The sequence below is a fragment of the Sciurus carolinensis genome, chromosome 8 (genome assembly GCF_902686445.1).
Source record: "Sciurus carolinensis chromosome 8, mSciCar1.2, whole genome shotgun sequence".
NCBI classification, from domain to species: Eukaryota; Metazoa; Chordata; class Mammalia; order Rodentia; family Sciuridae; genus Sciurus; species Sciurus carolinensis.
The window spans coordinates 71,163,650-71,224,597 of NC_062220.1; the positions used below are offsets into that span (position 1 = coordinate 71,163,650).

Consider the following 60,948-nt stretch of genomic DNA (forward strand, 5'->3'; position numbering starts at 1 on the left):
TTTAGACAAGAGATGTATAAATACTACCGCTCGAGTCTTTCATAGTGAACTCTATTACATTGGGAGTCATTAAAACTCCCATAGCTTCCAAGCTGATTCTGCTGTAAGGTATCACTAACCCTGTTCAAAGTGAAGAGAGAACCAGTAAGAACAGACGACCCAGAATGGGCTTCAGAGAGCTTGGTTCAATTTGGCAGAACACAGCAAGGACTCTGTGCAGCAGGATAAGATAATTTATGACAAAATGAAAATGGACTAAAAAGCGTGCTGTTATGAGACACCAGATGGACTGTGTTAACTCTTCAGAAGGCAGTACATACAGCCTGGCAAGGGAAAATTGCTGTAGAAAAGACGAGAGCTACAGAAAATTCTGAGCACTGAGAGGAAGCGACAAAGTGAATCTGGATGTCTTGGTGAGAAAGAGAGAGAGAGATATAGGAAGAGTCAAAGGAGCAGACCTTATTGGAACAATCTGTCAAGTTGCTCAAAAGGCCATCATGGGATGTGAAGTCACAGAACAAAGCAAGAAGCACGTTTGGGAAAATAAGCCCCAAACAACCTGCATTTGTTTCTCTAGAAAGGTTTTCAAAAAAATTACAAGTCATGAGTTGAAAGACGATCAGTTGTGTTTCTAGGAACTTACAATGTGACTTTTTAAAATTTGTAAATATCTGCTATACACAGAGCTCATAAAGAATATTTGCTAATGTTTGCTGAACAGAAGAGTCCACAGATAATGTCAAATTTTAGCATTTGGTATATATTTTACTTGTTACTTCGATATGATATTTATAAATCCTTAAAAGGATACATAAGAAATATATTTGACAGAATAGTATTTTTATCATTATAATTTACTAGTAGAAATAATAATGTTAACTAGCATTTATGAAGTACCCTGTTTTAGGCATGGTCCTGCGTCAGGCTTTATGCCAAATGATTTCTACATTATGTCATTTTACCCTAACACTTCCCTGAGATATGGTTCTTATTAGTCCCATCTTAAAATATTCAGGCTATTAGATGCATAGAATTTAAGGAATTTCCACAAAATCACACAGCTGTCTCAATTTAAAGGCAATATTTGGCCATTATAAAATCCTACTTCCCAACTGTTAAATATTTTAGGCAAAATCAAGTTGCCTAATAGTAACAGACACATTCTTTTAATTCAGAAATGAATATTCTTAGAATATAGAACATTCTATATTCTATTGCCAGGGCAATATTCTAAAGCAACAATATATCCATATGAACAAAGATATATATCCACAACTATCTTCCACTTTAGTACAACTCAGTTTATTGGACATATACCATTTTGAAGAAACCATGTTAGGATCTGCAGTGTAGATAATATAGTCAAAGCCTCTGTTCTAAAAAAATTAATAGTAAAAATCTGTATTATAATACTGTAGTGAAACCCTATCAATATCAATTTGGGCTAATGAATCAAAGAGCAAGAACCAGACATAGGTGCCCACAAGCCAAAGCCTCAACTACTGAGGACAGAAAGAGAACGAACGTCATTGTGCAGTCACCATTTTAATAATCAAGTCAGGTAAGAATGATCAGTGGATGCTAAAACATTTAGGTGGAAAGTGACTGAGGAACGGGATCTGCACACTGTTACCCAGTAATTACAAGGAGAAAAGGTAACTCTACAATAAAGAGAGATGGTAGCTAGCACCTTAGCAAGTGGTCTAATGGAGCATTCCCACCAATAAGACAAATGGACTTCATTGTCTCCTATTGAGATGTTCCACAGTTATCTATACAGGCCACTAGATAAAAAGATGTACTTGGAGTTAATGCAAAAAAATAGTTGGACAGATAATTGGCCTTCAAACATCCAGACAACTAACCTTTAAAATTGTTAATGTCTTAAAAACAAAAAAAGGGCAGGGAGCAGGGAGGAAGAAAAGCAATTCTAGAGGTACTCACAAAGACCAACATGATTAGACAGCTAAATTCAATCAGAGATTTTAAAAATTATATTCTGAATTTACTTTTAAAAGCATAACCATGAAGAATACCAATGAATATTTAGATATGTGTTTTAGGTGTATATCACACAATAATATTACAGCAATGTTAAATTCTTAGTATGAAATTGTTTTGTGGTTATTTAGGAGAGCATCCTCATAGAAGATATATGTGAAGTAGTTAGGTTGAAATGTTGTGTTGTCTATAAACTACACTCAAGCAGTTCAGCAAGATAAAATACACATGACAGTTTAATAAATATTATATAATCCATATAAAAAGGTATTTGTATTATATTATTGAGTGTACTATGTATGCAACTATCGAAAATATATGTACAAAGTTTATTATATATTACATAATAGATAGTAAACATGTGAGTATATATAGTATATAGAACATACTATGTAGTATACTTTAAGGTTACAGATTATATAAATCAATCTATAACTAGTATATAATAGAGCTTATATATAAATTAAATAATCACATCTAAAATATCTAAGTAGAAGAGTTTACATATAAATCTAAATTCCTCATTGTATACAATAGACAAGACTTGTGATAGAGGAGAAAAATTGAACTCAACTCCTCTGAAACAAAAGGAGGGAGAGTTTTTAAGCTCTGAATGAGTAAGTGGAAAAGTGCTAAAGGCTGTTAGGGGTGAACTGGTCAGTGACTGGCATTTACTGACGTTTGGGTCCTACCCTCCCCCTGCCACACACACAGATTGGTATATGGTGGCATTATTTTTATGGGTCATTGCATTTCAAAGGAATATTTTTCAAGTCCATGAGAAAAACATTCCTGAGTTGTAGAAGATTTAAGTCTCAAAAGAGGCAAAAAACAAAAAAAAAAGGATATATCATAGCAGGTTTCCTTAAGTAAATTCTCTAAGAAAAAATAAAATAAAAATTGAAGGAAGACCAATAGAGTAGAGGAAGAGGAACAGGGGCAGAAATGAAGGGAGGAAAAGAAGAAGTACTGGGGGCTGAAATGGAGCAAATTATATTTCAAGCTTATGTGATTAAGTCAAAATAAACCCACTCTTATGCATAATAATAGTGCATTAATAAAAACATTTTTTAAAAACTGAATAAAAGAGAAAAAAATCGTCCAACTTTATTTCTTCAGGTGCATTATGGACATGACTAATGACCTGAGCATAGAGAGCCACCCTTCAACGTTCCCACTGACCCAGGCAAAGCTTTTTCACTCCCAGTTGGTTCGGCTAAAATGGAGATAAAAGCTGTTGCTTCCTAATTCACTAAAGTGTCAGAGGGATTAATATGTATAAAATGTTTTCAGGTTTTTACACTTAAAAAATATCTTTTAAGTACAAAGTGTGATTTCCATAAATTATAGATGAAAATATCAACAAGTTTCCAAAGGACCAACGTAAACTATATTAGAAAAGTATCTTAACAATTCTTTTATGAAGACAATATTTGCACAAGAGCTTCATTACATAGAATTTCTTGTGATCATAAGTGAATTGTAATAAGCTAAGTACTGCATAAATAGCACAAAGGCAGCATTGGTCTTAGAGCATTCAAATCAACTCTAAAAATAGAAATTTCTTCATTTCTGCAATATTGCTACAAATTTACAATATTTTAAGTTTTAAATGAAGTACAAAGATTATTTTTCTTTTTTTTAAACAATATAATGAATTATAGATAATTACAAACTTGCAGAAAAGTAGAAGAAAATAAAATCCCCAATGATCTTGCCACCTTGGAAAAAAATGTGAACATAATTACTACTAATCTTTCTGTTCTGAAAACACTGCTTCCAGAATTCTAATCAAATGACATAGGATTTTAAATAGGTATACTTTAAAATGGTATATACTGGTTTTTATATAAAATTAGAAAATAGGAATTTAAGAATTTCACAAAAGTAAGAACTGGTAATAGTTTTATTATTTTCTTACGGAATCTTTTAACGAGTTTAGTGGTGCTTCTGTGGTACTATGTAAAAAGTTCCTTCTCCCCATTCCCACCTCCACTTACTCCCACCCCCGCCCTTTCATTTCTTTGCATGTCCCATCTGTAGGGCTTAAATTTTACAGAATCCCTCAGTTAAGGAAAGCCTATTTTTAGCATGTGTGCTGGTGCATGTAGCACGTTTTGCTGATTTTTAAAGTCTTTTTATCTCAAGGACTTTTATCAGGCTTAGATGGACTATGATATGAAAAGCTCTGTCCAAAGATAAAAATCTGCCATTGGCTTGTTTATTGCTCTTCATTAATTAAAAAGTATGACCCAGGTCATTTTGTATTGGATTTAAAAATGTATAAAGTCATTACTCAAGGTCTTCAGTGACCAAAATGGCCTTTATGTAACTTTTGTCTGAGGAAGAGGAACAGTAGCCTGTTTAGTAATTCTCTCTACAGCATATCATACTGCCAGTCATTTAGGGCCTCCATGGGAATGGAAAATGACATCCTTCCTAGATAAATGAATTAGAAAGGGACCCAGCCCCATGGGCTCGAGACTTGGATTCTAATCAAAAGTCACTCCTCTGACTCTCCAGGCAGACACAGCTCTCTGCTAGTGGCCTCCTAGTCAGAGGGCCAACAGACACGTTTCAGACTCTTCCTGTCTATTAAGTCACTGTGCATAGCTGCAACCACTCCACGCTATGTAGTAGCCATCATTATAATTGTACCTACAAAATATACATATTTATATGCTTTCATAATATACTTACCAATTTACATATTTATGTATATGTACTTACCTATGGTTCCAGCAGAAGTATTTTAGATGATTTTCAAACAAAGCAAGATCATGCCTTTACTGTGGAATCAATCATGTTGTTTAGTATTTAAGTTATAAGATGATTTTTTACCACTCCGGAAAGCAGTATAGAGATTCCTCAGCAAACTTGGCATGAAACCACCATTCTACCCAATTATCCCACTCAGTTTATACCCAAAAGATTTAAAATCAGTATACTACAGTGACACAGCCACATCAATGTTTATAGCAGCTCAATTCACAATAGCTAAGCTATGGAACCAACCTAGGTGCCCTTCAACAGATGAATAGATAAAGAAAATGTGATATATATATATATATATATATATCAATGGAATCTTACTCAGCCATAAAGAGAAATAAAATTATGGCATTTGTCAGTAAATGAATGGAACTGGAGAATATCATGCTAAATGAAATAAGTCAATCCCAAAAAACAAAGGCCAAATGTTCTCTCTGATATGCGGATACTAACACACAGTGGATAGAAATAATAGAAGTATTCTGGATTAGACAAAGGGGAATAAAGGGAAGGGAGGGTGAATGAGAATAGGAGAGATAGAATGAATTGGACATTACTTTTCTCTGTGAATATATGAATATACAACCAATGTAATTCTACATCATATACAACCAGAAGAATGAGAAGTTATACTCCATATTATACATATAAGTCAAAATACATTCTACTGTCATGTGTAATAAGAACTTCCTTTCTTTTTCTTTACCTGTCTTAAAATCTTTTATTGGGATAAGTTTGATAAAGAACTTTCCTATGATTTTTATCAGTTGTAGGGAGTCCTTAAAGTTTTCATTCTATCATATTTGGTTCAATAAAGTTTTTTGTTGTGACTTTAAATTCCATTTCTACTCCAATTCTATTTCAGAAACACCTTTAGTTTCTAGATTGGAACATTGTTCTATTATCCTGCCATTATTGTCTATCCCATGATATCATTTCTCTGTACTTTCCCCTCATACTATGGATAACTTCATTTTCGTTCTCTGCTGATTTTATTTCTGAGAATGTGGTTCTACTTTGTGCTCTCTAATTTAGGTTTTAATTCTGCTATTACATTTTTGTTTCTTTGAAAAACTTCCTTTGCTAACTAATGGTCTCCTTATTTTCCTCACTTGTTCAATTTTTTTTTTTTACAACATCTCTTCTCTCCTTTCAATACTTTGTTGAAGAAGCAAAACACATTTATATTGTTAGTTTCTGTGTGAAGTTTGAAGATGGATCATTGTCAATGACATGCTCTATGCATTAAGATAATGCTCTCATTCTCTGATTTTTGTATCTGTGTTGCTACTTCCACTGTTGATGTTGCTCATTTTTTTTAACATTTCACATATTTATTCTTTTTTCTTTGATTCATTGTACACAAATGGGGTACAATTTTTCATTTCTCTGGTTGTACAAAGAGTCACACTGTTTGTATAATCATACAAGTACATAGCGTAATGATGTTGTCTCATTCCATTATCTTTCCTCTCCCCCTTCCCCACCCCTCATTTCCCTCTACACAATCTATTCTTCCTCCATTCTTCCCTTACCCCCACACCCCCATTATGTACCATCATCCACTTATCAGAGAAAATATTTGGCCTCTGGTTTTTTGGATTGGATTATTTCACTTAGCATGATATTTGCTCATTTTTTTTTTCCAAAGGACAAATTTATTAGATACAAAATGTTTACTAAGTACAGGGCTTAGCACACAATTCAGTTTATATGACTATTCTCTATTGGAGTTAGAATTTTTTTTGCAATTATTATTTTTTTAATTATTTTATTTTTTTAGTTTTTACACATTTTTAAGGCTCAGGTTGCTCTTCATTTGGTTGGTTGGTTGTTTGAATTTACTTACCTGTATATGTGAGGACCTCTATTCAGACTCAACTTTTGCCAGCAGAAAGAGAAGACAATTTACTATGCCTGTGCTCAATACTCAATTCTTGGTGTTTAGTAGGAATCATCTATATACTTCTACTCTGCAAAGTATCATGTTCTCTATGCCTATTTTCTGGAGCTCTGAAATCCTGAAATTATGAAATATAATACCTGAAATCTTGAAACCCCAGCATACAGTGCTACCCCAATTCTTATTACCTTAGCTCCTACCTAAAACACCATATTTGAAGTGGTTAGAGCTGCCACAAGGTTTAAGAAATCATTAGTCTCTCCTATTCCCCATCCTGATCACTTACTGAAATTAATCACCAAATGAATATAAGAAGTTTGGAATCATAGAATAGAGAAAAGATCCCTGGGTACCTTAAAAACAGCATGTCTACCATGAACAGCAGTTTGCCCAGATTTTTACTTGATCCAAATCCAGCCTGTGAAGAGAATACAAACAAAAGGAAAGTATTTCTGGCTTCTATCAGGTTGTTGGGTTGTTCTCTTTATTAGGCAAAGCCTGGCATCCATCAATTGTTTTTCTCTATCCAGTTTTATTGCCTTATGGTTAGTGGAAGTGGAGTGAAGAAAATCAATTGCCTGTCAGCCTTCATTTTTTCAGATTGTTGTGAGTGTTGATCTTTTCTAAAAATTGGCACTTTTATTCCTTTGCTTGTTCCTAATCACCAGTCTTATCATTGCTCCAGCTAAGCTTGTACCAAAGTCTCAGTTAAGTGTCCCTGCTGTTTCCAAGCTTTGCTGATGTTGTCTGAGATTTTTCTAAGGTCAAATGATAATCTCCCAACCATAATCTTTTATGGAAGAGACCTGGACTGTTAGAAATTTCATAGATAAATAAGTTGGTCATTGAAGCTTATTTCTAACCCTTTACACCTGGACTTAAATTATATATACCTCAAAATGTTCTGGTGAATGTAGATAATTAACAGGGGGTGAGGGAGGGAGGATGATGCATGCAAGCACATGTGTTATGTCTGCATACTTGCATGCCCTCACACATGTACATGGTCTCACACATGAGCAAATCTAGACCCCGACACATGCCATCAAGAATGCACGTGCACGTACTTTCACACGTGAATGCTATCTTTGGCATCATGGACTTAACCCCCCTTCAACAGAAATTTCACATATGAATGACAACACTTTCAGGAAAGATTGGATGAAAGAATAAAATGACTCAATGCAATGATATTACAACAAAGAAACCAACTCAGTGAAGCATATCAAAGGCAAATTAAGGTATAAAGTATAAGTTAAAGGAAAGGAAAAATAGTAACTGGATATGTCTGGTGAGGAGAACAATGTGTTAGGCAGTTTCCACATGTTCATTGGTACCCTCATAATGATTTGCAAGGAAAGTACCAGAGCTCAAGTGAATTCACTCATGATTCATGAGATTTACCAGGTACCAGCTATATGCCCAGCACAAAAGTTTGCAATCCAGACTAGCAAACTACTTAGTGACACTGGCGAGTGTCGAATTCAAGCCTCGCTGTTTGTCCATGTGTTTTTCATTGCACCAATGCAAGGCTGATTGATTTGCATATGTTGTTTTCCTAGAACACAATTCTCATAGCATTTGGTTAGTAAATTCAAGTAGAAATGTAATATTTTACCTAATCAAACTAAGTTAGACAGTTGCTAAAGGAAAATTTCCATGAAACTATTCTGTATCAGAAATGCTGAACTGAATATTTGTTTAAGATACTACCTTTAGGCAGAGGGGTGTTCAAGATGGCGGACTAGAGGGCAGCTGCATTTCATGTTGCTCCAGGACTCAAGATTCAAAAGAGGAGATAGTGACTTGGGACCAACTCAAAGCTGCCGGGTGAGTTTCTCCCATAGGGGAGGCGTCCCCGATGGGGCAGTAGCCCCAGAATGCAGAGAACTTTGTGAAGTAGAGTGACTTGGCGAGATCCCTCCCCCCCCCCCAGCAGTAAACACGGACAGCGAAGCGGAGCGAAAAAACGGAGCAAAAAAATGGCGGATTGAAGTTTCCAGGACTGTGGGCAGCTTCTCTAACCTAAGGAGACTCGTCTGCGAAGGGTGAGGCTCCCAGGCCCAGGAGGGAGGTCCAGGCCCCTGGGAACGTTGCCTGGGAAGGCTGCCCTGCCCAGGCGGCAAGACACACCTCCCCTCGCTGGAGCAGTGAACTCGGAAAGCGGGGAACTTTGCAAAGGAGGTTGCGCGACACACCGCTTGGTTTTGGAGCGATCTGCCAGGGCTCCAGCGGCTGCCAGAGAAAGAGTGGGGCGGTGAGTTGTTTGGATCCAGCAACCGCCTGAGCAACGGGGAGGGGGCTGTCCTGAGGAGGTGGAGGTGCGCAGTGAGTAGCTTGGTCTCCAAGCGCCCACACAGAACACCGGGTGGCTGCCTGGAGGAAGAGACGAGCGATGGGTCACTGGGGCTTGGAGCATATGTACCATATGTACGAGGCTCCAAGTGACTGCTCAGAGGGCGGGTCGCATAGCCAGGCGATTAGGTGCATAGCACAGTCCGGTCCAGGGACCTAGGCACCTTTTCTTGAATAAACTACACAGAGACAAGCTGAGGGGCGGAGTGAAGGTTCCAGGACTGCGGGCAGCTTCTCTAAGAAGGGACAACCTAAGGAGACTCGTCTACGAAGGGTGAAACTCCCAGGCCCAGGAGGTAGGTCTGGGCCCCTGGGAAGGCTGCCCTGCCCAGGCAGCAAGACACACCTCCCCCCGCTGGAACAGTGAACTCGGAAAGTGGGGAACCTTGCAGAGGAGGCCGAGCAGCACACCACTTGGTTTTTTGGTTTTTTGGAGCAATCTGCCAGGGCTCCGGGGGCTGCCAGAGAAAGAGTAGGGCGGTGAGCTATTTGGATTCAGCAACCACCTGAACAACAGGGAGGGGGCTGTCCTGAGGAGGTGGAGGTGCACAGTGAGTTGCTTGGTCTCCAAGCGCCCACACAGAGCACCGGGTGGCTGCCTGGAGGAAGAGACGAGTGATGGGTCACTGGGGCTTGGAGCATATGTACGAGGCTCCAAAAGACTGCTCAGAGGAGGGGTCGCATAGCCAGGCGATTAGGTGCAAAGCACGGTCCGAGCCGGGAATCTAAGCACCTTTTCTTGAAAGAGCTACACAGAGACAAATTGAGGGGTGGAGTGAAGGTTCCAGGACTGCGGGCAGCTTCTCTGAGGAGGGGCCACCTAAGGAGACTCGTCTGCGAAGGGCAGGGCTCCCAGGCCCAGGAGGTAGGTCCAGGCCCCTGGAAACGTTGCCTGGGAAGGCTGCCCTGCCCAGGCAGTAGTTGTGGACTGAGGGGAACCTCTAGGAGGGGAACGGACTAGCGAGACCTCCCCACCGGGTGGGTCTTCCCCGCCGAGTAAGGTTTTCCCACAAAGACGGTAAAACCAGAGACACAGGCCCAAACAGGCATTGCCTCAGCCCGCAGTCTAGTTCCCCTTTGGATGATCATTGGTCAACAAGTAGAGGCACCTCTGCCCTCTAGCAGGGAATATACCCCACCGGAAGACCACCACCCCTAGAGAGGCAGCTACCTAGGGGAACACCAAAGTATCAACTTCCTCTAAGACTTCAGGCTACTGAAGGATAAGAGGGGATAAACTAGCAATCTTCAGGGACATTATAAGTCAATAGAGGAAATCTGCAACATCTCTGCAGTCCACTGACACCTGAACGACATGAGAAAACAAGGGAAGAAAATGCCTCAAACAAATCTGAATGTTATATCAATAAAATCCAATGACAGCATGGCAGAAGAAATGTCAGAAAGGGAGTTCAGAATGTACATAATCAACATCATAAGGAAAGCAAACGATGAAATGAAAGAGTAAATGCAGGCATTGAATGAACGCACAAATCGACAGTTAAAAGAGCAAATACAGGAAGCAAAAGACCATTTCAATAAAGAGTTAGAGATATTGAAAAAAAAAACCAAACAGAAATCCTTGAAATGAAGGAAACAATAAACCAAATTAAGAACTCCATAGAAAGCACAACCAATAGGATAGAACACCTGGAAGACAGAACCTCAGATATTGAAGACAAAATATTTAACCTCGAAAACAAAGTCGAACAAACAGAAAAGATGGTAAGAAATCATGAACAGAATCTCCAAGAACTATGGGATATCATGAAAAGGCCAAATTTGAGAATTATTGGGATTGAGGAAGGCTCAGAGAAACAAACCAAATGAATGAACAACCTATTCAATGAGATAATTTCAGAAAATTTCCCAAATCTGAAGAACGAAATGGAAAATCAAGTTCAAGAGGCATATAGGACTCCAAATACACAAAATTACAACAGACCCACACCAAGGCACATTATAATGAAAATACCTAACATACAAAATAAAGACAGAATCTTAAAGGCTGTGAGAGAAAAGAACCAAATTACATTCAGGGGGAAACCAATACGGATATCAGCAGATTTTTCAATCAGGACCTTAAAAGCTAGAAGGGCCTGGAATAACATTTTTCAAGCCCTAAAAGAAAATGGATGCCAAACAAGAATCTTATACCCAGCAAAATGTACCTTCAGATTTGACGACGAAATAAAATCCTTCCATGATAAACAAAAGCTAAAAGAATATACAAAAAGAAAGCCAGCATTACAGAACATTCTCAGCAAAATATTCCATGAAGAAGATATGAAAAACAAAGAAGCAAATCAGCAAAGGGAGGAGATATCCTAAAGGAACTCTCAAATAAAGAGGAACCAAGTCGTGTCAAAAATGAGCAAATAAATGAATAAAATGAGTCAAATGACCGGGAATACAAATCATATCTCAATAATAACCCTGAATATTAACGGCCTAAATTCATCAATCAAAAGACATAGACTGGCAGATTGGATAAAAAAGAAAGATCCAACAATATGTTGCCTGCAAGAGACTCATCTCTTAGAAAGAGATACCCAAAGACTAAAGGTGAAAGGATGGGAAAAAACTTACCATGCACATGGACCCCGCAAAAAAGCTGGGGTATCCATCCTCATTTCAGATAAAGTGGACTTCAAGCCAAAGTTAATCAGAAGGGATAAAGAAGGACATTTCATAATGCTTAAGGGAACCATAAATCAGCAAAACATAACAATCATAAATATCTATGCCCCGAACAGTGGCTCACCCATGTATGTCAAACAAATCCTTCTCAATCTCAGAAACCAAATAGACCACAATACAATAATACTAGGTGATTTTAACACGCCTCTCTCAACACTGGACAGATCTTCCAAACAAAAATTGAACAAAGAAACCATAGATCTCAATAACACAATCAATAATTTAGACTTAACAGACATTTATAGAATATACCATCCAACGAAGAGTGAATACACTTTCTTCTCAGCAGCACATGGATCCTTCTCTAAAATAGACCATATATTATGCCACAAAGCTAATGTTAGCAAATACAAGAAGATAGAGACGCTTCCTTGTATTTTATCAGATCATAATGGATTGAAACTAGAAATAAATGAAAGAGTAAAAAACAGAAATTACTCCAACACCTGGAGATTAAACAATATGCTATTATATGAGGAATGGATAACAGAAGATATTAGGAAGGAAATTAAAAAATTCTTAGAGGTAAACGAGAACAAAGAAACATCATATCAAAATCTCTGGGACACTATGAAAGCGGTACTTAGAGGAAGATTTATTTCATGGAGCGCATTTAATAAAAGAAGTAAAACTCAAAAAATAAACGACCTAACACTACAGCTCAAAGCCCTAGAAAAAGAAGAACAGACCAACACCAAAAGTAGTAGAAGACAGGAAATAGTTAAACTCAGAGCTGAAATCAACGAAATTGAAACGAAAGAAACAATACAAAAAATTGACAAAATAAATAGTTGGTTCTTCGAAAAAATAAACAAAATTGATAAACCTTTAGCCACACTAACAAAGAGAAGACGAGAGAAAACCCAAATCACCAAAATTCGGAATGAACAAGGAAATATCACAACAGACACAATTGAAATACAAAACATAATTAGAAGCTATTTTGAAAATCTATACTCCAACAAAATAGAAAATTTCGAAGATATCAACAAGTTTCTAGAGACCTATGAATTGCCTAAACTGAACGAGGAGGACATACACAATTTAAATAGACCAATTTCAAGTAATGAAATAGAAGAAGTCATCAAAAGCCTACCAACAAAGAAAAGTCCATGACCTGATGGTTTCTCAGCCAAGTTCTACAAAACCTTTAAAGAAGAGCTCATTCCAATACTTTTCAAAGTATTCCATGAAATAGAAGAGGAGAGAACCCTCCCAAGCTCATTCTATGAAGCCAATATCACCCTGATACCTAAACCAGACAGAGACACATCGAGAAAAGAAAATTTCAGACCAATATCCTTAATGAACACCGACTCAAAAATTCTCAACAAAATTTTAGCAAATCACATACAAAAACGTATTAAAAAGATAGTGCATCATGATCAAGTGGGTTTCGTTCCAGGGATGCAAGGTTGGTTCAACATCAGGAAATCAATAAATGTAATTCACCATATCAACAGACTTAAAGTCAAGAATCACATGATTATTTCAATAGATGCAGAAAAAGCATTCGATAAAATACAGCACCCCTTCATGCTCAAAACACTAGAAAAAATTGGGGTAGTGGGAACGTTCCTTAACATTGTAAAGGCCATGTATGCTAATACCATGGCTAATATTATTCTTAATGGTGAAAAACTGAAAGCATTCCCCCTAAAATCTGGAACAAGGCAGGGATGCCCTCTCTCACCACTCCTATTCAATATCATCCTTGAAACTCTAGCCAGAGCAATTAGACAGACCAAAGAAATAAATGGATACGAATTGGAAAAGAAGAACTCAAACTATCCCTATTTGCTGATGATAAGATTATATACTTAGAGGTACCAGGAAATTCCACCGGAAAACTCTTAGAACTCATAAGTGAATTCAGTAAAGTAGCAGTTTACAAGATCAATGCTCATAAATCCAATGCATTTTTATACATAATTGATGAATCTTCAGAAAGAGAAGTTAGGAAAACTACCCAATTCACAATAGCCTCGAAAAAAATACAATACTTGGGAATCAGTCTCACAAAAGAGGTGAAAGACCTCTACAATGAGAAGTACAGAACACTAAAGAAAGAAATTAAAGAACACCTTAGAAGATGGAAAGATCTCCCATGTTCCTGGATAGGCAGAATTAATATTGTCAAAATGGCCATACTACCAAAAGTGCTATACAGATTCAATGCAATTCCAATTAAAATCCCAACGATGTACCTTACAGAAGTAGAACAAGCAATCATGAAATTCATCTGGAAGAATAAGAAACCCAGAATTGCTAAAGCAATCCTTCGCAGGAAAAATGAAGCAGGGGGTATTGCAATACCTGAACTTCAACTGTACTACAAAGCAATAGTAACAAAAACGGCATGGTATTGGTACCAAAATAGACAGGTAGATCAATGGTACAGAATAGAGGACATGGACACAAACCCAAATAAATATAATTTCCTCATACTAGACAAAGGAGCCAAAAATATGCAATGGAGAAAAGATAGCCTCTTCAATAAATGGTGCTGGGAAAATTGGAAATCCATATGCAACAAAATGAAACTAAACCCATATCTCTCACTGTGCACAAAACTAATCTCAAAATGGAATAAGGACCTCGGAATCAGACCAGAGACCCTACATCTTATAGAAGAAAAAGTAGGTCCAGATCTTCAACATGTCAGCTTAGGACCAGACTTTCTCAACAGGACTCCCATAGCACAAGAAATAAAAGCAAGAATCAACAACTGGGATAGATTCAAACTAAAAAGCTTTCTCTCAGCAAAGGAAACTATCAGCAATGTGAAGAAAGAGCCTACAGAGTGGGAGAAAATCTTTGCCAATCATACTTCAGATAGAGCGCTAATCTCCAGAATCTATAAAGAACTCAAAAAACTCAACACCAAGACTACAAATAACCCAATCAACAAATGGTCTAAGGAAATGAACAGACACTTCACAGAAGAAGACCTACAAACAATCAACAAACATATGGAAAAATGTTCAACATCTCTAGTAATAAAAGAAATGCAAATCAAAACCACCCTAAGATTCCATCTCACCCCAATCAGAATGGCGATTATCAAGAACACAAGCAACAACAGGTGTTGGCGAGGATGTGGGGAAAAAGGTACACTCATACATTGCTGGTGGGGTTGCAAAGTAGTGCAACCACTCTGGAAGGCAGTATGGAGATTCCTTAGAAAACTTGGAATGGAACTACCATTTGACCCAGCTATCCCACTCCTTGGCCTATACCCAAAGGACTTAAAATCAGCATACTACAGAGATACAGCCACATCAATGTTCATTGCTGCTCAATTTACCATAGCCAGATTGTGGAGCCAACCTAGATGCCCTTCAGTTGATGAATGGATAAAGAAACTGTGGCATATATATACAATGGAATATTACTCAGCCATAAAGAATGATAAAATTATGGCATTTGCAAGCAAATGGACGAAATTGGAGAATATCATGCTACGTGAGATAAGCCAATCTCAAAAAACGAAAGGAAGAATGATCTCGCTGATAAGTGGATAATGATACATAATGCGGCGTGGGAGGGGTTAGTTTTAGGGTTAGTGTGAGGGTTAGGGAGGGGGGCAAGAATGGGGGAAGGAAGGACTGTATAGAGGGAAAAGAGGGATGGGAGGGGTGGGGGGAAGGGGAAAAAAATAACAGAATGAATCAACCAACATCACCCTATGTAAACGTATGATTACACAAATGGTATGCCTTTACTCTATGTACAAACAGAGAAAGAACATGTATCCCATTTGTTCACAATAAAAAAAAAAAAGATACTACCTTTAGAAAAATGATAATCGTGGCCAAGTTTCTGAATATGTTATCTGAACTCTACCACCTTCCCGTATAACTAAGAGCATAACTGGAATAGTAAAACTAAATCCCACTAAGTACTTTTATATGAAAATGTAGCTGTGAGGTATCCCCCAAACCTGAAAATACAAAGTGGAAAATAGAAGGCACCAATAGCAACAAGACCCATGTGGGATCACAGCTGTGCAAGAGAAAGCAAGAGGATTTCCGATGGACCCTGAGACCCAGAAAACCAACAGCACTGGCCTGAACATTCAACTGGCCAAACCAGGAAAAGCAGCCAAAAATGAGGAGAGACTTCATGGGCTCCAGTGTACAGAGCCACAGAGCATGGGATGTTCAGATGGTGGTGGAGGGGTCCAGGGCTTTTAAAATTAGGAAATGAAGCCACTGAGGTTTCCCTTTAGGACAAAGGTCCATGCCACAAGGGAATGACTGGGAGTTGAGTACAAACTGAATAAAACAAGGAAACAGACAAAAGAAAAATCCAGATGGAAGTGGAGGTAAGGAGGAGAACCTCTATATCTCAGAAAATACAAGTTAATGCTTGTTAATACTGTGAAGGTAACAGGACTTCTGAAGCTATGAGGTGAGCAGAACTAACCTCACCTATCTCTTCTTTTAAAAAGAGAAGACAAATGATCAACTTAAACATGGGTAACAGAAAAAGATTATGATAAAGCAGCTCAAATTTTATGTGTAAAAACTAAGGTGCAGAACAATGATCCTATAAATGAATGAACATCAAAAAAAGAAAAGGTGAAAACTGTAATACTTCAAAATCAGCTACAATAAATTAAGAAAATTATTAAAGAATGACATAAGTCTGATGTAGAAAAACTCAGAATTTAGATCATTAGAGATAAACGTAACTTGAAAATATAGTTGGAAAAATGTAGGAAAGATTTACAAATTAAAGGAAAATATTTCAGAATTGAATGATCTAAGAGAAACACAAAAGTGAATAAAAATAAGGAATAATGTATTGAGAAATAGGATATTTAAAGGAGAAAAATTCTAAAAATTAAAAAATGAAAGTATATACAAGATTCAACATAGTGACAGATATAAGAGGCAAAAGAAGATCCTAGACATGTATATGCACAAGCCAAAAGAAGTACAATGTAGCTTAACAAATACTTAAAAACTTAATTCTAAAGATTTTGAAATATGCATAAACAAAATGTGTAACTTGAAATTAGATCTAGAACAGATAACATGTAGATATATATTAGTAATATGATAAAAAATAGAATTCATTGGGCAGACAGACAGAAAGATCAGTCACTAATAAAGGAGAGATCACAATGTCAATAGTTTTAAACAGCAACATTTCATGACAGAAGACAATGAAATAAAGAATTTAAGAAACTCAACAGAAAACCAACAGCACTGGCCTGAACATTCAACTGGCCAAACCAGGAAAAGCAGCCAAAAATGAGGAGAGACTTCATGGGCTCCAGTGTACAGAGCCACAGAGCATGGGATGTTCAGATGGTGGTGGAGGGGTCCAGGGCTTTTAAAATTAGGAAATGAAGCCACTGAGGTTTCCCTTTAGGACAAAGGTCCATGCCACAAGGGAATGACTGGGAGTTGAGTACAAACTGAATAAAACAAGGAAACAGACAAAAGAAAAATCCAGATGGAAGTGGAGGTAAGGAGGAGAACCTCTATATCTCAGAAAATACATATAGGGGAAAATATGAGCCTATGATGTTGTATTTACATAAATGACAGCAAGGATAAAAGTCATAAAATGTGATAAAATCCAAGAGTTTGGAGAATTTTGTGCCCATAAACTCTTTCTCAGACTTTTTTAAGAATGGGCTTCTCACAACCAAAGTGACAATGACATTATGACTAGTGATGAATATTGAAAGAATATTTACCTGGAACACTAAAGCTAAGTGACAGGTATAATAGAGAAAATATATAACAACCATATGTCCTTATAGATCTCAAAAATATGGTGAAGAATGGAGAGAGTATATGGAAAGTGGATCAAAATTAAAGACTGCCTTGTGATTATCAACTGAAGAGACATAATGCTTTAAACTAAACACTGGGAGAGAAAGGGGGAGGGGAGAAATAGATTATTTGTTACTTTCCAACAATGTTTATGGTAGGAAACCAAAGACAATGTTCAGGAAGAAAGGGATTATGGTAATTACATAAGATTATTAGTCTAAAATAATCATTAGAGCAAAAACAGAAACCTTCCTACATACCAAATAAAATGCTAAGAGGAGGATTAATTAAATTTTTTTCAAAGCATTATCTATAAGTGAGATGAAGAAAAGAATCAAGCGAACAGAAAAAGAAGACAGACTTCTCTGGAAATACCTCATTTATATATGTGACACTGAAACAATGAAGGTAACAATTTTAAGATTTTAAAGACTCATTCTACAAAGCTAATGCAAAACAAATGAATTCAATAATGCATTGAGTTTATAGCCCAATTGTTCATAAAGTATTTTAAGTGACTTTGAAACACAACTTTATTATAGATGCCAGACAAGATACAACTAAGTACAAAAAAAGAACAGCAAAAAATTCTTAAATATTATTCATCATGTTTTTGGTGATAATGTTTTGTTCTGAGTCCATTGTGTATGTAATCATGAGATAAAGCAAATGAACGCTTATACAGGCTTCTTTGAGATCTGAGATTTTTCAACATGAGTCAGAGGAGATATATTAGAGGTATATGCCAAGATCAATGCAGGTAAGCAAAAATAGTAATAAAAGTGAATAGGATACAACTGTATGAACTTATGATGCAATTTATTAAAACAAAATCTCTGTTAACTGAAAAAAATAGATATAGTAGACAACCCAATAGCAATACACAACCTTTAACAGTAAGCACCCAGATTGTTACTTTTCATAATATTTCTCAGAATTCTGGAGAAATGACCAACTCCAGGTCTATAACATACAGTGAGTTTGGTATTTCTTATTATACAGAATATTAGGAAGCTACTGAAGAATACCTCAGATGGGTCAAAAGAAGATACACACTAACTTAAAGAGGATCCCATAGGGAAAAGTGGGACACTTGAATTAGGTTTAACAGCTGTCATGTTAGATACAGCAAATATATTTAAAATGTGACCTATAATAACAAAAGAAAATTCACTGGTCATGTTTAGAATATGCTGTGAACCGATCTTTTATTTTGAAAACTAGTAAAGAGAAAGAATGAAGCAAACTGTAACTGTACACAAACTATACCTCAGGACACCTAGTTAATACAAAGAGGTATTTCTTTACAGAAGAATCTCCATAATATATGAAGTGAGAGTGATGGAATGTTAAAGTTCTAATACCATAAATAAAATAATGAATCCAGTCAATAATCAATTATAAATAATAACCAAGCAGATACTGCATGCTTCCTGTTGGAGGTACAACACATTGCCTGAAGAATTCTTGTCAAAAAAGCAAAGCTAAATCTTGGAATTGTCTCTGAATCTCACTACCATGTTGGGGGCTGTGCCAGCCAGAACAGCGCCTGATCACATTGGCGGTGGGGAGGTTAATTGACATAAGCACACTCAGGTGATTTATCACTGGCCATATTCAGTTAAGTCCACGCGCACAACGCGTGCACAGGTGTTCCCAAGCGCACCTGCTCTGGCCTGCTCGTTTTAACACTTGCTGTGATAGGGCAGCTGGCTCCTCGCCTGATCGCAACTGGCGTGGCCCTGCCCCCCGTCTCCTGGAGGGAATATAAGCAGACAGTAGGTGGGGGCGTGACAGTAACGAGCAGCAGCAGGCAGAGAAAAGTGTCAAGAAGAAAAGAAGCAGCGAGTAGGGGCAGCGGCAAGCAGAGAGAAGCAGTGCACCTTTAGCACATACTCCTAGCACTCACCTTTAGTCCACAGGATGCAGGACGCACCTTCAAGAAGCAGCAGAACTAATAAGAAATAGATCTCTGATAAGTGTAGAAGCCTCTCTTTCTCTAAAAATTTCTCTCTAAGCAATTCTCTTCCTCTAAGCAAAGTTTCTCTTCCTCTAAGCAAAGTCTCTCTTCCTGATAAGCAAAGTTTCTCTTCCTCTAAGCAAAGCCTATCTTTCTCTCAAAGTCTCTCTTCCTCTATAAATTAGTGAATATAGGAAAAATAGTTTATTTCCAGGCCCCTCCAATAAATACCTGCGCAATTGTTGCCGCGGGCGGCGACACTACCAAGTTACAGAAAATACAGGAAAATAGAACCTGTTAACTGACCCAGGAGTGCAATTAGAAAAATCCAAATTATGGAAAACTAGATAGGATAAGTTACTTGATTCTTCAGCAAAGAAATTGTAAAGAACAAAATCAGAGATGGAGAGGGAAACTGTACAGCAAAAGAGATTTTGCAGTTTTAGCAACAGATTGTAATGGGTGAGATTTCTTTAAATACTGCTTTGAAGAAGTACCTTTTTAAAAACTCCAGATGAACTAAGAGACCTTGAACATTTATTGCATTATCTTGTGCTCTTAGGAAATTATTTTTCATTTTTATGTATAATAATAGGCTGGTGGGTGTGTTTTAAACAATTCTTATTTCCCCAAGGTACATGTTCAACTATTGAAAGATGAAATAACAGTAAAATAATTTGGGTGGGGCAAAGGAGAGTGGGTAGGGTCAACATAAAACAAGATCGTACATGAGTTGATAATTGATGATTGAGTGATGGGTACAAAAAGTTTATCATCTTATCCTTTACACTCTTATACATATTTGAAATTTTTATAAGACATTTTAAGTATATAAAAGAAACAATAAAAATATATTAGTTTAGGGTAGGGTGGGAATATCTGCTGCATATTAAAATAAAACGGATGTTTTATTTTTCAGCTGGCATTATACTATTTGAGTAAGAACAGTTTAAATCTTTAAAAAGGTTGAAAACAATGGTTCTAGGTTTAACTCTGGAAGATAAGAAATGGAGATTCTTAGATCTGTAACAGGTCATTAACATATTTTATTTGGTGGGGGAGGTTCCTGATCATTTAAAATAAAATGCTTTCATTAATACATAGGGAAATAAAACTAACTAGTTTATAATTTTAACAAACACCTTTTATCTGAGGAAGCAAATTTCTTAAGTATTGTCTATTTTCTCTTCAAAAGCATAAAGAGTCTCATATAACACACTTCATTAACATGAAAATGGATTTTTATGTGTAATTTGCTTTCACCCCCTTCACTATATTACCTTATAGTTCTTTTCCTTTTAGAAACCATAAAAGCATTAAAGAACAGATTTTTAAACAATTCAATATTTCAACAACACTGAACAAGAATTAAATTATATCAGGTATATATAGTAACAAATTAATTTAAAAGTAAGAAAAATAATCACAAATGCAGAAGGCCCTTTATTTTATGCATTCCTGGAAGATTTATCCCACAATTACCAAAAATTGAATAAACATTCATTTGTGGGTTTATTACACTGTTTTGAGGAGTCATTAACTTAGCTCAGTACAGCAATGTGTTATGATCTGACTGAAGCAGTGAGCACAGTGCTTGATGGAAATAAAAGTATCATTATGCTCTCCAGGAGCTATTTATTTCTAATGGAAACCAGATTAAGAAGAATATACATGCAACAGGGAAGACAGTAAATGATAGGCAACTATCTAATTTAACTATAACATTTTTGAGAATGTTAACTCAGGACCTAATAAATGTCTCATACAAGACAGCAAAAGTTTTGGGCAATGTTGTAGTTTCTCTTGTGCCAGGCTAGCTCACACGTGGGGTAAGGGCGCAGAGTCAAGACCCAGGCTCCAGGAGTTGGGTGGAAGCAGGCTTTTGGCAAGCAGCCCGCAAACTCGTTTATTGTGGGAACAGCTATACATTTTATAGGTTTCTTGCCCAATCACAATGTGCCATGGGAACCAGACCACCAGGTTCCTATGTGGGTTCCCTTGGTAACACTGAGTCAACTTGGGGCAGTTTTTTACTTTCCTAGGTAGCCGAAGCAGAACGCTTCTCCGTGCAAGTTTTCCTTACACACTTGAGACATTCACTGCTGCCAGCCAAGAACTAGGATTTCTCCCAACACAATGTCACATTTAGCTAACTGTGGGAGCAGAAGGATTATTCATAATGGGGACTGCTCATATAAATAACATCCCATCTCCTCTCTAATCCCAAAAACCATATAGCTCACAGAATCCAAGTCACACTGTCTTGTCAAGTTTCTTTTGTGTTGGAAGCTTTCAAAGGATCTAAAAGCTTTGAATGCCAATTCCATAATCAATATATGCAAGAATGGCTGGTTGACACCTATAATCCCAGCAACTCAGGAGGCTTAGGTAGGAGGGTTGCAAGTTCAAAGCCAGCCTCAGCAGTGAGCAGTGAAATTCTATCTCTAAATTAAATATTAAAAAGGGGGGATGTGACTCAGTGGTTAAGTACCCTTGGGTTCAATCCCCTGTACCAAAAAAGAAACTAAAAAAATAATAATAATAATACACACACACACACATACACACACACACAAGTACATACATATATGTATATATGCGCATATATATATGCACACACAAAAATGGGTGCTTCTATGGATATATATGCAAAAATTGGCACTTCTATGGAAGCATATAAAAAATTAAAAAGCTTGGATTCTACCTTTAATTTACTTCCACCCTTAATTTACCTTTTAGGGAAGAGTGTGTATGGAGTGGATGTACCACCCAGACTACTTCTCAGAAATAAGAAGATTTATTCTCCCAGTTGGTAGAATTGCTCAAGGTTTATTGACTGAATACAGAACACTGAATTTGCGTAACACCACAACTGTCAATTGTGCTGTTAGACAAAATCAAAGTATTTTTACTATTTTATGAGACCCCCATTTAAATTACTAGTATTATTGAAATTAGAATCTGGTATGCACCAGTATATGCTAGAGATTTGCTTATGCATAGGAAACTCTGCAAGTAATTCGCATAACTGCATCTGTTTTCCCTGCTGGACTCTAAGTTCCCTGAGGGACTACTGTGTCCATCTACATTCCCCAAGAATAGCAGTACAAAACATGAATGGAATGAAGAGTACAAGGAATACGGAAACCTAGAGGTAAGTGTTATGGTTACTCTCACCTTATAGATGGTAGATCTGAGATTTAGGTCAGGGTCACACTACCAGGGAGTGACAACAACCCAAGCCAACAATATGTTTCAAAACCTGAAGGCTCATCTATTCTTCCTCACTTATTGGTTGTTTACCCAGTTTCATAGCTAGGGGGTGGGGAAAGATGGAAACCAAAAAAATCTTGTTTGAGATACCTTCTTCTTTCTCACTCACTTGCCACATTCTTGAGGACTTTTTTCCAACCTCAAATCCTTTCAGAAATCGTACATATAGAGCTTTGTGCTTCTTCTGAACACCAGAAGCCCTTAATGTGCACTTTTAAAAATTACCATTATTTCTGCCATATAGTTTATTTTTGTCATGTGTTTGGGATCCTCTAAATTCCCCAACAGCATTATATGCCCTTATGAGAAGAAACCACATCATTTCCCTGTTCACAAAACAATATGTAGCACAAAGATGAGCACATGGGTTATGTTCTCTACAACTACATAGGTAACTCTTAGACCAGCTGGAAAGACAAGCTAATGGTATAAATACAATCATCCCTTAGCATCTGAGAAGGATTGGTTGCAGGATCTAGTGGATATGAAATTCAGGGATGCTCAAGTGCTTTATATAAAATGGTGTACTATTTGCATATAACCTACACACATCTTTCCATATGATTTATGTCATCTCTAGATTATTTGTAATACCAAACTCAAAGCAAATTATATAATAGTTGTTGTATTATATTGTTTAGGAAATAATAAAGTCTGTACATATTCAATACAGTTGCAATTTCCCCCCTAGTATTTTTGATCCACAGTTGATTGAATTTGTAGATGAAGAACTCAGGGATATTAAGTTCCTCTCACTTGAAAAAAAACTGTTCCAAGGCCACACCTTGACTCTACAGACTTCCCCAAAGAACCCAATAGCAAATTAAAAAACAACCTTATTTAAAAGTGTACAATAAGGTTAAATAGACATTTCTCAAATGACATGCAAATGACCAACAGTTACATGAAAAAATGCTTGACATCATTACTCATCAGGAAACTGCAGATCAAAACTATGAGACTAGACATGGTGGCACATGCTTGTAAACCCAGCAACTTGGGAGACTGAGGCAGGAGGATCACAAGTTAGACACCAGCCTCAGCAACTTAGTGAACCTCTGTCTCAAAATTAAAAAATAAAAAATGCTGGGGATGCAGTTCAGTGGTAAAGTGTCCAGTAGCAAAACAAAACAAATCAAATAAACAAACATAAGAGGAGGGGGAGGTTATCACTCAGTTCCAGTAAGAATGACCTTTATCAAAAAGATAAAAGACAACAACCACTGGTAAGACATGGAGAAAAGAGAATTTCTGCACACTACTGATGGGAATATAAATTAGTACAGCCACTGTGGAAATCAGTATGAAGTTTCTGGAAAGGGGGTCCACTTCATGTTTTGGGTATAAATCTTGCTGCTTAACCACTATCCACTTATTTTAAAACTGATATATGTTTCTTCATTTTCTTTCTCCTATCCTTCTCCCCCTCTCTAACAGAAGGGGAAACAAGATTAACATTTTTCCCATTCTAGGTCAAATTCCCATGTCCTTCACTCACCACAGGAATACAGAAAACCCAGACCTGGGAACTGGTGCCAGAAAGTCTGAGCAACAGCTCTCTCAAGGTCACAAGTTGGACATTAATTATGTCTGGTGATAATTATACTTGGAGTTCGGTCCCTGAATATCTCTTTAAAAGCCCTTTGTTTCCCCTTGTGAGGTGGACAGCAGTCTTTTAGGACCTTAATCCACTGTCCTCATTTGCTAGCAAATTAAAAAAACTTCTTTTTCCTTTTGCTCAAAAATCTCATGTTTATTATTTGGATTGGCATGAGGACCAAGCTTTGACTATCAAATCCTCAAAAAATTAAAAACAGAACAATCATATGATCCAGTAATCTCACTATTGGGTATATATCCAAAGGAAAAGAAATCAGTATGTGAAGAGACAGCCACACTCCTGTGTTCACTGCCACACTGTTCACACCTGGGAAGATCGAAGTGTCCATCAATCAATGAATGGAGAAGATGTAGTACCCGTACATGGTAGAGTACTACTCAACCATAAAAAGGATGAAATCCTTTTATGTCATTTTTGGCAACATGGATATAAATGGAGATCATTCTGTTAAGTGAATTAAGCCAGGTACAGAAAGATAAGTTCCACATGATCTCTGTTATTTGTGGTATACACAAAAGATGCTCTCACAAAAGTTGAGAGTGGAATGATGATTATCAGAGGCTAGAAAGAGAAATGGGGAGGAAAGGATGAGGAAATGTTGATCAGTGGACATAAACTACAGTTAAATAGGAGCAAGAAGTTCTAGTACACTCTTGCACTGCAGCCTGATTACAAATAACAGTTACAGAAAGTGTATTTCAGAGTTAGGAGAAAAACAAGGAGCTTGAATGGTATTACTGTAAAGAAATGATACACATTTGAGGAAGACAGGCAAGTTCATCATGATTTAAATGTTACACAATGTAAGCATGTATCAAACCATGTATGCTCCCCATTAACATATACAAATTTTTAATATGAATAATTTTTTGTTTTTAATGTATTAGTTGAGAATAAACTTAATTAATCATCATAGAATAAAAAGCAATGTTGAACCAGTAAAGTTTTTTGGAGCAGAAACATGACATGTTTTTCTCAAACTTTTTTAGAGAAAAGAATTTGGTCATCATATTTAGCACAGATTTGCTGGGAAATAGGCTAAGTAGTAAAAAGAACTGTAGTTGCATTTTATCTCAGTTTATATTACCAAATACTTTTGTTTTGTATTTTGTTAGTTTGGATACTTATCACAATTACATTCTACATGTCTTTGAAGTTTTCTTTGCATTTCCCTCAATACTTAAGTAAATGGCAGATATAAAGTAGAATATATGAATAGCTAAAGGATCACCATAATATAGAGATACTTGGGTAATCATCTTGATACCATGATATCCTGGGGTTCAAATTGAGAGAAAATTTGATCCAAACCCTTTCAACATTGAATTTTTACTTCTTCACCTAAAACAATGATGTAGCAAAAATGATAATTTGATAAAGAGGAAGAAGAGAAAAAGCGCTACCCAAATTTGTAGGATTCCCCAACAATGTAAGTGGAGAACAACGTATGGGAGCATATATTGGAACTTATTTTATATGGTGCTGAGAGGCGCCTGGCAATAAGGATAAGAAACAGCCTCCCTTTGGGAGGGCCACAGAGTTAAGCATGAGACCCACTGGTCCAATATGTTCTGGTTACAGCAGGAAGCAGCAAGAAGGTTTGGGGGAGGGGTCAAATGCCTGGATTGCAAGAGGAGATTCAGGGGGGTCAGTAAGAGGTGCTGGGTAAGGAGAGGATAAATGATAGGTCAGAACAGGGAATGCCCAGAACAATGTGTGTAAAAGTCCTGTGATAACAGATGCCATGAATATTTGGTAGTATTTTAAAATCCATTTTTTACTTCAAATTTTGATACAAACTAGCCTTTGAGAAACATGAAATCAAAGAAAAAGAAAGAAAGCCAAAAACTAGACTTCACCTTTCTTGTGCTAACAAACCAGGAAATACATGCCCTGTTCAACAACATTAGAGAAAGAGAAGGTGATGGAGCGTTTGCTCCCTTAATGTATGTTTTGCTTAATTTAGGAAGCAGTTGTTTTTTATTTCGTTAGAGACCAAGGATTCCCATTTCAAAAACAACACAGTGATTATGACCAGCAGAATTCCTGTAAAAGAGAACATAAAGAAGCTTCAGAGACATTTAATTGATCTAAAATAAGAATAGGCCAGGTTGTTTTTAGCATTCCCTGAAAGTATTAGGAGGAGCTGTAGTTAAAATTATCTATTTTGCTACGAGAATAGTACAAGGCTGTCCTTACGCCAGAACAATTATCTAGTTAATTGCTCTACAATGAGTATAACCCAGTTTCCAGATACATAACACACATTTTGCCAAATGTGATTTGACTTATGCCAGCAGCTTGCAGCAGTTTTAACTGCAAAAGTTACCAGTGGTGTTAAAGGACACCCACGGGAGACCTTGGCAGACCAGACTGCAGAGCAGCAAGCACAGGGAAGGGAAAAAAAGGGAGGGAGGGGGTCTTACCCTGGGGACCAGCAAGTCTAGGGAAGGAGAGATAGAGGGAACTGAATAGAAAAAAGAAAAATAAATAAGTAACTGTGGTGGAGAAAATGGCTTTCACACTGGCATTCACAGAATATAACGTTTTTGGCATTATAGATGTCACTGCTCTTTTTTGAGAATTAAATGAAGTATATATGGACTTGGGCAAAGTGCCAAACACATAGTAACAACGTTAGTAGGTCTTTCCCTTTCCCCAAAAGGATGTTTGCATATTCCCTGTAAGTATGCAGCATGGCTAATTAGGATTACAATAAAGACAGCGTTTCTTTAATTACCAGGAAAGCCTTGACTAGTCTACTTCCTGGAAAAGCAGGTCTTGGTAGATATATAAAACACTTCATCTATTATTGTAAGTTATGGTGGCACTTCATGAATGGTAATTTGTTTTTAGTCCTGTACCAAATAAATTTGGAAATTTCGCATGTAGTTGCATATGAACAAATGTAGTAGGTGTGTATCTTCTAACTTCAGGTAGATTCTTAACATTATAGCCATCATCTGCTCATCAGTTTTAATAAAACATATAAAATAAATGGAAAAATAGGTTCCCAAACTTTATTGAAGTCTTAAACAAATTCTCAAAGGTCAATGCAATCAGAAGGTTTCAGACTTTTCCCCTGAATCCCTTGCTTGAGAGCCATTGCTGAAGGAGGTCCAGGTGCTTCTCTTGGTGATGATTTTGGTCATTTCCCGGTTCTGGAGGGTGTGTGTCAGTGCATCCTAAATCAGCCCAAAAGTGAACAGCAGGGGGAAAGGGACATAATCAGAAAGCTCCAAACTTCCCCAACTAGTCAATATCTGAATAATTGAGAATGAAAATGTGACAGATACTGAACAACAGTTAACATGGCTTCAGAATTTGTCCATCTTGTGATCTTCAGCATGGAATTTACAAAGTCAACCCTCTCGTTGTACAAAGGAACTGTGGGGAAGGCACACTGGTAACACTTCAAGGTGTTTGGTAGCTGAACCAGCATTAGTCAATCTCTGACTTTCAGGGTAGTGTCTCCCCCCTGCATTATACCACAGCTGTTCCAGAAGTAATCACCGCTGATCAGTTCTATCATTAATTTTTTAGAAATATAAATATCTAAGAGGATCCCTGGCCACCCTTTCCATTCATGCCAACAGTATCAATGGTGTGGAAATGAAGTGCTAGCTCTGAAATTGGTCTGTAGCTTGCAGAGACTCCCTGTGTCTATGCCACAGGGCTGGATGGGCTAGCCTGTGCAATACTGGGCCAGAAAGGAAAGGTTTGGTGGTGTGCAGTTGTGCTTACTTTCCATCCAGAGAGAGAGAATTAAGAAAAGGGATTTACAATAGGGATGTAAATGATCTATCTCTTATTGTCCACTTCTGTACCATTTTCTCTCTTTTTGGGTGCTTATTTAATGCATGTATAAGCAAATTGCAGAAAACAAAACCAAGAAGAAAAATGTTAGCTGCTGGCAGATGACATAGCTTAGCAAAAAATGAGAGTCACACTACTGACGGCTGCACTTCAGGCTTCAATTTAATTCACTTTCCACCAGCAACAAGAGCGGGAATAATTTGTTCCAACATAGGGAGATCAGAGAAGAGCAGTTTCACTGGGTTTTGAGGTGGAGAAAGACTGGCTGAGGCAGCGGTGGCAGCAGGCACTGCTCATCACAAGGTAGAGAAAGGCTGCGGATGGAATGGACGTTGCAAGTGGCTCATCTGAGCCAGGCTCTGAGGTGGTGACTGATCTTGCTGGGAGAATACACATGGAAACCTGCTTCTGCAGACCTGCGCATGGACATGTCTGTAATCTCTGGACACTGAGAAATAAGCTTCTTACAGACACAATCTGGAAGGATGTCTGCCAGGAGTGGAAAAGCATGGACTAGAAAATAAAGACCAAAGTCCAGCTTTGGCACATGTCTCCACAAACACTCTGCTGACTGGAGACAGACTGAGAAACTAGGGACACAGCTAAGACCATACAACTGTCAACAAGAGTCCACACGTAGTTCTTATTCATTAATTACTAACAATTGTTACTCACCAAAATCCTACTATGATTTGGCTTCAGGCTGCTTGCCTTACTTGCATTATGTAATTTAGTCTCCATAACTGCCATTTTGTTATGATTTTTAGGTCTATAAAATAAGACTAATTCTAGCTAAGTTGCCATTTTTAAAGAGAAAAGAATGTGATTCCAGAAGAAAATGTTTTATCCCCATTTATATGAATGAAATTTATAAACAGTAGCAGAGGTGAGTAAACCTGTTTATAAAAAATAAATATGAGATTTACAGCAGTTTGGAGGGTCCATTCAAATGTTTTCAGCAAAGTTTACATGCTACATCAATTTTTGTGCTTTGAAAGGGAGCAAAAAGCTTGTTTTCCTTCTATTGCTTAAAAGGAAACCAAAAACTTGACCACCAACAATAACAACAACTCTGAAACTAAACTAGATTATTCTTCTGAAAGGACTTCACCTGAGCTTGACAAATATTCAGAAAAATCAGATTCCTTCATGTCACCATTCATGCCATCTGCCATGTTAGGATCATCCCTAGAAGATTTAGGGGGGCAAAATGTGTGCTCCTCCCTCAGGTACTATTTGCAGAAGTCACTCATCTATTGATTCCTGATGTTGCTGGTTTTAGGAAGAAAAGACTCCTAATCCATCCACTGAATGTTACTCTGCCAGAGATGAAATAGCTTTAATGCCAACAAAGATTACTGTGATGTTAGGCTGGAGAAGATTGTGTTGTTGGAATTACAGCAGCCCCAGGAATACTTGCCATCTCATGTTAATGCCATTTTGAAGCCAAACGTTGATTCTACCTCTCAGTCTACTTGGAAGTCTGGTGAGGCAGTGGGGGGTGGCAGAGCAACCATATTTCTGTGCTTAGAAGTATTTCCTGTAGATTTTCAAGATGGTGGACTAGAGGGTGACTGCATCTCCTGTCACTCCAGAACTCAGGATTCAAGAAGGGGAGGTTTTGAGAGACTCGGACCAACTCAGAGACACTGGGTGATTTGCTCCCACTGGGTGAAACTTGGCCAGGGCAGCAGGTAGGGATAGTGGGCAGCTTCTCAGAGCAGGGCAGGATGGCGGGAGGCTTTCCCAAGCAGCCTGGCTCCATCCGGCGGCAGTCCCGGTCCACAGCCAGCTACTCAGAGCAGGCCCGCGCAGTGAGAGGCTTTTTGTGCACACACCCAGCCCCCAGCCACGGGCCCTGGTCCTGTCCGCAGGCAGCTTCTTGGAGCAGACCCACCTAGTGAGAGGCTTTCCGAGTACACCAAGCTCCCAGCCCCGTACCCTGGACAGGCCCTGATCCTCAGAAAGTTTCTCGGAACAGGGCAGGGCAATGAGAGGCTTTCCGAGCAGCCCGGTTCCATCCGGAGGCAGGTCTGGTCCACAGCTACTCAGAGCAGACCTGCCTAGTGAGAGGCTTTCTGAACACACCCATCCCCCAGTCTTGCACCCAGCAGCAGGCCAGGGGCAGCTTTCTTCAGAGGCACTGCATTATCAAGTACCTCCAAGACGTCAGGCTACTGAAGGCTAGGAGGTGATATACTGGAAATCTACAGGGACACTGTAAGCCAATAGAGGAAATCTGCAATATCTCAGAGTCCCACTGGTATGTGACCAATGTGAGAAAACAGGGGAAGAAAATGTCCCAACAAACCTATATACTATATCAATAAAACCCAATGACAACACAGCAGAAGAAATGTCAGAAAGGGAGTTCAGAATGTACATAATTAAAACAATCAGAGAAGCAAATGAGAAGATAAAAGATTAAACACAGGTATTGAAGGATGAAATGAAAGAGCAAATGCAGACATTGAATGATCGCACCAATCGACAGTTAAAAAAGCAAATACAGGAAGCAAAAGATCATTGCAATAAAGAGTTAGAGACATTGAAAAAAACAAACAAACAGAGATCCTTGAGGTGAAGGAAAAAATAAACCAAATTAAAAACTCGATAGAAAGCATAACCAATAGGATAGAACACCTGGAAGACAGAACCTCAGACATTGAAGACAAAATATTTAATCTTGAAAACAAAGTTGAACAAACAAAGAAGATGGTAAGAAATCATGAACAGAATCTACAAGAATTATGAGATATCACGAAAAGGCCAAATTTAAGAATTATTGGGATTGAGGAAGGCTTAGAGAAACAAACCAAAGGAATGAACAATCTATTCAATGAAATAATATCAGAAAATTTCCCAAATCTGAAGAATGAAATGGAAAATCAAGTACAAGAGGCTTATAGGACTCCAAATACACAAAATTACAATAGACCCACACCAAGGCACATTACAATGAAAATACCTAACATACAAAATAAAGACAGAATTTTAAAGGCTGCAAGAAAAAAGAATCAAATTACATTAGGGGGAAACCAATACAGATATCAGCAAATTTTTCAATACAGACACTAAAAGCTAGAAGGGCCTGGAACAATATTTATCAAGCCCTGAAAGAAGATGGATGCCAACCAAGAATCTTATACCCAGCAAAACTTACCTTCAGATTTTGATGATGAAATAAAATCCTTCCACGATAAACAAAAACTAAAAGAATTTACAAAAAGAAAGCCAGCATTACACAACATTCTCAGCAAAATATTCCATGAGGAAGAGATGAAAAACAACGATGCAAATCATCAAAGGGAGGAACTAGACTAAAGGAATAGCCAAATAAAGGAGAAATCAAGTCATGTCAAAAAAACAAAAATGAGCTAAATGACTGGGAATACAAATCATATCCCAATAATAACCCTGAATGTTAATGGCCTGAACTCATCAATCAAAAGACGTTAACTGGCAGATTGGATTAAAAAGAAAGATCCAACAATATGCTGCCTGCAAGAGACTCATCTCACAGAAAGAGATACCCATAGACTAAAGGTGAAAGGATGGGGAAAAACATACCATGCACATGGACACAGCAAAAAAGCTGGAGTATCCATCCTCATTTCAGATAATGTGAACTTTTAGCCAAAGTTAGTCAGAAGGAATAAAGAAGGGCATTTCATACTGCTTAAGGGAAGCATAAATCAGCAAGACATAACAATCATAAATATCTATGCCCCAAAGAGTGGCTCACCCATGTATGTCAAACAAATCCTTCTCAATCCAGAAATCAAATAGACCACAACACAATAATACTAGGCGATTTTAACACACCTCTCTCACCACTGGACAGATCTTCCATGTAAAAATTGAATAAAGAAACCATAGATCTCAATAACACAATCAATAGTTTAGACTTAACGTACATATATAGAATATACCATCCAACAAAGAGTGAATACACCTTCTTCTCAGCAGCACATGGATCCTTCTCTAAAATACACCATATTTTATGCCATAAAGCTAATGTTAGCAAATACAAGAAGATAGAGACACTACCTTGTATTCTATCACATCATAATGGATTGAAATTAGAAATAAATGACAGAATAAAAACCAGAAACTACTCCAACACCTGGAGATTAAACAATATGCTATTATATGAGGAATGGATAACAGAAGATATTAGGAAGGAAATAAAAAATTCTTAGAACTAAAAGAGAACAAAGACACATCATATAAAAATCTCTGGTACACTATGACAGCAGTACTTACAGGAAGATTTATTTCATGGAGCATATTCAATAAAAGAAGAAAAAATCAACAAATAAACAACTTAACACTACAACTTAAAGCCCTAGAAAAAGAAGAAGAGACCAACACCAAAAGTAGTAGAGGACAGCAAATAGTTAATCAGAGCTGAAATCAATGAAATTGAAACAATAGAAAAAATTAACAAAGTAAATAGTTAGTTCTTTGAAAAAATAAACACAATTGATAAACGCTTAGCCACACTAACAAAGAGGAGAGAGAAAACTCAAATTACTAAAATTTGGAATGAACAAGGAAATATCACTAGACACGAGTGAAATACAAAATATAATTAGAAGCTATTTTGAAAATCTATACTCCAACAAATCAGAAAATCTTGAAGACATCAACAGGTTTCTAGAGACATATGAATTACCTAAACTGAACCAGGAGGACATACACAACTTAATTAGATCAATTTCAAGTAATGAAATAGAAGAAGTCATCAAAAGCCTACCAACAAAGAAAAGTCCCGGACCGGATGGGTTCTCAGCCGAGTTCTACAAAACCTTTAAAGAAGAGCTCATTCCAATACTTCTCAAAGTATTCCATGAAATAGAAGAGGAGGGAACCCTCCTAAACTCATTCTATGAAGCCAATATCACCCAGATGCCTAAACCAGACAGAGACACATTGAGGAATGAAAATTTCAGACCAATATCCTTAATGAACATTGATTGCAAAAATTCTCAACAAAATTTTAGCAAATCATATACAAAAATATATTTAAAAGATAGTGTACCACGATCAAGTGGGTTTTATCCCAGGGATGCAAGGTTGGTTCAAAATTCGGAAATCAATAAACGTAATTCATCATATCAACAGACTTAAAGTCAAGAATCACATGATTATTTCAATAGATGCAGAGAAAGCATTCGATAAAATACAGCATCCCTTCATGCTCAAAACACTAGAAAAAATAGGGATAGTGGGAACATTCCTTAACATTGTAAAGGCCATCTATGCTAAGCCCATGGCCAATATCATTCTAAATGGTGAAAAACTGAAAGCATTCCCCCTAAAAACTGGAACAAGGCAGGGATGCCCTCTTTCACCACTTCCATTCAAATCATCCTTGAAACTCTAGCCAGAGCAATTAGACAGACCAAAGAAATTAAAGGGATACAAATTGGAAAAGAAGAACTCGAAGTATCCCTATTTGCTGATGACATGATTATATATTTAGAGGAACCAGGAAGTTCCACCAGAAAACTTTTAGAACTCATAAGTGAATTCAGTAAAGTAGCAGGATATAAGATCAATGCTCATAAGTCCAATGCATTTTTATACATACATGATGAATATTCAGAAAGAGAAGTTAGGAAAACTACCCCATTCACAATAGCCTCAAAAAAAATACAATACATGGGAATCAATCTCACAAAAGAGGTGAAAGACCTCTACAATGAGAACTACAGAACACTAAAGAAAGAAATTAAAGAAAACTTTAGAGAATAGAAAGATCTCCCATGTTCTTGGATAGAAAGAATTAATATTGTCAAAACGGCCATACTACCAAAAGTGCTATACAGATTCAATGCAATTCCAATTAAAATCCCAATGATGTACCTTACTGAAATAGAACAAGCAATCATGAAATTCATCTGGAAGAATAAGAAACCCAGAATAGCTACAGCAATCCTCAGCAGGAAGAGTGAAGCAGTGGGTATCACAATACCAGATGTTCAACTCTACTACAAAGCAATAGTAACAAAAATGGCATGGTATTGGTACCAAAATAGACAGGTAGATCAATGGTACAGAATAGAGGACACGGACACAAATCCAAATAAATACAATTTTCTCATACTAGAAAAAGGTGCCAAAAATATGCAATGGAGAAAAGATAGTCTCTTCAACAAATGGTGCTGGGAAAATTGGAAATCCATATGCAGCAGAATGAAACTAAACCCCTATATCTCACCCTGCACAAAACTCAACTCAAAATGGATCAATGACCTTGGAATCAGACCAGAGATCCTGCATCTTATAGAAGAAAAAGTAGGTCCAAATCTTCAACATGTTGGCCCAGGATCAGACTTCCTTAACAGGACTCCCATAGCACAAGAAATAAAAGCAAGAATCAACAACTGGGATAGATTCAAATTAAAAAGCTTTCTCTCAGCAAAGGAAACTATCAGTAATGTGAAGAGAGAGCCTACAGAGTGGGAGAAAATCTTTGCCACTCATACTTCAGATGGAGCGCTAATTTCCAGAATACATAAAGAACTCAAAAAAACTCTACACGAAGAATACAAATAATCCAATCAACAAATGGGCTAGGGAAATGAAGAGACACTTCACAGAAGAAGATGTACAAGCAATCAACAGATATATGAAAAAATGTTCAACATCTCTAGTAATAAGAGAAATGCAAATCAAAACTACCCTAAGATTTCATCTCACCCCAATTAGAGGCGATTTTCAAGAATACAAGCAACAATAGTTGTTGGCAAGGATGTGGGGAAAAAGGTACACTCATACATTGCTGGTGGGGTTGCAAAGTAGTGCAGCCAGTCTGGAAAGCACTGAGGAGATTTCTCAGAAAGCTTAGAATGGAACCACCATTTGACCCAGCTATCCCACTCCTTGGCCTATACCCAAAGGACTTAAAATCAGCATACTACAAAGATGCAGCCACATCAATGTTCATAACTGCTCAATTCACAATAGCTAGATTGTGGAACCAACCTAGATGCCCTTCAATCGATGAATGGATAAAGAAACTGTGGTATATTTATACAATGGAATATTACTCAGCCATAAAGAATAATAAAATTATGGCATTTGCAGGCAGATGGATGAAATTGGAGAATATCATGCTAAGTGAAATAAGCCAATCTCAGAAACCAAAGGAAGAGCGATCTCACTGATAAGCGCATGATGACACATAAAGGGGGGAGGGGCAAGAATGGAGGAAGGAGGGACTGTATAGAGGGAAAAGATGGGTAGGAAACGTGGGAGCGGTGGGGGGGAAGGGAAAAATAACAGAATGAAGCAAACACTACCCTATGTAAATTTATGATTACACAAATGGTATGCCTTTACTCCATGTACAAACACAGAAACAACATGTATCCCATTTGTTTACAATAAAAATAAATTAAAAAAAAAGAAGTATTTCCCATGATTAATTATGATGATTTACTTTCAATTGGCCTGTCTTTCATATAAATATTTAATTGTTCCCAAGGCACTATGAATTATAAGAGGCACCATCAACTTTTTTAAACAATATTTGTTCACGGAAAGAAATAACATAGTAAATATGTAAATATATAATATTTAAACCTGAAAACATTTAATGTATAACTATGCATCTTAGAATTGAAGTACACTGTGTATGTCTGTATCTCTATCTATATATGTCTATGTGTTTGTCTATATATATATATATATGTATGTTTTTGTGTGTATACAATGTCAGAGATAAACATAAGCCTATTTTTATATAGACATAAACATACTGAATAAATATAGCAGAAACAATCAGGAGGAAAAGGAACAACTCATGGGAAGATTTGTATTCATGCAGTGTAAACACATACATTCCACTCATTTTCCTCCCATCTTAGGTTACATACAGACCATGACATCTGGGGATTGAAGTGTAACCCACACTCTACTTTGAGTAGGAAGAAAATGGAAAGCCATCTGCTCACAACACTAATTACTACTACAAATTATTAAGAGGCCATTATTACTTTTTTTTTTATGAAAAGGGTGACAACACTAGGAACAGATTTTTCCCCCAAGTTTATCAAATAGTGAGGCCTCAGAATAAACAATGCTGAGAAAAATATAGAATGTTTCAGAGAAGCCAAGAGAGAGGGAGAAGCTCCCATCAGGGATGCAGAAGGAAATCTTTCATGCCAGACCCATTAAAATGGTAGCATTCTTAAACTGGCCAAGGCAGTCAGAGCATATATCCTTTAGCATACAGCACAAGGTTCTGGGACCTATCCACAGCAGGGAAATATTTGACATGGCCGGTCTCACACTGCATTCCATATGTTTCCTTTCCCAGTTCCTCTGTAGTATACCCTGGAACCTCCTCAAAGCTATATTATGTCAAATATAATTTATGCAATATAAGAAGATAAGACACCCATTACTGCCAAAGGAAATTTACATTATGTCTGTCTGAATAAAACCAGCATGCAATCAAGATAATCCCTTAAAAATGAAAAATAAAGTCTCAGGCAGTTACCCCAAACAAAGGATTATGATCTGTAGGAGAGACCAGACATATTTTCTTGGGAATAAACTTGAAGTTTCCAAAACACTGTGGACAGAGATCATGAGAGGCAAAAAGTGAAACCTAAGTCATTCTATAGGAAGAGAAAAACATAGAATAATTCCAGGGAATTGTGCACAAAAAGATGTGCACACGAACAGCAGGATGTAATCCGGGATTGCAGTGACTTTTAATAAGCCTCTCAACATGCCAGAGTGGTCAAGAACATGGACCACAGCCTAGTAGCTAGTAAGCCCAGTCTACCTATACTATCAGCTCCTCACAGAAATAAATTGTCCAGAAGAGTCAAACACTTTTAACCTAAGTGAAAAGAATTTTTAAAAAATATTTACTAGAGAGCTACCTCTCTTTTGAAGATTCCTGGGTAAGATCGGTTCTCTTACTGATCACAGTATGGGAACTTCACTCAAGTTCTGTTCAGGAAAACTATAAAATTCACTGATGCAATTTGTCTAACAACTCAACTGCAGAAACATGAAAAAAACTGAAAGCTTATGTCTGAGATTCTCTAATTGAGCCTGTTTTTTAAATTTGTTTGTTTTGCTTATTGTTTACTAATATCTTTTCTAAAAAAATTACTTTTATCAATGGACTATACACACAAAGAGGTGTTATTCATTAGTGTAATAAACTTCTATGAATAATCACCTTCTGCATGATATCCTTTAAGTTAGATTCATGCTTTTAAGGGGTTTTTATGGGTTTCAAGTCAATCTGCAGAGACAAATTGATCTTTGGAACTGAAGAATTAAGTAATTAAGAGCATGAGTATGCAAGTCAGAGGAACTTGGGCTTGAATGACAAAAATGATACTTGTTTTTATACAAGTAGGTAACTATTTCTTCTAAGTCTCAAACCTCCCATCTTACAAGAGGAATAATAAAATCTCTTTCATAGGGTCATCTGAGGAATAAATGAAGATGCTGGCATGCATACACCAAAACACCTAAAACATAGGTTGACATGTCATAGGAGTTACTTGCTGAAAAATAACTGCTACCAGTGTAAGGAGGAAATTTTCCATGGGTGTCATTTATCTCTGCATGTCTTCCTTTCAGAGCCCTACCTGTCTTTCTTTTATGGACTATTTTGTAAGAATGCTTATACAATAATTAACTTGGAAAATGGAAGTGATGTTGCCTTGGACAACACAAACAATTCAGTGATACAAAGAGAAAAGTCTCCTTTTGCGGACAAAGTTCCAGCAGGGTTAGTACACCTATTTAAAAAGATGGGGGTTCCCTAAATTTGGGATACCTCTGTTGCCACATGATCCATTGAGAATGCAGGCATCACATCACCAGGTCCTCATTGCATTACCCTCTGGGAACAGGGCCTCAGGAAGTGGCACAAGAAAATGACTATTGCTACTCCTTTGAGAAATTCTATAAGGTCTACCACATCACCTTGTCCTTTGTGTCTGACTCAGTCTTGTGTTTCCTGTGAGACTGTGGCAGGCTACTTTGTTAACATGCATGAAAAATGAAATCTCAAATCCTTCAGAATTCCTAATACAGAGTACTCAAAACCTGGTCTGTCTTTAAAATATTTTCCCATGGATTTGCCACATAGACAGCACTTATTATTACCGTATCTAATCTTCTGAATGAAGAAATTTCCTACACATATATACATATATTAACTCTAAGAGTTACTACAATGAGTCACTAACATCTAATCACTAATTTGCTCATTGGTTAGTTTCTAAAATGCTTAGAAAATTCCAGACATGAGGCAGAAGGAGCTCCGCTTGGGTTCAGTTGGTCTCCATTCACGTCTTTTTAATCTTGAAGATTTCAAAAAATAATGGGATCTACCACTTTTTGGAAAACTTTTCCAAAACCAACCAATAAATTACCCACTGTGCTCTTGTTATAGCATAGCAACTTTTGAGTATTTTGAGTCTAAACAAGATTTTCTTCATTTTATCATGAAACCACATCGTTGTCTGTTCACTTTAGTGGTGTTTGCTATTGTGCCAGCTGTTCTTGTTGTGGAAGATGTGGACTTCAATCAAATGACCCCACTGGGAGCAAATCAGAGTTATTATAATGCACCATTTCTCCCAACCTTTGAATTTGTAGCAGGTTCCCACTCCAGTGATGATGTCATCATAGCCAAAGAGGGAACTAGAATTTCAACTGAATGTCTTTTCATAGTTGATCACTATAGAGATGTTCGTTGGTATAACTCAAAAGGACAACAACTGAATGACAGAGGCAGATATGGAAAATTGTTGGTTTTTGATTGCTTCCTAAATATCACCAATGTAGCCTTTGATGACCTTGAGTTCTATACATGCTTTGTCACCTTTCTGGTTCATGCCTCCTGTTCTGTTCTCCTATGCCTTATCTTTACCTCGGGAGACATGAGTATCTACTACATGATTGTGTGCCTGATTGTTTTTACAATCATTCTCATCTTGAATGTCACATGGCTGGGCATGATGAGCAGCCATCTCCAAAAGATTGAGAAGGCCATCAATGAGTTCTTCAGAACTGAAGTTGCTGAAAAACTTCAGAAGTCTTTGAGATTGCAAAACGCATCCCCATCATCACCTCAGTCAAGACTCTGGAACTCACCAAATTCACTTAGTTTAAGACCATGGAGTTTGCTCATTACATGGAGGAACTGGCAAGAAGTGTTCCTCTTCTACCCCATAATGATTAATGTGAATTGTCAACTTAATTGGATTAAGAGATGACAATGATTAAGAGGCCTCTGAGTGTGTCAAAGAGGATGTGTCTAGGAATGATTGGAATGTGGAATAGTGAATGGAAGTGGAGACCCTCCCTAAGCATGGACAGTACTGCCCAATAAGATAGAATAAAAGTTGGAAGACTAAGGAAGCAGATGCAGATGCAAGCTTGGCTCTTAGAGGGTTCTTGATTTCTGCTTCGATTTTCTGAGGATATCAGACTCTCGCTTCTTCCCTCTTCCAAAGCGGACTCTGCCAGTGATTCTCCAGATAGTGTGTCCAGAAACCTTGGTCTCAGACTAGGGTGGCACTGTGGATCTTTCTTGTTCTGGGGCTTCTGCATCTTGGACTGGCAGTTGCTGGTTCTTTCTTCCAGTTCTTCAGCTGCAGACAGTCATTGTGGTCTATCCACCTTCTGGTGGTGTAAGCCAATCTAATAAATCCCCTTTTGTAATCATACTTCCTTTTATAATCAAATTTCCTGTTGATTCTGTTCCTCTAGAGAACCCTGACTAATACACACCCCTTATTCTAAACTGTCAGGCTTTTGTCGAGGAGATGTTTGAGGCTCTACCAGTGGAAACCCTAATGACATGGGAGAAAGAATTAAAGAGAGACCTGCCTTAGATGCTCAAGGTTGCACCTAAGTCATTAACCTAGAGATGGAGCAGAGAAATTCATCAGGAGGAGAGTCAGATGATGGCTTTCTGAATGAGCAAGGCCAAGAGATAGAAGTTCAGGTTTCTTTCCACCTTTAGTCAGATACGATAAGTATTGATACAGATTCTCAAGACAGCAATCATTTCATCCCACCTGATGATACAGGATCTGTAGAATCCAATTCTAACTACAAAGATGGGGTATATGAAAACTGTCAGTTGTGAACTGTCCTAGTACTTACAAAAACAGCTCTCAGGAAAGGACCTGTTTCTTGGAGGAAATAACCCTTTTACCAAAAGATGACTGGGATTTTCCCTTTATATTAAGCACATCAGAACTTGAATTGCCAAAATCTTTGCAAAACAGTGCAGCATTTTCCTATCTGATGTTTCTCAGTTATTTTTCCTTGAGTTTAATTAAATGATGCATGTTAAGATACAAAGGAGCCTGAGAGATAAGTATAATGGGAAAAGGACCAAACTAAATGTCCCATGGCTTCTCTTCCATTGTCAGATGTGACACTTGAGTTCTCAATTTTCCCATCAGCAAGATGAGGGATTTGCAGTAGATAAGAGCAACTTTAAATCATAAAAACCTTCACTACATCGCTACATAAACCTTTCCCTAGACTTTTAGTCCCCTACTTGCCTCATGTTTTCTTTGGAAAGAACCAAGCTGAGACTTTATGCTCTAGATCTCTATACTGAGGCCATAGTGCACAGAAGTGTGGACATTTTTCAAATGTTCTGCCTTGTGGAGTGTACAATTGTATGTGCCAGACTGAATATTTTTAATGTATCACATGACTGTTATCATGTAGATATCAGGGAGCTAACTGCTCATTAGCAATCTACTCTCCATGAGTAAACTGGTCCTTCTTGTGGCCATGTCATGCCTTTTTAACTTACTGAGACATTATTTAGTTCATGGAGGCAGGCAGTGATTTCCCAACTGGTCTCTCAAAGTGAACAGAATTTTCCTAAGGAATAATGTTTTCAGTGCTTTTAGAATAAGAATAATATCAAATTGTCTGTCTCTGTTAAATCATGGATTTTGATACTTCTGTTTAGAATTTCTCAGGCTTTCCCTTTTTAAAGTATTGAACTCAAGAAATGGGATTCCATTCTAGAACTTATATTCCTCTTTACATCTCTGTCAACACTCTTGCCCTCTTCGGTCTTAAATATGGTGCTAAAGGTTGCGTGCTTCCTTATTTCACTTATTTTGTATATATTTTATTGCTGATATTTTTATTTTTATGTATTTCAGATGTGTAATTTTGAGCTAGGTCTGCTCTTGTGGCCTTTCTAAGAAGCATTTACCTGAAATAAGATTAGAAGATTGTGTTTGGTGTGTTACTGTATTAAAACAGAGAATCTAGACATAGAGAAAGAGAAATGAAGAATGATACCACCTGGTTCAACTGTGTATAATAAACACTTAACATGAAAAAAAAAAAATTCCAGACATAATGGAAAAAAGAAGCATCAGTTTGGATAGGAGTTTTAGGGCTGAGGGATCCTTTAGTTACAAGGGCCTTGTCCTAGAAAACAGTACTTCTTAGTGATAGGGAGCAGAAGCAAGATGGAGTAGGATATGTGTTGCAACTTTTCCTCATGCCTCATTACATCCCTCAGAAGCAAAATATAAAATACATTTTAAATAAATAATGCAAAAATTGTAGGTTTTCAGTACCTTCGTACATGAGTAATTATTTGACATTTATTAAATGTGTCACAGTGATTTGTTTTATTCCTTCCTCCCCCACAATATATGTAAACTCCGCAAGCAGTAAATCTAACTTAATAGTCTTGCAACCTTCTTACCTGACTCCACACCCACACCCCGGGCTTCTTCCTTTGCAGGCCTACCACAGAAGCATTTAACAATTTCTGTGCAAAGGGACACTACACTGCACAAGAAAAGACACACAACTATGAATTTTTACCATTCTGTCAAACAACTCCAGAAAATCAGAACCTCAAAAGCTGTATGAAAAATGAGCCAAATAATTCTAAACTTTGTGCAACATTTAAAAATCATAAGCGTAGTATTCATGATATTGAATTAATTTATTCAACAAACGTTTTATTAATGGCCATTTAGCACTTTTAAACAACCTTGCATTAATCACATTCTAAACCAGCTCCAGTGAAGAAAAACATGATTGTTTAATTTCAATTGATGCTTTATTTAGATAACAATATTTAGTTTCTTGTTTTTGCTTAACCATGTGATAGGTTGTGAGGATTTAAAAAAAAAAAAAGCAAAACTGTGCTAATTCTCTTATTACAGAAGAATTGAAGAGTCAACACATTGAAGTCCAAACTGACAAAATAGTGAGAATAAATGGCAACTCTTCAAGTAAATAGAAAATGAATGTAAAACTTTTAGCAAGTGGAAGGAAATATAAATAGTACCTATTATTTTGCCAAAGAACTTAATCCCAAAGCCATATTTTAGTTGAGAGTTCTGACGCAGAGTGAAAAAAAATTTCATTTAAAAAATTAAATACTCAAAAATTTTCATTAACCTATCAAATACGTAAAATAGGAGATATTTAATAATTGAAGGTATCTGAGTTCATGAAGGTAAGGATTTCATGAATTAAACAGTCTAGAATTTGGGGAATACTAATAATTATGTCCTTTACACTCATACAGAATTAAATGTGTACATCCCTTAAAACATGGATAAAATATAGCTCACTCCTTGTTTTAGTCAGCTTTTTTGCTGCTGTGGCTAAAAGATCTCACCAGAACAACTCTAGGGGAGGAAAAGTTTATTTAGGGGCTCACAGTTTCAGAGGTCTCAATCCATAGACAGCAGACTTCATTTGTTGGGGTTCAAGTGACTGAACATCATGGCAGAAGAGTGTCAGAGGGAAGTAGCTCACATGATGATCAGAAAACAGAGAGATATCCACTTGTCAGTTACAAATATATACCCCAAAGCCACTGTGCCAATGCCCTACCTCCTTCAGCCACACCCCTTCTGCCTTCAGTCACCACTCAATTAATTCCATCAGGGGATTAATTCACTGATTGAGTTAAGGCTCCCATAACCCAATCATTTCTTCTCTGAACCTTCTTGCAACATCTCACGTGAGCTTCTGGGGACACCTCACATCCAAACTATAACACCTGATGTTATACCATCTACAGAATATTTGAGATGATAGGAAGAAGATGCTGAATTCCTGTCCCTCAGATATGACCCTGGTCTGTGATGGGTATTTTGGTCCTAATGTGTATCATTTAATTTCTACCAAAACTGATCTTCCAAGGGCCTCCAACTCTTTCCAAGTCTTATATGTACATCTCTAACCCCTAGGAAGTAAAGTCACAGAATATGAAGTTGCCTACTTTTAAATATTTAGCTACTCAAACAAAATATCCTAACCAAAAAAAAAAAAGAGAAATTTTATTTTTCTGCATAAAGCTTTTTTAAATCCTTCAGCAATCACAATTAAAGGCCAGTGCCTGCACAGTCCCTTAGTACTCCTTAATTCCTTTTCTATAATGAGCTACAAAACATAATTGTTCGCATGACACTGATATGAATTGCAATTGATAGATTTACAGGTTGGACTAAAGCAAGGTGGTAACTATCCTGACAGCACAAAGTCCAAAGGCAAATGAAAGAGAGAAATTAAACACCAACCATCTCTTCTCAATTCAAAGCATTATATCCTATTTAACAAAAGAAAATCAGAATCATAAGTTATAAGCTATCAAATCTCTCCCCTTTCCTCCTCCCACATTTTCAGTCAATAGTTTATCAATCTGTCCAAACCCAGAAAAAGTCAACCCAAGGGCAGACTTCCTATTCATGTTCTGCACCCTGTTCCCTTCTTTGTCTACTACATACTGGTTCTATCATTTTCTTCTTTTCTGTATATCAAAGCCTTCATACTTACCAGCTTACCCCTCAGCTACATTTGAGGTATTAAATGCACCTCCATGTATGCTTATTTCTCACTTCAAGGTAAGATGCTACACCAAGCACACCATCCTCAGCCACTTTCAACTTAGTAGACTACGTATAATATGTACACTTGCTCAATTTTATCTCATTATCAAGTTCACTACCATTTTCTTTATGCCAGTTCAGATACTGAAGTTTCTTTGAAATGATTTAGTCTTTATCAAAGGTCAATAATCTATTTTCTGTCCAGAAACTTAAAGGACTTTATTAAAGCATTTTACCATGTTGTTCCTCCTTAAAAAAAAAAAAAAAAAAAAAAAAAAAAAAAAAAAGTGCAACTTAGCTTCTATCCTTGTCTCTCTTCCACATCTAGTTGCTTCTTTTGAGCACAGTCCTCAAGGCTTAAGTGCTAACAATTCTCAGGAGGTCACTCTTTTCCAACTCTCTTCTTATTCAAATCTTTCACCATGGGTGTTAACATTACCACACATAAACTCCTACTTTCCCTCTCTTGATTAAAACTTTCACCATCTGTGAATCACAGAATTTGAATTCTCAGTGCCATCCTCAGCTTCTCCATTGTCAATAAAGTCTCACATTCACTATGACACACACACACAAAAGCAAAATCATAGTGACCTTTAAGTTAGAAAGTTCTGAATTTCAGTCCTATTCTTAGGGGAGGGTAAGAGAGATAGGGCAAACACGGAATTTCAATATATAATATTAGGTGGGTACCTACAAAATAATGTGGAAACCCAGGAAAAGTTGTTCTTTAGTCTGCTGAGAGAGAAAGTAACAAGGTAAGTTTATGCTGAGAAGGGAGAATTTGGATTGAATTGGAAGATGGTTAAAGAGTTGGATACATGGAAGGAAGAATGAAATAGCTGAGAGAAAAAGCAGGACTGAGGTTGGGGAGGGGAATGCTGGGATGAAGGAGGAAAGGAGGAAGAAGAGGCTGGACCCACTGCAGAGGCCCTAACATGCCAGCCTAACATACCAAGAGGAACAGCACTACTGTGTTTCCTGGAAAGTGACTGAAGATGTGTGAGCAGAAGACAACTCAAATTGTGTGTTCAAAACATCTTCATGGCAACCGAAGGCTAGAATTACAGGGAGTCAACAGCAGAGCAAGAGACCCCACCCAGGAAACCAAGCTGCAGATGTCATATAAAATTAACTTATTCAATAATACATATGGACACCACAGGAAAGAAAGTCAGAGTGGGGATTAAAACAACAAAAACTTGAAGTAGGATGAGGTCTTCTCATTGACTTTGATTGGGTATAAATGACTGCAGAGATCTCAGTACTTAGAACAGTCATGTGATTCAATGCCTCCTTCTATTGCTTAGAAGAAAACTACAGAAGTAAAATGTGGAAGAACAGGAGAGAGGAGGGGAAAAAAGAGAAAATACAAATAACAGGAGTAAAGTAAGCAAACAAGAAAATACGCTGGGCAAACATGGGATGAAAAACGAGGACAAAGATGAAGGGAAGGAAAATAGGGGAGGGTATGCTTTTTAAATGGCAGAAAAGTAAAATAATTTCTTTTCCTCAAGATTTGTGGACAAAATACAGCCTTAATATCATTCATGAGTTCAACACAGTTGCTCTCGTGAGCCTGTGTTAATCATATTGATACTATAAATATGTTTTCATCTTATGGGAAAGGACAATAAATGCACAGGTCTGGCAATGATAATGATTTATCCCTCTGGTTAGTTTTGGTCTTCTTTGATCATGACATAATTGCTGATTTAAGCAATAGTTAAAAGGTTTTTACACTGGAAAAAAAAAAAAGAATGGTTGTTCTGGGGTAAAAAAAATTCTATTTTCTAAAAATATATTTAAATTGCAAGTGAGAGTGGAAGCTTTATATGAAAAGCATAAGTAAGTGTCGTATTAAGTATTAATGTGGTAGAGGTGGTACTGCATGTAAGGGCCCTGTGCTAATAGCATCGCTTAACCTGAATACTTCATTCTACTACTTTAACCTTGATACCAACAGACTTAATGTATTCAGCTTTTGTTTTCAATTATCTGTTATGTCCTGCAATGGGTTTATTGTAGACACTGTGAAACTATTATGACCCCTCAAAGACATAAGGCAATTTTCTTCTCACCAGGATATTTTGGGAGCAAATTACTCTCAGTTTTAACATGAATAAGTCGATGAATTTTAGTTCCTCATATACAAAGTAATGGAATTCAGTTATAATTTCAATTGCAATTATCATATCACATCAATAAATTGTGAGAAAATTCTACAGAGGTGAAAATTTTCACTCTTTATTTTATTTTCTCCCTTTTTCTATCACCTCCCCATACCCCACACCAATCCTACTTTTGGTCTGAAATCCAGGAAGAACTTTGAATTGTAATTATTTTGTAGGGTGCTTGAAATAGTTCTACCATTTGAAAAGATGTGTTGTAGCATCTTATCCTTGTTAGCATTACAAGCATTGATACAGCTTGCAATAATTAAAGGCTGCTATGATTAGCCCTATTACGGCTCATTGAGTTTAAGTTTTGAAATTTTGTACTGAATCCAAGATTAAAATGTTTCTTAGTCATAGAGTGCATTTTAAAGATTAATTTGGACATTTTTCAGAGTCCTGTAGCTTGTTTTCCCATCCTTGGGATGCTGTAATGTTCTTTCACGGCAAGGTTAATCATAATGCTAAAGGTTCAAGTCCTGTGTAGGTGAATTAGCTTCTCTCTTCTGTCTTGGATACACCTGTCCACTTCAAGATGTTCCCAGGAAAGGTACATCTTTATAAATAGACTTAGATTGAACCAAATCACCAAAGCAACGGCATGAGGGTAGGTAGCCCAATACCACAAGTCCAGATCTAGATGCTGTCTCTAGAAGTCTTATGGGTGAAAGAGAGGTAATCAAGCTAAGGTACGCTGAGAAAATACAAAAGAATGTATTCAAAGGCATTCAAATACAAAGATGTATTATTTCTTTCCCATGTGTTTTAAATTAGATTTCTATATTTTTAAATATCCCAAAATTAATTATGGAATTATAGAGCTATAGATGTGAAAGCTGGAGCTGAGACAGAGGGAGGGAGAAGGAGAGGGAAAAGGAGAGCGAGAAGGAGAGCGAGAAGCTTGACAGGGGCCACAAGGCAGTGGGAGGCAGCATGGGTGTGCAACTGCATTCCTTAATGTTGAGCTTGTCGATCTCGGAAGTGTGACGGGCTTGTAGCTGCATTCCTTGATATTGCCGTCAGTCACCAAATCCAGTCATTCCTTTCTTTCTGACTCTCTGCCTCTAGGCTCTTCCCCTCCAAGACCTTTTCTGCACAGCAGAGAGATCTTTCTGAAAATCTGATTCCTCCAATTCTACCCCAAGACTCCCAAAATAAGAATGTAAATTGAGCACTTGTGTATATTTTGTAGACCTCAATAAAATGCAGTAGTGAAACAAAACAGTATAAGCCAACAAAAACAATGAGAGGGGCTTTGGGTAGACGAGAAATGCCCATGTGTTTCTGAAAGATGGAAATAGGACACAGAGTTGATAACTGATCAGAGCCTGGAGCATGAACCAAGTTACCTTACAAGACATAAGCCTACCGAGTGAAGATTAGATTGTTTTAAAGAGGTGAGAATGTAAATATAGAAGAAAGAAGAACACTTAGGGGTGCTTAACCACTAAGACACATTCCAAAACTTTTTATTTTTTATTTTGAGACAGGGTCTTGCTTAGGACCTTGCTAAGTTGCTGAGGCTGGCCTTGAATTTGGGATCTTCCTGTATCAACCTCCTGAGTTGCTGGGATTACTGGTATGTGCCACTGTAACTGGCAAGACTAGAGGGCTTTTTAAAAAAGGAAATGTTCTCACAGGATCTGCTTGTATAGTACATAATATTTTCATATTCATAATGTTGTATGTAACAACATTATGAATCACATAAACATAGATGACTTTATTATTGAAATGCAATGTAAGGGGTCTATGTTCTCCCCCATTGTTAAGGAAAAATGAAAATTATAATTTAGATATACCTCAAGGCTAACTGCTATAATCATGCAACCAAAACTGAATTTACCCTGAGCTCCCCCAAATGCCAGTCCTAATGAAGAACGAAACACGAAATGGAAGTTTTACTCCATATTAGCATGATTCAGTGAACTTAATCCAATGAGCCAGAGAAAAACTAGTGTAAACAGTTCTGCTTTTCATGAAGGGTTAATGTGTAGCAGCCAATCACAAAAACAGATCAGAATGCTCCCTTCTGTATGCCTTAAGAACTGTCTTGTAACGGCTGTAAGGCAACCTTCTAACCACCAGATTTGAATTCTCTTAGATCATGATCTGGATTTTTTCTCTGTAGGACGATAAAAGTTTTTAAAATGTAAAGCCTGATCTGATTTATTTTTTACCCTATTACAGCAGTAAATCAATAGATTTCAAAATTTTCCCATCAATAAATGGTGATATTTAGAGGTGTGGAGTAATGATCAAAGAAACGGGTAAAAGCAAGTAAAAGCGAGTGGAGCTGAGAAGTGGTGAGCAACAGCTAACATTTATTATAACCCTTCAAATGTATTGTATTTTTAAAATCAAGGCATTGTCACTTTTAAGAAAAAGCTAAGAAAATAAAAAGCAAGCTTATATTCTTAAGCACCACAGCCAGACACCTGGGAGAAAAGCAAGCCCCTCAGCTGGGTGTACGGCACACATCTGTAACCCCGCCAGTCTGGGCAACTCAGCCAGACCCCGTCTCAAAATAAATATAAAAAGGGCTTGGGATATAGTTTACTGGTAGAGTGTTTGCCTATCGGTCCTGGATTTAGTCCCCTGTGCCAAAAAAAAAAAAAAAAAAAAAAAAGAAAGAAAGAAAAGAAAAGAAAAAGAAAGAAAGAGAAAAAGAAAGAGAAAGAGAAAGAGAAAGAAAAACAGGAACAGAAACAGAAAACAGAAAAAGAAAGAAAGATGCAGAAAGCAGCTGCCCGCCAAGGAAGTTATTTAGGCATTTGGTTTTCCTCTCATTCTTGTCAGATTCTATTACTTTGTTCAACTATGTCAGAAGAAGAAAATTAATGTTCCAGAACACAGAACTCAAAATTCCTATTGCTATTTATTTATTTATTTCTTCTTTTTGTAGTTGTAATAACTGAAGTGATACCACCAGAGTCCTTGAACATGGGTGTGCACACATACATACATACACCTTTGCATGAACTTAAAAGTAAACAAAATATTTCTACATGAGTGGATTTTTTTTTTTTTTTGTACAGGGTATTCACTTTACCAGTGAGCTACATTCCCAGCCCTTTTCTATTTGGTACTTTTTTCTTTTTTGAGACAGAGTCTCACTAAGTTGCTCAATGTATCACTAAGTTGTTGAGGCTGGCTTTGAACTTGAGATTCTCCTATCTTGGCTTCCTAAATTAGGATTACAGCATGTGCCATCATACTGAGTTAGGATGAACATTTGTCTGTGCTCATTTGTGACTCTCTCTTCCTTCATTGGAGTCCAAGAGGTTGTTCATGAGAAGAACTATAATCACAGAAGGACAGGTAGGAGGGGAAGATGTAGAATGAAAATAAATCTAGTCTGAACAAAAGTAACTCCATCAAACTGAGCTACAAGGAAGAGTCTGAGAGTGGCGTGGAGTCAAGACACACCTAGAATACTGGGGTCTCAAAAGAATGAATGAGACCACACAGTTGGCACAGTGTGGCACATGCCTGTAATCCCATCAGCTTGGGAGACTGAGGCAGAAGGATTGTGAATCCAAAGCCAGCCTCAGCAACAGCCACAGCAAGGCACTAAGCAGTGAGTCCCTGTCTCTAAATAAAATACAAAATAGGGGTAAGGATGTGGCTCAGTGGTTGAGTACCCATGAGCTCAATCCCCAGTACAAAAAAAAAAGGGAGATGGGGGTGAGGAGGAAAGGGGGAGAAAGAGTATCAGTAATAGAAGAGGAAGAAGAAGAGAGAGCTGTTTACAAGAAGAATGTCTAGAGAGGGGCCAAGATGGCGGACTAGAGGGCGGCTGCATTTCACGTTGCTCCAGGACGCAAGATTCAAAAGAGGAGATAGTGAGAGACTTGGGACCAACTCAAAGCCGCCGGGTGAGTCTCTCCCGTTGGGGAGGCATCCCGGATGGGGCGGTAGCCCCGGAACGCAGGGAATTTGTGAAGTGGAGTTGCTCGGCAAGACGCCCCTCCCCCTGCTGGAGCGGTAAACACGACAACTGGGATCATCATAGAGGAGGCGGCTCAGCACAGCGCTTGGACTCGAGCAACCACTGGGGCTCCGGGCGGCTGCCTGAGGAGGAGCTGCGTGGCGAGGTGTTTAGACCCAGAAAGACCGCTTCTGAACACCGGGGGGTTGCCCGGAGGAAGAGGAGAAGCCCGGCGGGTCGCTTGGTCTAGGAGTGACTGCATCAGAACCACAGGCAGTTGCCAGAGGAGGAGCTGCGTGGTGAGCTGTTTGAACTCAGAGCGAGAGCTTCTGAGCACCGGGGGGTTGCCCAGAGGAAGAGGAGGAGCGTGGCGGGACGCTTGGTCTAGGAGTGACTGCATCAGAGCCACAGGTGGTTGCCAGAGGAGGAGGCGAGTGGTGAGTTGATTGGACTAAAAGCAACCGCTCCTGAACACCGGTGGCCTGCCTGGAGGAGGAGCGTGGTGAGTCACTTGGTCTCGGAGCCACTGCTCCTGAACACCCGGGGGGCTACCCCAAGGAGGAGGAGGAGGAACAGGGCGGGTCACTTGGACTTGGAGTGACTGCCTAGGGCTACGGGTGGTTGGCGGGAGGAGGAGACCCAAAGTGAGTTGTTTGGACTCCTAGTGACAACGTCGGAAACCGGGCGGCGGTCCAGAGGAGGAGGTGTGTGGCGGGTCTCTGGGTCTCTGAGCTATTGTACGGGGCTCCAGGTGGCAGCTTAGAGGAGGGGCCGCATAGCCAGGCGATTAGGTGCAGAGTAGGTTCCCAGGAGCTAGGTGGCTTCTTGCAGGAAGAGCCGCACAGAGACACGCGCCTAGGGGTGGAGCGAAGTTTCCAGGGCTGCGGGCAGATTCTCTGGGAGAGGCAGCCTAAGGAGACTTGCCTGCGAAGGGTGAGGCTCCCAGGACCAGGAGGTAGGTCCGGGCCCCTGGGATCGTTGCAGAGGAAGACAGACCAGCCCAGGTGGTAGTTGTAGATTGAGGGGAACCTCTAGGAGGGCAACTGACCAGCGAGACGTCCCCACCGAGTGACTCTTCCCGGCCGGGGGAGGTTTTCCCACAGGGACAGTAAAACTAGAGACACAGGCACAAACAGGCCTTGCCTCAGCCCGCAGTCTAGTTCCCCATTGGATGACCATTGGTCAATAAGTGGAGGCACCTCTGCCCACTAGCAGGGAATATACACCACCTGAAGGTCACCACCCCTAGAGAGGCAGCTTCTTCGTGGAGCTCTGCAGTATCAACCTCCTCCAAGACTTCAGGCTACTGAAGGATAAGAGGGGATATACTAGCAATCTTCAGGGACATTATAAGTTGATAGAGGAAATCTGCAATATCTTAATGACCCACTGATTCCTGAACAATATGAGAAAACAAGGGAAGAAAATGCCACAAACAAATCTAGATGTTCCATCAATAAAATCCAATGACAGCATGGCAGAAGAAATGACAGAAAGGGAGTTCAGAATGTACATAATTAAAATGATTAGGGAAGCAAACGATGAGATGAAAGAGCAAATGCAGGCATTGAACGATAGCACCAATCGACAGTTAACAGAGCAAATTCAGGAAGCAAAAGATCATTTCAATGAAAAGTTAGAGATATTGAAAAAAAACCAAACAGAAATCCTTGAAATGAAGGAAACAATAAACCAAATTAAGAACTCCATAGAAAGCATAACCAATAGGATAGAACAGCTGGAAGACAGAACTTCAGATATTGAAGACAAAATATTTAACCTCGAAAACAAAGTTGAACAAACAGAGAAGATGGTGAGAAATCATGAACAGAATCTCCAAGAACTATGGGATATCATGAAAAGGCCAAATTTGAGAATTATTGGGATTGAGGAAGGCTTAGAGAAACAAACCAAAGGAATGAAAAATCTATTTGAAGAAATAATATCAGAAAATTTCCCAAATCTGAAGAATGAAATGGAAAATCAAGTCCAAGAGGCTTATAGGACTCCAAATACACAAAATTGCAACAGACCCACACCAAGGCACATTATAATAAAATACCGAACATACAAAATAAAGACAGAATTTTAAAGGCTGTGAGAGAAAAGAACCAAATTACATTCAGGGGGAAGCCAATACAGATATCAGCAGATTTTTCAATACAGACCCTAAAAGCTAGAAGGGCCGAAACAACATTTTTCAAGCTCTGAAAGAAAATGAATGCCAACCAAGAATCTTATACCCAGCAAAACTTACCTTCAAATTTGACGATGAAATAAAATCATTCCATGATAAACAAAAGCTAAAAGAATTTACAAAAAGAAAGCCAGCATTACAGAACATTCTCAGCAAAATATTCCATGAGGAAGAGATAAAAAACAAAGAAGCAAATCAGCAAAGGGAGGAATTATCCTAAAGGAACTGTCAAATAAAGGAGGAACCAAGATGTGTCAAAAATTTTAAATATGAACCAAATGACCGGGAATACAAATCATATCTCAATAATAACCCTGCATGTTAATGGCCTGAATTCATCAATCAAAAGACATAGACTGGCAGATTGGATTAAAAAGAAAGATCCAACAATATGTGGCCTGCAAGAGACTCATCTCTTAGAAAGAGATACCCATAGACTAAAGGTGAAAGGATGGGGAAAAACATACCATGCACATGGACTCAGCAAAAAAGCTGGAGTACCCATCCTCATTTCAGATAATGTGGACTTCAAGCCAATGTTAGTCAGAAGGGATAAAGAAGGACATTTCGTACTGCTTAAGGGAAGCATAAATCAGCAAGATATAACAATCATAAACATCTATGCCCCAAACAGTGGCTCATCCATGTATGTTAAACAAATCCTTCTCAATTTTAGAAACCAAATAGACCATAACACAATAATACTAGGTGATTTTAACACGCCTCTCTCACCATTGGACAGATCTTCCAAACAAAAATTGAACAAAGAAACCATAGATCTCAATAACACAATCAATAATTTAGACTTAACAGACATTTATAGAATATACCATCCAACCAAGAGCGAATACACTTTCTTCTCAGCAGCACATGGATCCTTCTCTAAAATAGACCATATATTATGCCACAAAGCTAATGTCAGTAAATACAAGAAGATAGAGACACTACCTTGTATTCTATCAGATCATAATGGATTGAAGTTACAAATTAATGAAAGAGTAAAAAACAGAAACTACTCCAACACCTGGAGATTAAACAATATGCTACTATATGATGAATGGATAACAGAAGATATTAGGAAGGAAATTAAAAAATTCTTAGAGATAAATGAGAACAAAGAAACATCATATCAAAATCTCTGGGACACTATGAAAGCACTACTTAGAGGAAGATTTATTTCATGGAGCGCATTTAATAAAAGAAGTAAAACTCAAAAAATAAATGACCTAACACTACAGCTCAAGCCCTAGAAAAAGAAGAACAGACCAACACCAAAAGTAGTAGAAGACAGGAAATAGTTAAACTGAGAGCTGAAATCAACGAAATTGAAACGAAAGAAACAATACAAAAAATTGACAAAATAAATAGTTGGTTCTTCGAAAAAATAAACAAAATTGATAAACCTTTAGCCACACTAACAAAGAGAAGACGAGAGAAAACCCAAATCACTAAAATTCGGAATGAACAAGGAAATATCACAACAGACACGACTGAAATACAAAACATAATTAGAAGCTATTTTGAAAATCTATACTCCAACAAAATAGAAAATTTCGAAGACATCAACAGGTTTCTAGAAACCTATGAATTGCCTAAACTGAACAAGGAGGACATACACAATTTAAATAGACCAATTTCAAGTAATGAAATAGAAGAAGTCATCAAAAGCCTTCCAACAAAGAAAAGTCCAGGACCAGATGGGTTCTCAGCCAAGTTCTACAAAACTTTTAAAGAAGAGCTCATTCCAATACTTCTCAAAGTATTCCAGAAAATAGAAGAGGAGGGAACTCTCCCAAACTCATTCTATGAAGCCAATATTACCCTGATTTCTAAACCAGACAGAGACACATCAAGGAAAGAAAATTTCAGACCAGTATCCTTAATGAACATCGACGCAAAAATTCTCAACAAAATTTTAGCAAATCGCATACAAAACATATTAAAAAGATAGTGCACCATGGTCAAGTGGGTTTCATCCCAGGGATGCAAGGTTGGTTCAACATCAGGAAATCAATAAATGTCATTCACCATATCAATAGACTTAAAGTCAAGAATCACATGATTATTTTGATAGATGCAGAAAAAGCATTTGATAAAATACAGCACCCCTTCATACTCAAAACACTAGAAAAAATAGGGATAGTGGGAACATTCCTTAACATTGTAAAGGTCATCTACGCTAAACCCATGGCTAATATCATTCTAATTGGCGAAAAACTGAAAGCATTCCCTCTAAAAACTGGAACAAGGCAGGGATGCCCTCTTTCACCACTTCTATTCAATATCGTCCTTGAAACTCTAGCCAGAGCAATTAGATAGACCAAAGAAATTAAAGGGATACGAATAGGAAAAGAAGAACTCAAACTATCCCTATTTGCTGATGATATGATTGTATACTTAGAGGAACCAGGAAATTCCACCAGAAAACTTTTAGATCTCATAAGTGAATTCAGTAAACTAGCGGGATATAAGATCAATGCACATAAATCTAAGGCATTTTTATACATAAGCGATGAATCTTCAGAAAGAGAAATCAGGAAAACTATCCCATTCACAATAGCTTTGAAAAAAATAAAGTATTTGGGAATCAATCTCACAAAAGAGGTGAAAGAACTCTACAATGAGAACTACAGAACACTAAAGAAAGAAATTAAAGAAAACATTAGAAGATGGAAAGATCTCCCATGTTCTTGGATAGGAAGAATTAATATTGTCAAAATGGCCATACTACCAAAAGTGCTATACAGATTCAATGCAATTCCAATTAAAATCCCAATGATGTACCTTACAGAAATAGAGCAAGCAATTATGAAATTCATCTGGAAGAATAAAAAACCCAGAATAGCTAAAGCAATCCTTGGCAGAAAGAGTGAAGCAGGGGGTATCGCAATACCAGATCTTCAACTCTACTACAAAGCAATAGTAACAAAAACAGCATGGTATTGGTACCAAAATAGAAAGGTGGATCAATAGTACAGAATAGAGGACACAGACACAAACCCAAATAAATACAATTTTCTCATACTAGACAAAGGGGCCAAAAATATGCAATGGAGAAAAGATAGCCTCTTCAACAAATGGTGCTGGGAGAATTGGAAATCCATATGCAACAGAATGAAACTAAACCCATATCTCTCACCATGCACAAAACTAAACTCAAAATGGATTAAGGATCTCGGAATCAGACCAGAGACCTTGCATCTTATAGAAGAAAAAGTAGGTCCAGAGCTTCAATATGTCGGCTTAGGACCAGACTTCCTCAACAGGACTCCCATAGCACAAGAAATAAAAGCAAGAATTAATAACTGGGATAGATTCACACTAAAAAGCTTTCTCTCAGCAAAGGAAACTATCAGCAATGTGAAGAAAGAGCCTACAGAGTGGGAGAAAATCTTTGCCAATCATACTTCAGATAGAGCGCTAATCTCCAGAATCTATAAAGAACTCAAAAAACTCTACACCAAGAATGTAAATAATCCAATTGACAAATGGGCTAAAGAAATGAATAGACACTTCACGGAAGAAGATATACAAGCAATCAACAAACATATGGAAAAATGTTCAACATCTCTAGTAATAAGAGAAATGCAAATCAAAACCACCCTAAGATTCCATCTCACCCCAATTAGAATGGCGATTATCAAGAATACAAGCAACAGCAGGTGTTGGCGAGGATGTGGGAAGAAAGGTACACTCTTACATTGCTGGTGGGGCTGCAAATTAGTGCAGCCACTCTGGAAAGCAGTGTGGAGATTCCTTAGAAAACTTGGAATGGAACCACCATTTGACCCAGCTATCCCACTCCTTGGCCTATACCCAAAGGACTTAAAATCAGCATATTACAGAGATACAGCCACATCAATGTTCATAGCTGCTCAGTTCACAATAGCCAGATTGTGGAACCAACCTAGATGTCCTTCAATTGATGAATGGATAAAGAAAATGTGGTATATATATACAACGGAATATTACTCAGCCATAAAGAATGATAAAATTATGGCATTTGCAGGCAAATGGATGAAACTGGAGAATATCATGCTAAGTGAGATAAGCCAATCTCAAAAAAAACAAAGGAAGAATGATATCGCTAATAAGTGGATGATGACACATAATGGGGGGTGGGAAGGGTTAGTGTTGGGGTTGGAGTTGGGTTTAGGGAGGGGGGCAGGAATGTAGGAAGGAAGGACTGTATAGATGGAGGGGAGGGGTGGGAGGGGTGGGGGGAAGGGAAAAAATGACAGAATGAATCAAACAACATTACCCTATGTAAATTTATGATTACACAAATGGTATGCCTTACACCATGTACAGACAGAGAAACAACATGTATCCCATTTGTTTACAATAAAAAAAAAAAAAAAGAATGTCTGATTTCTTTCTTTTTTTTTTTAATATCTTTCTTTTCTTCAACTTTGTACTTGAAATTTGCTAGGAAGCCATTAATTTCTTTAAAAGTACTGTAACCATGGAGGGCTAACTGCATAGCCCTCCAAGTCCCTAGGTTTCAGAGTCAACAGAACTGAGTTTGGTCCTCTCCTCCATGTATTATCCCTATATCTTGGGTGACCCTGGGTGATCTTTATTCTATGAGAACATTTTGGGCAAATGCTTTTCTCTAAATCTCATTTATCTATAAAATGAGCAGATAATAGCAGTATCTACTTCATAGAGCTGGTCCCCTATCTTGTTCACCACATCCAGACCAACTAGTTGAATTCTTTTATCAAAAGTATTGACAGCAAGCTTAATTTCTGGTGGAGCTGAGCCTAGTTCATGTTAGAAAATGGTGTTAGCGCTCTGACAAAATGTCTGTTGTTCCCAGCAAGGAGAGACATAGAAATCACTATGTCAAACTTCTATCACCTCAGAAGGTCTATGAAATTGAAATACATGTTAACAGTCATTATTAGCCTAAATTTATGTGCCCACTATTTTAAAAGAAGAGAGGGAAAAGAGAGGAAGGGAGAGAAGGAGGCAGAGAGGGAGAGAGGGAGAGTGGGAGAGAGAGGGAGCAAAAGAGAGAGAAAACTCAGAGCCTATTGAAGGCAGAGAATACTGCTGAGAAGAGTTCTATCTTTGGTTCCTAGGAAAAGCTGAGCCACTGGCCCTGCTCAGCTTCTGAGGTGAATTAGATCCACCATTTGAAGAGCCTGATGAGATTTGAATCCCTGTATCCCACGGTCACCCGGGTAATGCATGCCAGCAAACTCCTAATTGAAGAAATACGAGTTCAAACTTTCTGACATTCAAAAACTAATCTGAACAAAGTTCTTTCTTCTGAATGTGGGAATTTTATAGCAAATGTGATTTTTAGATATACAGAGGAGTAGTCATTCCTGGAACAGTTAATGCACCAAACCAGGCCATATTGCTTGACATCCCACATCAATTGTGACAAGAAAGTCAGAGATAAGGATGACACTAAAACATTGCTGAAAGTGTCTCAAATAATAAAACATATCAGGAAAGAAGCTATATTTTCTTCCCAAACACATAAAGGTAGACTTATTCCAACAATGAGACTGTATAAATTCAAAAGATTCCTTCTAGATCTGAAAGGTATGCGGCACAACTGTATAGAATGGCAAATTTTACTGAGGGCCCCGGTGGTTTTCTGTGGTCATTAACCCAGACTGCAGCTGGAATAGGCCTTACCAAACGAGTCTTCTGGAAGATCCTGTGTCATTCAGTTCTGAAAATTAGAATTACTTATTATTCAGGATGATGGTGCTATCATTTCATTAAGACCAAAAACATCAGTGAAATTATACTCTTTATAGATGTAGAGCCACATAAATAATTATAATCATGTCTTCAATATAGTCATATAATGAATTCATGGCACAAATGGTCAAAAAAAGGCTAATTTCGTGCATGCTCTATTTAGAAAATGGAATACCTATATTCCAGCACTAAAAATTAAATGGAAAGTAAACATTAAAAAAAATACAACCAAAGAATCTTATGTTAGTATCCAAAAGCAGTTTTGTTAAATTCAAAGAAAAAGAAGTTGGCACCATGTAAATGAATGTGACCATGCTGTTTGGACAATAGAACAGTCTTGGAGCCAAAATCATGGTGGAGAGTCTGATGTCTGGTATCAGTTGCTAGTTTAGTTTCATGTTAATTCTGGTAACACAGGCATTTAAAAATGGACCCCTGAATTCACCATGGCTTTTCAGGTTACACAGAGACCAAGGATGCTCTGCAGAGCTCAGTACTGGTAGAACTGCTCTGGGGCTCAAGTTGTGCTCCAGGCAGGATAGCTCTGTGTTCCCTCTCTTTGGATCCCTTAAAATATCACTTGCAAAAGTCATTTTTCTTTTGAATATTTACAACTCTTTAGCCTTTCTTATAAAAGACTGGCTTCCATATGTTTTTATTCAAGCATAAATTGATTACAGGCTGAAATTTTCTTTCAAAAATCTATGGAATTTGTTTATAGTCTTCTTTAAAATTCCAGAAGAAAACCAACCCAAAAACTTAGTAGCAGCTATATTTATAATCAATTTTGTTCTCTTTGTTCCCAAATCAGACCTCATTAATCAGCAAATGGGTGGTCATCTGTGGGTCTTCATCAGCTGCACCACAACCCAGGACTGGGTCTTTTCCCTCTGACTCCATCATAAGCTGCCCATCCTTATTTTATGGCATAGCTCACATCCCATTATGTGCAGTACCAGTCTTCTGCCTGTGTGAGGCTCAGACCTAAACTCTATTCTGCCCATCCCTGTCCAGTAGGACCACTGTATTGCTCACTCTAGCCTATCAACTGGCTTCCAGGTAGAGTCGGCAGGTAAGAAACACTGGTGAGTGATAAGTAAGGCAGGAGGGGAGAAACCAGGGTGTTTTTCCTTCCCTGGCTGTCCAGTGGGAGGGTAGAGATTGGTCCCATCTTCCATACAGTAATACCATTACTTAGACAGTTTTTTCCTTCCTCCATGGGTTGGCACCCCACAGACAGCCCTCCCATAGGTACAGCCTGTTGCACTGCTCGGGTTTGAGGGTTCTGTCATGTCACTTGCTGTCTCTGTTTCTCCCTTCTTTGTAGGGGTAGTGCTTCTTGTTTTTGCTATAGTTTGTCTTATAATTTCAGGCTTACCTTGCCAGCTCTTCAAGCACCCATCTAAAGTTTCTTCATTATATTCCCTCTGTTTGAGATACCTAGAATGAATGGTTTCTGTTTTCCTGTGTCCTGACCCACAAGCACAGCAGTGTTCCCTTTCTTGGCTATGAGCTCCTAGAGACCAGTGGCTTTAATAATGTCTTCGGTCTGCCATTCTGTCTTCAGGCTGACCTCCCTCAAATCTATTTCCACAGAGCTACCCATATTATTTTTCTAAAATAAAATACAATCAATGCATCACTCTTTTTAGTAATTTTCAATAGCTCTCCAAACCTCCCACATTGTCCAGACATTTTGCTTTGTGATTTGGTCTACTTTGCAATGAATTAGAAGTTAACAAAATATAGATGATGAAAGAGAAAAACAGGAATATAAGTTAATTGTAACTATAGACAAAAACAAACAAACAAAAAAACCAACAATGAAATGAATTATACAAGAAGAAAAGTTGGAAAAGAGACATACGGTTACAGGATTTGGCTCCAAAACTTTGGCAATCATAAAAGGGAAATAATCAATTACATGACTCTCCTTCATCAAGCTAACAAAGTGTTCTCAACACTTCTATCTGATGTAAATTGCTCACCTTATCAGTAGTAGGGTAAGTCAAGCAAATAAGATTTAAAATTTCATGTAAAGAAAGGGTTCAAAGTTATTTGAAAATGGCAGTTCATGAGGGTGGATGAATTGTCTGATATTCAAATAATCTTTCCTAACTATTAATCATCTCTAGGATTCTAGTAAATGCAAACAAGGGAAGAGTTGACTTTGTGCATTGGCATTCTCTGATGTTATTAAGAATAGCTCTATACTGTTTAAATAGCAAATAAACAGTAGACAAGGCTGGCTGACATTCCTAGATGAAAACTGGGACATCTAACCATGCCTCTCTCTTGAGCACATGGTCCTTTGATTTCATCACTGAAAGGAACAGAGGAACTCCTTCAGGAAAGACCATATTCCCCCAAATTAACGCAGAAGAAAACAGTTCCAGGCTGCTCCAGACAAAAACAAATGATTAAGCAAGTCCCCCAAATTCCATTCTATAGTAAGTAGCCCAGAAAGTTATCCAAATGGGATTTATAAATTTTCTACCAACTCCATGGAAAATGTTTTACTTTTCCTCCGGTAAGTATCTACTTTAGTAAGTAAATACCCTACTGAAATTCTAAGAAAAATTAATAGGGAAAAACTGCTTCTAATCCACCAAAACAAATAATCTGCTATATGGAGGGTTTTTTAATTGATTAAAATTTAGAGACTTCTGCCAAATACAGTATATCCAGGTTTGGGACAAAGCATTTCTAAGCCATTTTTCCTAAACATTGTATTATAGCAAAACCAATTATGTTGTGTCCACTTTTGACTTATAAAAGCAAATAAACATATAAAGAGTATTTTTTAAATGATAATATTCAGAATTGATAAGTGTGTGGG

General features: G+C 37.7%; 1 pseudogene; it reads left to right on the top strand.

The window, feature by feature from the left end:
* The first annotated feature begins 38,683 nt into the window (after positions 1-38,683).
* LOC124990185 (microfibril-associated glycoprotein 3-like) lies at positions 38,684-40,335 on the top strand (annotated as a pseudogene).
* Positions 40,336-60,948: the final 20,613 nt, after the last annotated feature.